The sequence below is a fragment of the Anoplopoma fimbria genome, chromosome 17 (assembly GCF_027596085.1).
Source record: "Anoplopoma fimbria isolate UVic2021 breed Golden Eagle Sablefish chromosome 17, Afim_UVic_2022, whole genome shotgun sequence".
Taxonomy (NCBI): domain Eukaryota; kingdom Metazoa; phylum Chordata; class Actinopteri; order Perciformes; family Anoplopomatidae; genus Anoplopoma; species Anoplopoma fimbria.
This window is the reverse complement of record NC_072465.1, coordinates 5962500-6033193: the sequence shown is the minus strand read 5'-3', so window position 1 is coordinate 6033193 and position 70694 is coordinate 5962500. Positions and strand designations below refer to the sequence as shown.

General features: G+C 41.5%; 5 protein-coding genes across 5 annotated transcripts in view; 2 read left to right on the top strand and 3 right to left on the bottom strand.

Annotated features, from left to right (window-relative positions):
* cdh4 (cadherin 4, type 1, R-cadherin (retinal)) overlaps positions 1-17139 on the top strand; it is a 186951-nt gene extending 169812 nt beyond the window's left edge. Inside the window, exons 10-17 of the mRNA XM_054616471.1 lie at positions 2113-2298; positions 2582-2835; positions 6908-7050; positions 11278-11514; positions 12289-12522; positions 12657-12796; positions 14560-14724; positions 15219-17139. Of these exons, the coding sequence (XP_054472446.1) occupies positions 2113-2298; positions 2582-2835; positions 6908-7050; positions 11278-11514; positions 12289-12522; positions 12657-12796; positions 14560-14724; positions 15219-15425 (1566 nt within the window). The 3' untranslated portion in view covers positions 15426-17139. The remainder of the gene's footprint in view (positions 1-2112; positions 2299-2581; positions 2836-6907; positions 7051-11277; positions 11515-12288; positions 12523-12656; positions 12797-14559; positions 14725-15218) is intronic.
* An 11084-nt stretch (positions 17140-28223) lies between these two features.
* LOC129106193 (transcription initiation factor TFIID subunit 4-like) lies at positions 28224-38502 on the bottom strand. The gene is made up of 15 exons (XM_054617545.1): positions 36924-38502; positions 36545-36678; positions 35896-36012; positions 35126-35215; positions 34832-34954; positions 34557-34646; positions 34202-34414; positions 33904-34045; positions 33713-33815; positions 33349-33516; positions 33124-33256; positions 32739-32864; positions 31933-31989; positions 31712-31834; positions 28224-29575 (listed from the first exon to the last, which is right to left on the bottom strand). The coding sequence occupies exons 1-15, from the start codon at positions 37663-37665 to the stop codon at positions 29411-29413; spliced, it is 2526 nt and encodes an 841-aa protein (XP_054473520.1). The 5' UTR covers positions 37666-38502; the 3' UTR covers positions 28224-29410.
* Positions 38503-39464: 962 nt separating this feature from the next.
* On the top strand, positions 39465-41674 carry LOC129105768 (protein LSM14 homolog B-B-like). Its single transcript, XM_054616955.1, has 8 exons — positions 39465-39744; positions 39890-40053; positions 40171-40300; positions 40421-40600; positions 40682-40753; positions 40913-41053; positions 41205-41319; positions 41421-41674. The coding sequence occupies exons 1-8, from the start codon at positions 39618-39620 to the stop codon at positions 41575-41577; spliced, it is 1086 nt and encodes a 361-aa protein (XP_054472930.1). The 5' UTR covers positions 39465-39617; the 3' UTR covers positions 41578-41674.
* Positions 41675-42105: 431 nt separating this feature from the next.
* Positions 42106-51607, bottom strand: cdh27 (cadherin 27). Its single transcript, XM_054617306.1, has 16 exons — positions 51587-51607; positions 50106-50225; positions 49730-49879; positions 48862-49000; positions 48618-48781; positions 48044-48175; positions 47071-47253; positions 46558-46865; positions 46197-46339; positions 43716-43940; positions 43413-43634; positions 43184-43302; positions 43019-43096; positions 42739-42804; positions 42448-42534; positions 42106-42317 (listed from the first exon to the last, which is right to left on the bottom strand). Exons 1-16 carry the CDS (start codon positions 51605-51607, stop codon positions 42117-42119), a joined length of 2358 nt encoding a protein of 785 aa, XP_054473281.1. The 3' UTR covers positions 42106-42116.
* Positions 51608-52084: 477 nt separating this feature from the next.
* On the bottom strand, positions 52085-65340 carry LOC129106281 (dysbindin-like). Its single transcript, XM_054617664.1, has 4 exons — positions 65138-65340; positions 53201-53353; positions 52964-53107; positions 52085-52874 (listed from the first exon to the last, which is right to left on the bottom strand). Exons 1-4 carry the CDS (start codon positions 65178-65180, stop codon positions 52627-52629), a joined length of 588 nt encoding a protein of 195 aa, XP_054473639.1. The 5' UTR covers positions 65181-65340; the 3' UTR covers positions 52085-52626.
* Positions 65341-70694: the final 5354 nt, after the last annotated feature.

Here is a 70694-nt window from a genome sequence, read left to right as displayed (position 1 = left end):
AATAGGAACTTGGCACAATTTGTCAATGAGGACACTTTTGAATGGTGTTATAAAAGTAATTTTCTCCCCTGAAGGTCAACATCTGTAGGCCTAAAGTGTCCCTAACTAACCCCTTGCTTTAGTCTTTCAAGCAAGACAATGCAACTTTTGAAAGAAGAAACAACTAATTATTCCTTTTAAAGATGAAAAATTGGATTCATAGGCAATAAACAAACCTTTGCTCATTTCAATCCACTAAAGGTTTTTGGAGCCACAGTCTTATTTGGTTTGGTATTACCAGTAACTTAAGGTACTTACTCTGTGCGGCCAAAACTTTAACAATGAATCTTGAAAGTGACACTACTGACCAAATGGCTGGCAGTACAGTTGTGAGCTCAACCGTGATACCGAAACGTTACTTCCCGGTTCTAAGCTTTTCAAAAGATCATGAAAACCACATACAATCCTAATGTGATTGTTGTAAAATCTTTTAACTGAACGTAAAAAAAATGTACCTGCAAAGGTTGCTGTATATGTGATATATTATCCTCGTTGACTGTCATTTGTGGCTGCAGCGCCTCTACCAAATGTTGCTGAACGAGCTCACACTGTTCCTAAGCTTTTCCTCCCATAAACTTCTCCTTGTTGTATGTTTCCATAGGCGAAGAACATCAAGTTTGTATATAAAGCCCTTTCAAGCCAGAACATGTAAACCTGAATAAACCTTTTGTGACATAGCAACTCAAATATAAGTTGAATGAATCTCTTTATTTTGCATCCTTGAATATTATCTTCACTGCCAAAGTAGGCTGAGTTCCCTTTTAACAATTTCCTACGAGTGAATCTTACTCGCCCCCCTCCTTTCCCATCTTCTTTGTGACTACAAAATCCTTCGGAAACTGGAAGTCTGTGTCTCTGGTGGCTTATCAATGGGTCCACATTGCATTTTAGTGAGAGTGGCCATTTTGGAAGCGTCCTCCCCTACAGTCAGCACCGTTGCGTCTGCCTCCTGAGAGAGCATACTCCATTTGGCCATCTGACAGCGCAGCCCAACAAGCTTGGAAGGTTCGTGGTGCTGTTTGTTGCTAAAGCCCGCGGTGGAAATGAAATGGAGGAGCCCACACACAAGAGACTGAGAGTGCATATTTAATTTGTTCTGTGCTTATCAGCGTGGTCGTACTGCAGGGGATGGGAGAAGAAAGGGCACGCAGGGAGGGAGGGAGGGAGGGAGGGAGGGAAGAAGAGAAAGAGAGGAATGGGGGCTGTTTGGACGCTGCTTCAATCCCACGATGATGAAGCCATTAAAGAGAACAGCAGCTGGCAGACACACCCTATAAACAAGTTAACGCTTCACAAGAGGAAACTCGGATTATTGCCTGACAATGTGAACTTTTAGTGTGTGTGTGTGTCTGTGTGTGTGTGCCTGTGTGTGTCTACCTTTCAGTGCCCATCCCTCTGTAGCTTGATAAATCCCAATAGAGGATGACATGCATCCTATTGCGCGGTGAATTCTTCTTCAGGCTCTGCAGCTGTAACCAAGTTTCCTCCAGAGTTAGTTCAGAGGGGAGTTGTTTCAGATTGCAGTATAATGAAGATCATTAGCCAAGATTATTCCTACCGCTGCCTTAATTACACTACTTATCTAATTGCTTATTAAGACCTAGATTTGGTGAAAGCACAGAATCCAAATTAAACGGGTAAACACTTAATTTAACAAATCCATTAGTTCTAATAAGAGTTTCATATGAGCAGACATGGCCTGGAATAACGGACAGCATTAACATAATGGGAGATATGATTCCATATTATCCACATTTAAACAAATAAGTCTCTGTTTGTCTCCTTTCTTCCTCGCCTATCTTCCTCATTTCTGCCCCATTTGTTTTGCTCAACACTCCGCTGTATTGAGCATTATTGGCATGACCCTAAAAGCAGTTTGTTTTCATAACAGCAGTTATGGAAAATGCTAAAAGATTGATGATGACACGAGCAAATGTTAAGAATCTCAATAAATCAACTCATTAGCATGCATTAGCCGACTGCTGGGAAAACATCAGCATAATGTTATCCCTCCCGTCCTCCCTGCTGTCACCTCCCCTCACTCCTCCCTCCTACCTCCCTCCCGCTCTGTAGTTTTCAGGGGAGGTGCCAGAGAACAAGGTGAATGTGGTGGTGACCAACCTGACGGTGGTGGACAGGGATCAGCCCCACAGCCCCAACTGGAACGCTGTCTACCGCATCGTCAGCGGAGACCCCACTGGACACTTCACCATCCGCACCAACCCCATCACCAACGAGGGCATGCTGACGGTGGTCAAGGTAAAAAATATGAAGCAGTATATTCTGCTTCTCCACGCACATCCCGATGTCTGCTGTTTAGCTTTGTTCTCCATTATTATTCAACGCTGCATCTTGCGTTTCCACCTGCTCTGAAGTGCCAGATGTTGATGACAGTACTTTGGTCTCACATTGTTTTCACTGAATTATATGTCATTTCTCAAATTGGAACACAATTAGAACTAATCTTGCAATCAGCCACACTCATTTCCCTCCCATTTTGTTTTCTGTCCCTCTCTCTCCCACCTCCTCTGTTCTTCTCTAGCCGGTGGATTTTGAGATGAATCGTGCCTTCATGCTGACCGTGGTGGTTTCCAACCAGGCCCACCTGGCCAGCGGCATCCAGTCCTCGCTTCAGTCCACAGCGGGAGTCACCATTTCGGTTCAGGATGTGAACGAGCCGCCCGTCTTCCCTGTCAACCCAAAGATGATCCGCTTTGAGGAGGGCGTGCCGGCGGGGACCACTCTAACCGTGTTCGCTGCTCAGGACCCTGACCACTTCATCCACCAGATAGTCAGGTACCTAAAAGCACGACGCAGTGGGATCATAGAACCTATACTATTATTGTTATGATAATGATACCACTCACCTATCTACGCATATCAACATATGTGTCATGTAGTTGTTTATATCAGTATGTGTGTATACATGTATACGTCAACATAATGTCTTCTCCATTTAGCTCTACTAAGGCCAATTGTAATGTCGACTAGGATGCTACCAGAGATGGGGTTGGGGGGGTAATTGTTTTTTTGTTTCTCTTGTTAAAAGAAAAAGAATAGATAGTTAAAAAAAAATGTAAAAGGCACACCGCAGAAGCGTAAGGTAGTTACGAAGGGCCCCAGTGTGCACTATTATGACGGGCCCTAGTGTAATTCTGAAGTTAGGAAGCACACGAGTATGACACACACACACCTTCAAACACACACACACACACACACACACACACACACACACACACACACACACACACACACACACACACACCAATGTATTGTCTCATCACATGTTCAAATACAGATTTGACATTGGACAATATCAAATTACACTTGCAAAGTCCCAAACTTGGTGGATGTTCTTCTTGTTATTCTTGAGTGGCAATCTGAATCACTCTTAAGAGCCCCCCCGCCTCATGGTCCCCAGTGCAACCGCACTGCTTGCACTGTTTGTCTTCATGCCGCTGGTTTACTTAATTCTACATGTAACACAAAATGAAACACATATACATAAGAATACTTTGGACGTCCTGATTAGCATGTTTTGACAGGACCTCTTTAACCTGAAATATCCAAAAGCTTCATTAATATTTTTTTTGTCTTTATATAAATGAGAACATATAACACAACATCAAGGTTAACTAATTACAGTAGGTGTCATAAATAATAAAGCAAAACAAAAACAGAACTACCTCCTACACACTAATTAAAAAGACAATAATTATCATTTATTAGGAAATTATGGGAAAAGGTTTATGGAAAATGCATTTTAAAGAAAAGGTATTATTGCATTAACAGAGTCATCATAGGACTCCCCCTGTGTTTTTGGAGCTTTAATACAATATATTATTTGCACCATGTCATAAAGTCCCATTAGATATTTAAGCATGAAATTATTTTTATTTGATTTATGTGTACTCTTTTAAGAGTTTTAGTGACATTTTGTCAGGTCAGCAGTCACTGCTAATTCTACCAGCTGCATTCTCAACCTGTTTAGTTCAAACAACCATCTGTTGCATCATTTATTTGATTTAAATTAAGTTTCTTGGATACATTTGCAGTTTGGACTTACTGTGAGGACTAAAGCTCCTCTGAGCTCCTCGTGATAGTCCGTATAGCGAGGCATTTCCAATATTTGTATCTCCTTTTCAATCAGTGTGTCACCAGTGTTTTATCAGTTGTGAGCAGTTTCTCCTCCGTTTATCCCTCTTCTGTGACATTCTCAACCGACCTTCCACCCACAGACCGGGCTCCAGTTACCTCCCCGTTGCCAGGCGACTGGTATGAAGAGGTCATCCAGTAATGAGTTGGACACTGTCTTTCTGCCCTCCTTAGATCCCCATCTTCTCTTCCTCCTCATTGAACCCATCCTTCATACATCCCTCCTAACTGGGGTGACACACCGCGGGCAACGTGCCATCAAGGCATCGACCCTGTGTGACAGAAACTCCCACATGCCCACTAAGGTCCAGCGGTACGGTTCCACTCCATAGCCAGCTCCGACGAGAGAGATTGATTTTTCTTAATGTCAGTGAGATGGCCTTTCCTACTGAGGAACCCAGTGGAAATGTTACTGAATTGGTAGCGAGGGTGGGAGTGGGAGATGTACTCGTATATATATATATATAAACACTGCACTGGGGGGTGAGCACTATCCACATTTCAGGTTGCTTCTCCTAAAAAAGACATGTCATGCAAACTAAGTGGGCTGGGCTCCTCAGCTCTTTGAGAGAAGCAACTCCTCTTTTACTCCCCCCGCGCTCCCGCTGACCCTGTCACTTTCTTCTCTGTCAGTCTGTGTGTCTGTTATTGATGGGAGCTCAGAGCTGCTGTCTCCTCCAAAGCAGCTTGCCAGCAGACACTCAGCTCATGCTCAGACAGCTCTGCTGCTGCTGTATTCCCTTTAGGTGACCTCGGTTGAACCCTCACTGAAGCAAAAACAAAAAGACACAGAAATGCAGAGCCGTAGACTCACAACATGCACACAAGCTCCCACAGAGGATGAGTGAAAGGCCTGTGCGTGAGCAGCGGATGGGAGAGGAGCCAGCTCAAGTCTCTGAATGTCTTGCTTTTTCCTCTCTCTGGTGGAAGAGAAAGATGATGTGAGGGCGAGCCTTTTTGCCAGCTGATTCTACTGTTAGATGTGATTTAAGTGGCAGCATGAGCTAATTTAAGTGTGTTTGTTTGTGTATGTGTTTCTCTTTTTTTGTAAGTGTTAGAATACAAACCCTGCGGAGAGAAGACACGTTGGTTGTTCCTCACTTCTAAAGGTCTTAGTTTAAAGCCTGGGTTTAGGATTAAAGTGGTACTCTGAGAATTCAGTATTGCCCTTCCATGAAGACTCAATAGAGACAAATTAAAAAAAGAAAGGTCAAAATCGAATCAGCATGGGTCGAGACATCCTGACATTTACACAATGTACACACAGCCTGCAGAGCAGAAGCAGCACATTAGTAGAGCAGCAGCACGAGGGTGGGCCTTGCACTTCTGCGACATCGGCACGGGTCGGAATGGCGTTATGCAGTAACTGCTCGCCAGTGATGCACAACAGAGACATGCACTAAAATGCCCAAATATTCTGAATGGAAAAATCATTTATTATCCGTCATGAAGTATCACAGCTGATTAAACTATAATGAAGGGCATGTTTTTTTAGCTGTCTATGAGGGCAATGAGTCTCTGGGGCCCCAAACAGAACATTAAGGGTTAAGACACTTTGCTCATGAAGACAGCAGGAGGTGACATCTTGTTGGCACAGGAAGGAGATGAGAGTGCCAGGCATGACACGCAAGCGCCAGGATCTAACATGCAGGGTAACATCAGACCCTGACTAACACTACATGACAACTCTTTCACTAGAAATTAGAGTTATTTTCTTCTATTTATTCAATGCTCTATACAAGAAAATGTGAAAAATATTATGTATGCTATCTCTCATTATGTCCCTTTTTTCTGCCTGTTTACTAAGTGTGCACCATCCTAGTGGTGTATGTCTTTAGCTGGAGGTGGAATTAGTTTTCTCTCCATGCCTGTGTGGCTCAAACTAAGCAGTGTCAGCCTCCGACACACTCTAAATAAGCCCCCTTTCCCCCTCATCAAGTGTTCTACCCACCATGCTTACATTCAGACACACGCCTCTGATCTCTCTCACTTTTCCTCTCCGTCTGCTCCGATCTTTCAACTCCACCCCCTGTCATCTTGGTGACACGCTGACCATCTAACCTTCTAGTGAGACTTCTCGCTTCTCCGCAATTAAACATTTCTCATTAGACCCGAGAGAGGGAAGCGCTTCCTCCTCTCGACAAGTTGTTAGGACTCGTCAGAGTCGTTAATGGGATTCCTACACTTTAATTGCAGCTGTCACTTTCCACTCCGCTGACGTATCGACCGGTGACAGCGATGAGAGTTGCCATGGCGGCTGTGTGGGTACAAAGAGCGGTGATGTTGTTAAGACCACTGTTTGGCTGTTCTGCATGCAGGGTTCAGGTTTTCATCGGTCTTCGTGCTAATGAGCTGTTGCTATCATAAGCTCGGTGAACATATGTTTTGCTCTCCATGTCACTGTAATATATCAAAGGTGCTCGCCTGGTATTGCTTATTATGGTAATGAACATCCAACCTGATGATGGGTACTTTGGAATAAAAGATGCAGAGCTGCTGGAATTCAAGTAACAGTTGGCTGCAAAAGTCAACATCTGGCATGAGTTTCTGTATTATTTGTGTTTGGATTAATGAAGTATCTGGCTTTCACTCTGTCCCTCTGTTTCTGTGTGTGTGTGTGTGTGTGTGTGTGTGTGTGTGTGTGTGTGTGTGTGTGTGTGTGTGTGTGTGTGTGTGTGTGTGTGTGTGTGTGTGTGTGTGTGTGCGTGCACAGGTACTCCAAGTTGTCAGACCCAGCTAACTGGCTAAAGATCAACAGGACCAATGGTCAGATCACCACCATGGCCCTGCTGGACCGAGAGTCCATGTACGTCAAAAACAATGTGTACGAGGCCACATTCCTGGCATTCGACAATGGTAAGTCCGGTAAGTCACGATGACTGTGTGTGTTGTGACTCTAGATTTATATTTAAACAGTAGGACACGATTTTTTCGATCCACCGCTTTGGTCTAAACAAAAAAATCTCTACATCTATTGGATGGATAGCCCGGACATTTGGCACAGACGTTCGTGGTCCCAAGAAGATCAATCCTGATTTCTCTGGTGATCCCCTGCCTTTTCTCGAGTGCCACCATGAGGTTGGCATTTGTGGTTTTGACCAAACAATCTCAAGAAATAGTTTTTATCCAGCGACATCATCAGGTCGCAAAACTTTCGTGACCAAATACCTGTGCATTCCTATCAGCCCCAGTGGTACTTTGTGTCAGTGCGAATTAACAACTATTAGCATGCTAACACACTAAAAGGAGTTGACATTACAAGTGATAAACATCAGCATGATGGCATTGTGCATTTTTGTTATGTTGATGTTAGCATTTAGCTCAAAGCACCACTACGTCATATGAACAGCCTGACATAGCACCAATGTAGACTCATAATCTGGTTTGTTCTCGTTGCAAAAAATGACATCAGCTATATTTAAATGTTGATAACAATACATCGATCATCATCTGGCTGAAAAGGAGGCTGTTTATTAAAATGAAGGTACTGTAGCACAGACGGGATGAATGTAGTGTCTGTCATTATGGGCTACAACGTAGTCAAGTAACACATTTTTACTGGCATCTTTCTCACTACTGTGGCACTTATCATCCTAACACATTATGAATCATGATGCATTATTTTATAAATTGGATCCGTACCTTCAGGGAAGGTGTCGTTCTGTCGCTTGACATAACATTGCTGGTTAATTTGCTTGAATAAACTGGAAAACAGCCTTGTAAGCTGTTTCATTCACCTGAGTACACCTCACCTGAATAGTAAGGAAACGCATAAATACTGTGTGGTATTTATACGTCTTGTCACTAACACAGGTCTAATGCATTACATAGGTTAGCTTCTCTAAACTCATTATGACCTAAATTAGCAAGGCTTCCCATTTTACTTAAAATTAAAATAATTTTATGGACCAGAGCTACTCAAACACAGAGCAAACAGTTGTGGATTTGTGACATGGAACTCCATGACTGTAGATTGTATTGTTAAATATGACACTGTTACTTTCCTGGCGGATACTCTACAGTGTGTTTGAACAATGAATGTGTGGGACGATCTGTTCATATACTGTACTGTATGAAGTATACTGTGCATAAATATGCACCGACCTTCGTTGCCCTGCGTCTGATGGATGAAAAATGAAAACAGGATCTGCCAATGAAGGTCTTGAGTATCAGCCTCAGCAGCGCAACAATGTATGAAGCTTAACTAAAGCACTACAAATAGAGGTGCTTGCTCTTTGTGTAAGTAGGAGGGACCCAGGTGCTTTTACTCCAGTGAGAAATGAGGGATTGGTTGCCCCGAAGCACACCAACTTAAGCTCAAAGTGTTGACTCCCTATTGATTCCGGAGCCCAGTGTCAACAAGGGGATATATTCCACTTTGATTGAAATTCTCTTTACTTATTCTACTCAAGCAAAGCGAAAGAAGCAACAAAGCACCCAGCCAATCATAACCGACAAGACGGTCGATGGGCCTTGGGGCCTGCCAGGGGCAGCAGACCTTTACATAGTTGATGCACCAAGTTACTGTCTGATAGAGGAGAAACAGTTGAAATATAACACTGATGAGCTACTGGGATGGACTGTACTGCATTGCATCAGGAATTTTGTTCGGCTTGCTGACAGTCTGTAGGCAGCGGGTTGTCAACTGAATATCAAGGCTACAATATATCACTGCAGTCTGTTTGTTTACCGAAGCAGTACAAATACTTTCTTCATCTGTAGTTCGTAATGTTACGATCCCGCAAACGTCCTGCATTTACTTAAGTAAAAGTTAAATTGTATCAGCAAAAGTGTAGTAAGAATTTAAAGTGATAGTATTCATTTAGCAGAAATTTAGAGTGGTTTATATTTACTGTATATTATGTTATTGGCTAATTATGAGTGATTGCTATTATTTGTGATCAATAGAACCTTATAGACTTTAAGTGGAAGTGTATTGTGAGGATACAAACATCTTGTTGTTGTATTACAAGGGTTAATAATTTTTGGCAGTTACTTACACACTACCAAAATTAGTTACTGAAGTTTTGATATACTTGTGTTTGTCAGATGTGGAACATAGCTTATTACATTTAATTTCCATTTTATTATTTTACATGGGATTTTGCATTAATTTGCTATATTGTAACTAAATTGTTACTGTAAAAAGTGTAAACACTTATAAATATCATGATATCGATTCAAACCATGTGAATGAACGCTACTGATGCTCGGTTATTTCTGTTTTATCTACTTTAATCTAAAAAATCATCAGAAATTAGAGGCAGATGTGTTTTGCAAGTATTATCTTAATCTTCAAAGTAACTAGTAGATAAAGTGCTCACATAAATGTTGTGAAATCAAAGGTATAATATATCCCTCTGAAATGTAGTAGTGTAGAAATACCTCCATTTTTATGTAGAAGTGCTGTACTTTATTTAATTTACCACTGGAGATTAGAAGGATTATCTGATCACATCCACAGATTTTTATTGAGTCATTTCAAAGATCTCTCCATAACTAGAGAATAAAATAAATCCAAACTTAATCTTGTGCCGTTTGTTTTAAAGCACACTGGAGTCTGTTGATCATTTTAATTCTGCCCATATGTTTATATCAGTAATTTGAACCGCGTCCCAGCGGAAACAAACACTTTAAAATGAGAGAGATTATCATTTATGAGTCTTTGTTTTGCAGCATGCCCACACTTCTGCAAGTGCTTGGATAGCTTTAAGCCCCTGAAAACTTCACATTTTAAGTAATTCCCTATCACATTAAATATTAATGACTAAATATAAGACAATCAAAGTGAGATTTTGCAAGAAAACATCCTTCTGTGTTATTTATAATAAGATTTTAGCACTCAATAACTCTAACTCTAACTGTGTGGTCTGATCAGATATTCTGAACGCAGCCTGGCAACATAAATAAACAACCCCATAACTGTCACGTTTGGATTCAAATTATGCTAAATCCTGATTGGTGCTTGGAAATACATGTTATTGCATCACCCCAGCCACAACATAGAGTGAGATGAGCACGGACAAATCAGCTGAGACTATCTCACATGTGAAATAACCCAAACTTTGATTGTGTATATGCAGAACACCACCGCTCAAAGTAACAAGTTGATTGAGAAAATACATGTTCAGGGCCTTAAAATATACTATTCAACAAAATCAGTTACCTGCATGGAGTCAGACTTACGACTTTAACCTCACACTAGAGTTCTACCTCATTACAAAATAAAACAAGCAAACCAGCAAGACAACTTCCAGTTCACTTCACTTCTTTGAAAGCAAGCTGTGCGGCTGAAAAAAAGAACAACGAGGCGCTTATTTCCAGCACCATGTTGTACAGCACCGACAGCAACAGAAACAATGTGGCAGAAAAACAACATTTCTCAGTCAGTTATGCGCAGTAATTAAAGCACATAGGAGATTTGCTGCTAATGCATAAAACATCAAAAATGTGTCTCCCATCCTGATGGTTCTGTTCAGGGCCTGGCAGCCGTGAGAAAGCCTGAATAAGTTATGGTGAGCTTGTGTTGCTGGGTGTAGTGAAGGGTTAGCGTCATTTCCCAGTGGGCTTTGCGGAGTGCAGATAACAGCAATCTTTATGTGAGCGTTGTCCCATCCGGAACGAGTCTCGCCTCAGCCCTTTCAGGGAGCAGCCACATCTAAAAACGAGGACTGTTAAAATGTATGCGTCCCTTCATTTGTTCTGGTTGTTTTGTTTGGGTGCTCTGTACAAATGCACACAGTATTGCCCCTCCACTTTCAGCCCCTCAGTAAACAAAACCTCTCTTCTTTCCAAATTGTTTCTCTGCCTGCACGCCTCATTTTCTCACTTCCACACATGAATCAGCGAGAAACATGTCATTGAATTTGAAGGATTGTTTTGCTCACGATTGTGTTGCTTTCTCATCACACTTGCCTCTCAACTCCCCGTTCCTGCCTTTTTGGTGCTCCATCTTCAAATCATTTCATCTGCACTCCCCTGCCTCGCCGCCCGTTCACTCCTCTCTCGAAAAGCTACCTTATTATCTCGCCATCTCCTCCTTTGATCTCTTTGCCTCCTCTCCTTACTCTCCCCTGCCCTCAGGCTCGCCTCAAGCCAGCGGGACAGGAACCCTCCAGATCTACCTGATCGACGTGAACGACAACGCGCCGGTGCTGATTCCCCGGGAGGCCCAGGTGTGCGAGCGCGCGCGCCCCAACTCCAGGGTCAACATCACAGCCTCGGACGCAGACGCCGACCCCAACGTGGGGCCCTTTGTCTTCGAGCTGCCTTCTTTCCCCGCCAGCGTTCGCCGCAATTGGACCATATCCCGACTCAGCGGTACTTAAATGCTCTATATTGTTTTCACTGCAGCTCCGATTCATATTGCAAATATCCCCCCCCCCTGTGATGTATAATTTAAGGGGGTATCTGGGAATGATATATTTAGCATCCCCAGCTGAATTAAACCATAAACGTAACAGATGGGACGCAAAGGCCCCTCTACAGAATAACTGGCGACATCAATCAGGGGACCAGGGATTGCTGTAAGCTGCGAGAGAAGTCCAAGTTTAACAAAATGTCTCACAAAGCTCACAGTGAGAGACGCGGGTGCCATCCAGTGTTGACGTACGATCCGTCGTTTGTGACAAATGAGATCCATTCATCTCCCTGTCCCCCAAGCAGCCGATCTGTCACCTAATCCACCCAGATGGATGTATCTCAGCAGTTGTCTTGAGGACAAATCTGATCACATACCTGGATTCTTCTCCCACTGAGGCTCTTGTCTTAGCTTGACTGAGTGATAGATGCTGAAGGTTACACATTCTGTTTTCTTTTTATATCTCTAATGCCTCCTCGCATACAAACATGTCAGAATGATTGCCGTGCAGTTTGTTTGGTTGCAGCTTTTATTTGGTGTGTCATTCCCTCGTACCTACGCACATGACGACATGATATCCTGCAGTAAACAAAATGTAATTCCTCCGCAGTACACTGTCTAATCAAATTTTCCCCTTTTCTCCTTCTTCTTCCCACTCACTTCCCTCCATCTCTTTCCCCACTTTCTGCTGTTTTCTCTCCATCACCAACACCATCTCACTCCCACTCCCACAGGTGACTACGCTCAGCTGAGGCTAAGGATCGCTTACCTGGAGGCGAGTGTGTACGAGATCCCGATCATTGTGTCCGATTCGGGGAACCCTCCTCTGTCCAACCGCTCTGTGATTAGAGTCAAAGTTTGTCCCTGTGACGATAGCGGGGACTGCAGCTCCACAGGGGCCGTGGCAGCAGCCGGCCTCGGCACCGGGGCCATCATCGCGATCCTCATCTGCATCATCATACTGCTCAGTGAGTACGACACTGTGGAGCAAGCAAACATTTGCACTATTTGGATTGTTATATCAGTATGTATCGTGAAAATGTAGTTTGTAAGTCAAACATCTTTTCTTTATGACAACTACTGACATTTCTGTGTTTCACAGGTATGGTTCTGCTGTTTGTGGTGTGGATGAAGCGCAGAGAGAAGGAGCGGCAGGCAAAGCCCCTGCTGATCGACCCCGAGGACGACGTCAGAGACAACATCCTCAAATATGATGAGGAGGGAGGAGGAGAGGAGGACCAGGTATGGTTTGAAAAGCATAGATACATACATAGTTAAAAGGCTGTCAACCAGCAGTGGCATGAAAATCTTACATATTTTGGCTAAAGATGGTATTTACGGTATTTTATGGAAGGTCGGGAATGTATTAATAGATTATATTTGACAACTTTATTAATCCCCATAAGGGAAACTGGTTTGGTCCCCAATGCACAGTAACAAGAAACAAATGGGACACAAGTCCAACTAATGTTTTTTCCAAGAGGACACAGCATAGTTGGGGAGTCTGTCTAGCCACACAATTAAAAATCAATAAAATGGATCATTTAATTATGGCGGCAACTAATAGTTATTTTAAGTGTCGATTAGTCTGCTGATATTTTCTTGATTAATAACTAATTCCCACAGATCATGGTGATGTATTCAGATTGATTGTTTTATTTGACCATCAAACCCCAAAATTGTTGACTATCATATGTGACAAAAAATGCATCAGAGAGAAGCTGGAACCAGCGAATATTTGGCATCTTTGAATTAACGACTTCAAAAAAGTAATTAATTCATTTTCTGTTGATTTAGTGATGTGCAACTCCACAATTAATAAATAAAAGCTGACCCTAAATGTCACATCTGAAACGGGACCAATGAAACATCTAATGAATAAGAGATGAAACGCTTAACTCTTTAATAAAGTTATATTCAAAGAAAGTAAGAGAAACAGAAAATTTTAAATAAAATAAAAAGATTAACCATCAGGATTGAGAAGGTCTGAGTCAGCTGGCTCGCCAAAAGCTTTTTTTTTAAGTGAGTTAGACTTCGAAAAAAGTTTTCAGTGTGAAATCTGCCCTCTGCCCTACGAGCAAGTTCTGGGGCTGAAAAAGCTGCTCGACTTGAATGCCAAGTACAGTCGGATGTGCAACTCTTTCCAAATGAAGAGTCCCTTTTCTGTGTAGAAATAGATATATAAGCTATACCCATACTGCACACCTCCTCTACTTATCTAATAGTGCTTTCTAGATAAAGCAACAATTTTAAGCTCCAACAGCTTGCATTAATTCAGAAATGTATCATTAATTATGCCATTTTAAATACTTGCTATTTTAACACTCACACACACACCAGATATCTAGCGCATAAACACACGCTAGCATCAGATGGCTGCCGTGTCTTTATTTTCATTCTTAAGAGAGAATGAGCATATTGCATAGCGAACACACTTTAAGAGCAGTGTGACAGTAAAGTGTAAAGCTCATATATCCTGTTTCACTGTCTGTTGTTCATATTATGAATTTTACCATAGCTTACAGTTTAAATGATCAGCAGTGTTTGACCACAGATGCTATTGCTTTCAGTATTATTCTTTTTTTATAGTGTTAGACTTCCCTGAACATCCTTGTTTCTAACAGTAGAACACTAGGATTTGTGGGTAATTCCCTCAAGCAAGGACTGCAGCACTGCAGATTTACAAAAAGGCTGAAAGTCTGTTTGAAAGCCCTGCAGCACAGATGCCTCTGCAGGTCAGCCCTGAGCCCTCCAGACTTAACAGGAATGATCATCAAAGTCTGTGAGGCAGTGAGGAGGGGCAGTGGGACCAAAGTCTATGAGCCAACTTGGAAACCGGGCTAGATTTAAAACACAATGCATGTCCAGTACTGTATATAGAGAAAAAAAGGTTAATCATTTTGTGTTGAATCACTAAGTGACCCTAATGAATACTTTAAAATTCAACAAAAGAGAAGTTAAAATCTTGATTTTCATTCACCATTCCCTCTATGGCCTTCATCCAGGACTATGACCTGAGCCAGCTGCAGCAGCCTGAGTCTTTAGATCACATCATCAGTAAGCCAGCGGGGGTGCGCAGGGTGGATGAGAGACCTGTGATCGCTGAGTCACAGTACCCCGTCAGACCCAGCCTGCCACACCCTGGAGATATAGGAGACTTCATTAATGATGTAAGTTCAATGTTCAATGAGGGGAAATGTCTTGGTGTTGCATGCTTCCCATAACTGTTTCTGTGTGTAAACTGGGCAGTATAGAGGTGTCCACAGACCTATATGATGTGACTCATACAAAGGTTTACACAACATGAAGGGATTTTTTTCTCATTCTCCAGAATTGTGCTCCCGTCAGCAGGGATACTGTTAGAAATAATTGTCCCCCGTACACAGCTCAGGCAGCGTTCAGACCATGATGGAACAGTAAAACCATAATGGCTGGGTAAGCAAGAAGAGACGCGGTTTATTGCAACTTTTACAGTCCGGCCACCTGAACCTGTGAAATATCATCATCTCGGTTTTATTGTTGGTGAGCAATGACCGGCCTAAATCCAGTGCTTCTAAAAGACCACCATGAGAGTATGTAGGTCTAACCACACAGAGCAGGAAATGATGTTACTGTAGATCGGAGGTTGTATATCTTCATTCTTTATCTGCCTTTATGTCTCCAGGGTCTGAGGGCAGCAGACAACGACCCCACGGCTCCTCCCTACGACTCCCTGCTGGTGTTCGACTACGAGGGCAGCGGGTCAACCGCCGGATCTGTCAGCTCACTGAACTCCACCAGCTCAGGGGACCAGGACTACGACTACCTCAACGACTGGGGCCCCCGCTTCAAGAAGCTGGCCGATCTCTACGGGGGAGGGGACGATGACTGAGAGCGGAGCACGGGGGCCAGGTGGGGCTGCGGCAGGAGTCGGGAGAGGCGGGGTCGGTTGGATGATGCTCCTAGAAACCGGGCAGGGGCCAAGAACATGACGCAGTCTCCATGGTAGACGTGTGAGGAACAGACCCCTACATGGGCTGCGTCACTTCGCTCACAGCGACCGATGCCCGCAAACATGAATTTCCGCTGCAGCGCAACTGTATTCTGGCTTTATATTTTGTAGTGGCGAGTTTCTAGTGTGACGTTTTCTTTTTTTTTTCTTTTTGTTCTCTCACCGTGCTGGACCCGGAGCCCTCTGGGGATGAATCAAGGCGGTCGTGAGAGACACGAGTAGTGAATTTGTGCTGATATGATTTAAAAAGAAAAAAACCCATCTCTTGCTTTAGTCTAACACTGAAGAGAATGTTTTCGGGACGACGCTCTCTGACTCTCTTTCACTCTGTCAACTTGAATTTCCTTAGAACAGAAGCACTGTCATTTTATAAAGTGCCTTTTGTGGTGTGTTTTTGTATCAGACTCCTGCTATCTCAGGATCAGTTGCCATTCGTGCAGTGCAGTGGAGGCGCGTTCTCTTGTCGCCTCCCCCCTCCTCGCTGCGCTCCTCAAAAACCAGCCCTGCCTGTCACTCTCCTCTCCCCTTCACAGTGGTGCAGATGACCAACCCCAGCAGCCAGTCCCAGGAGGGAAGGACACAACCAGGGCAGACTATCGGATACCATAACCCCAATGAATTATGGCCTAAAAGACGAGCCAGTAACAGTTGCTGTGGGGAAGACAACACTCTTCCTCCAAGGACCTGCTCAGTTTGACTTTCACAAGCATCACCTGTCGACACGCTGACATTGTGTGAGACCATTTTTATACATGTGGGGGTTTTTCTTATTTAGTGGAGAATGCCTGCCTTTCCTCTGTGGACTCACGAGTTTAGGAGCCTTTATGTTGAGATGCTTGCCTGCCCTGTATGGTTTTGTGTTGCTCTCTCCACAGTGTAAAGCTTATGTAGGCATGATCTGAGTAGTCAGACGGTGTAAGAAGGTGGAACTTGAGAATGACTTGGAACAACAATCTGAAAAATATTCTTTTTTTTGTTGCCTTGAACATTCCCGTTTTTTTTATAGGCCAACAAAACTATTAAAAGGTGCATGATTTTTTTTTTTTTCAAAATGTTTTACTCAAAGCACTTGTTACTATGTGGTGAGAATGTGAAAATAGTCAGCGGAAACTATATGAGTATACTCTGTATAAAGACACTGAGAAAATAAAAATACTGTAAGATACCTATTTTTGAAGTATTGATGACATAAAAGTTGCTGCTCTTTCTCTAGCTCTTCGTTGGGCTTAGGGGATTTTTAGCCGGTTCATTTTTAATATGTGGATATTATTTGTTTCTTTGTCTTCTGTTGAAGCATTATTCCATTTATTAAGATGCCTGCTTGGACATGTTTTTTGTTTCAGTTTTGCCCTGCTTTTCTTCTCATGAGATTGTTTTCTAAAAAATGCTTTGTTATACTCCTTTTATATGTGAAAACACAGCCTTCCCCTCTCACTCTCTATTGTCTCTGACGGATGTGTTCCTCCTGGTGGCCTCTGGCCTCGGGACAGAGGAAGGTTCATTAGCCATGCCTGCTGATAGTTGTTCTATTATTCAGTGTCCTGGAATTCTTTTATTCAATCATCTAGATACTGGATGTGTGCTTCAGAAAATAAACAAGACGTGTTTTGAAAATGTGCCATCTTTATTTAAAATATTCCCTACATTAATCATCCTCAGGTGTATACTGAACTGTGTGACATGGGAAATTAATTGGACTCAGAGTTGTAAATTATAATGGGCTTTATCTCGGATAGCCTTGACTAAAAGCTGCCATGTGTTGGAATTTCTGATGGTTGCACCCCCCAGTGGTAGTATTAAAAAAAGATACTGTGTTAGACAGCAATGTTTGCATCCCCCCCATACACATACAATTTCCAGATATAGTAGCTTTAAATTCACTGCATTTTTACCTTTGTTCATGAAATGATTGGTTTGTATTTGCACACTGAATGACCATCTTTATTTCTTACAGTTAAATAATGTATTTTTAAGAGCAAGAGTTATAGGTTTTTAAGTCTTAAGTGAAATAGTGTCTCCCTTTTGGAATTACACAGTTAATCTTTGCCCCTTTTGTTTGGATATGGCTTCATTTTCTAATAAAAAAACCTCCTTGGGTCCTTTTATTGCACCCCAGAAGAGGGAGTAGGAGAGGTCAGGAAGTATATTTGTGTCCATTCCTGTGATTTCAATTAGTCAGCTGAAGCACCAAAAAACCCACTGGGGACTTAAAGGGATTTAATCCTCTCCGGCTGTGTGTCTATCAATTAGCCACACCATTAATCCCCACGGCGTAATCTCATTAGATAGAGCGCCTTTAATGAGACACCCAGTGAGAAAGCAGAGAGGCAGGCAGTAAGAGAGAGGGAGAAAAATGAGGCGGCGGCGAGATGCAGGTAGGCCGTGTGGAGAGGTGATTAGTAGGATGGAAGAGAGGGTCAGCAGAGAGAGAGAGGGGGGGGGACCTAGCACGGCAGGGAAAATGCATAACATTTAGAAAATGGTTTGGGGGGGGAAAAATGGTTAAATATGAGGTAGAGAAATAGAGTTGTACTTGATCATGTGTTGGTTGTCCACTATGGCTCGAGATTAGAGGAATGGGCAATTGAGAGGGAGAGATTCGTCATCTACTGGAGTGTCCCAGGAATGAGAACATCCGGTAATAAACCTGAGTTAACCTTTGCTGCAGTGAATAGTGAATTCTGCTATGGACCAGAGAGAAATGTGGACCTATGTTACTGTAATAAAACAGCCATCATAGGTGGGATCCACTGCTCTGAAATAATAATCAAATTGGTAAAAGGTCATCCTGGTCATAGCCAGTCAGCAGATAAGCCGATGAGTTTCAGAGAAAGTTTATTTGATGGGTTTAGCTGAAGTTCACTTGGTTTCCCTGTGGCAGAGAGGCAGAGTGGAAGAAGAAAGCACACCCGAGTTGCCCCCTTGATAAATGGCGTATATAGACAGAGCTTTGCTGCTGGCTTGCAGCCATTGCCTTGTGTGTTGTAAATAAAGTTCTCCTCTTCAAACATGTCCGAGCCTGGCTCTTTTCATTTCCTCGCTATATAGCTAGTGAGTCTCTTGGGCTGGTGCCGGGAAAAAGTCCAATCAGAAAAACACCGCCGGATGTTGGTTCTGATGCCGGCTGTGTGATCAACTGTTCTGCTTTAGTGTTGATGTTGCTATTCAGCAGAGGTACCACCCAGTACGGGCTGGCTCTGCTAGCTGCTTTTCTGCTGACACCACTCCGAGCCTCCTGCTATTTCAGGACTTTAAAACGAGATCAAAGCAGCAGAATAAATTTGATGTTCCTGCTGCAAGTGGTGGGGGGGAGAATATCTACTGTTTAACGACCAGCCATTTATGGATGGCTGGTCCACGGGAAACACTCTGCTATTACCAAGACTGGCTGTTCATATCAGTCAGGGCTGAAATGGTCTGTGCATTATCAAACAGCATTTAAAAAGAGCATTTCCTGCTAATCGTGATTGCTTTTTGAAGCTGGGTATCTTATCAATAAAGGGCCTTTTACTCCCCTACATTTATTCTACAGCTTAAGTTACTGTCAGTTAAGCAAATGCAGCCAGTGAAGTAACGAATGTACTAGTACAGTAGTTAGTAGTATAAAGTGCTGCAGGAATGAGTCATAAAACCCGGTTCCCTCGTCTCAAAGTCAATGTTGTCGTTTTTTTATGTGTTAATGTGTTAGCTGCCTGTAATAAGGTCTGTGGTTAACACAATTTTAAGAGATTCTAATGTTTTAGTCTACGATTTAAAGTAGAAAATACACCTCTCGTGAATTTTTTGGGGTTTTTTTCTTAAAAAAGGCGGATGCTAACAAGTGGCTAAATGAGACAAAGAGTCATCCGGCCAACTACTCCAACGTCACAGCCTCGTTGTGTATATTCTGCTCATGTAACCGTGGTGTAGTTCAGTTATAGCCTAGCTGTGTTCATTTGTAAAGATAATCTTGGTTAAACAAAATGTCTAAGTAACATAAATTTGTGTTTGCCACAGAGTTTATTTTCTGCAACAACAAAAAAAATCCAATGCAAAAATCCCATTGGCCTTCTGTGGAGGGAACCAGTGTGATGATAACTTCTGAGTCTGGCCAAAGTTTATTGGATGAAGGCTGGCCCTGCGCTCCAGGACGCATACTTTCTCTTCTAACTTCTAGTTCATACTGCAGCTGCCCTTACAAAGTACATACTGTTGCATGCAGTATGCATTCAATTGGGATATACTACCTCCTAATATCATTACGTCTTGAACTTTGACCATCTTTCTCCTATAGCTGCTGCGCAAAGGATTGTGGGTCAGAATAGTCAGAAAAGCAGACAGGCTTGCACACTGACCAGATGTAGTAGAACATCCAGGTATTTTTTGTCATATTGCATTTGCATTTGATATACTATGTACAGGAACACACTTTATATTTTTCTGGCATACTAATCAGTATGGTAGTACGGGTATTGGAACGCACAGTGGGTCACAGTCATGAGCTGTGGGGTATGGCACCTCCACAGTGTAACTGGAGCTGGGATGTTGGAGGGTAACAGTAGACGGCACTAGATATAAAGGGATGGTGTCCGCTCAGGTGCTCTTTAGTTGCGTTTATCCTGACTTAAATTTTTGGGTACGCTTGTGTGCCAGGTAGTGAGGCCTTAGGCAAGTGTAGACCAGATTTTACTATGCATGTGTTGTACCCCAATGATATGCGCTTAACAACTCCTCTTTTAACCTTCCTTGGGTTGGCCTTAAAAAATACATCATCCCTGTAGCATTCTATTGTAGAACTGCCAATAAAATTGAGCAAAAGCAGGCAACAGCCAGGGTCCCCACACCTCCAGTGGCCCCAAAAAGCCAAGCTCACTGTGACAGTTAGATTCACATGAATTAATAAATCACTAATTTGGAACAATTTGACTTTCTTTATTAATGACGTGTCCCAGTTAGCCATAACAATGTGTATGTTTACATGGATATGAGCATACCGTTTATGATCAGATTTGGATCATGCCGTGTATGTGTATGAGAACGTAATCATTTAAACCTAAACATGATCATAACTGGGATGAGCCAGGGATAACAGTGATACTCACGTCCATATAAACACACTCAGGATGACAATGAGCCAGCATGCATGAACTTGTGTCAATTACAAGTGTCCTATTTCAAAATCTATTCCTAAGGGCCATATTATATAAATGATGAAGCTGCAGTGCAAAAGTAAGGGATTAAGACAAATTTGTTCATAATTATATAGTTGGATAAAAATAATGAAGTAAGGCAATTAAACTGAAAGTAATGAGGGCTTAAGATAATGTAGCCATTTACACGGTAGGATGTTGATAGTTGAATAATGAATGGTTCTAAACTATATAGCAGAAAGCAGTGGGTAAGCTAAATAAAGAAACACTGATTGTGCCACAAGTTTCACCTGTCTTGTTTGATACGTTACAGTATGTATTGGTCAATGACCTTGTGTGACTCGTGGAAAAGTGACCGAGGCAAGTGTTAACTTGGACAACGGTGCTTGATTCATGGTCAGAAGACCCCATGGTGACCGGGGAAGCTGAGTGTGTCCCCTGATGAAGACCGCTGCTGGTCCATTCAGATGGGACAAGGTCACTGACCGGAAACGACTGTGTCTGTGCGCGTTCAGACGAGGACTTCACTTCCGCCGCCGCTGGCATCTAGAGGTGAGAGTTTCACCACGAACTGCTGCTCCAGGACTGACAACAAACTGTGAGTTTAACTTTTGTGTTTTTCGTCTGTTGAGGATTTGGATTGTGTCGGCTGCACCGTGATAGGGTAACACCCAGGCCTGCAACTTCTTCATTTTTATTTTTGCGTGGGCGATGGTGTGTGGTACCACTTTGGGGTTTAGAGTCTAACATTACTTCATTATTTTAGCTCAGTTTGTCATGGGAAAGCGTTAGTAGTTAAAGGGGTGAGAAATAGGGAAGACAGTGGAAGAAGGGGGGGTGCAATGCTGTACATTTAATATTAGTCCACATATTAGTTTTGACACTTACGCTATGAAAGTTCACACAACTGCCCAAACATATTTAAATATTTAAATATTCAGGAACCTCTATCATATGATCACCGTGAATGATGCATGATGGGATTGCCCTTGTAATATTTGTTGACATCCTCAACAAAAGTACATGGAACCTGTGGTGCTGCTGCAAATGCCCAACAGCTCTTTAGAGACACACTTCTCTTTGTGATTACATGCTAGAGTGCAGTTGGAAATTCAAGCTGCATCCTCGAGCAGAGCAGCTGCTCTAATCAACTGGGTGAAATTCCTCACCTTAGCCACAGGTTAAGTGCCTTTCCTGGGACACTGGCTACATGTCTAAATGGTGTGAGATGATTCCTTCGCAGCCAAGTTAGTCTCAGGTGTCCTTCAGGGTACGATCAAGCTTCCATTCCCATCTGCCCAACCATTTCCCTCTGTCAGCAACACTCCAGGAAGACAGACCAAAGCTTACCATGAATAATGGATGTGTAGCACACTCATTAGTATAAATAAATAATTGACCACCACACGTGAAACAGAATTAATCTTGTAAATGCATGATGATATTATAATAACATGACGGGACAGAACGACAACCTAAGTATCTGGCCCCTGTGTCCTTTGTAAGCTGATTGGTTGCAGCCCGATGCCTCTGTTCTTGTGTTTGTATGGTATGTGTAAACGGTCCTTTCACTATCTTAAGAGCATTATGTTAATATGTTTTTATTGTGATGCTACTAAATATATAAACACACTTAGGCTATTTCATTTTGTATTTCTGAATCTTAAAAAGTGCATCAAGGTGAGGTGAATTATCTTGCCTAAAGTTGTCTCATGGAAATGTATAGTTCTTTTCTGACCCAAAATTTGCAGACGTTTCACTTAATGTGGTCATTATTTGGTTGAATATGACTTGTTTGTCTATCTCTCAGCCAAAACATAGTGTAACTCTTTATTATTTTCAACATTGTTGACAGCTTCACGCCCTCCACTTTTACCTTTCACAATAAAAGCCCAACTTCAATTCACTCAGAATTTCTCTCAGAGGCAAATCAAGATAAAGGCTTACATTAGCGTTAGGTGACAGCAAGGCTCCAAAAAGTTTCAACAGTCTCAAAGTCAGTGTAAACCGTCAAAAATTATAAATGTTATCCTTTTACTATGTTATTGTGTTTATAGTGGTTATTTGCATAAAAACCAATAATTCAAATGATTGACAAATGAATTATTGATATATACTAATATACTAATATACTAAAAAAATCTATTTTATAATGCTGTGAAATGTGTCCTATTTATTCAAGTTTCTCGACAAACACTTAGGATTGCATTTAAACACATCATAATAATGTTATAATTTACCTTCCCCCAATACTCCTTTTTACTGAGTAGAGCTTGATTGCATCATAATGCAAGTCAGTGCAACAACCATCAATTTTTTTTACTGTTTTCTAATTAACAGGACTGTGCTAGAGAGAGACCCTGTGCTGGGCCGGTCACTGCGATCACTCTGAGCATCATGCATGGGAATGAGGTACAAATTAGGAAGCGTCAAATTAAGTTAGTTGTTCCAAATGTTCTTCCTCATAGGCTTATTGAGGACTTGCAGTTGTGACACAAACTCAACTGCAAGATTTATGTCTTTTTCACTCACGCTGACGACATGTTGTGTGTGGCTGTGGCGTTACAGTTTTTGTTGCCGATCAGCTGAAAAAACATCTGGATTTTGGATAAGCAGTTTTTCAATACAAGTGAAGAGAAGGGAGTCTTGTTAGTTTTTTGTTTTTTTTACTTTGTTTACACAGTTTTTATAACTTCCTTTCCTTCATCTACTGCACTTAAATACAGTATAATAGGTCACAACTCTGCTTTCAGTATAGCATGCACTGAGGAATTTATTGCTTCAATCGACTACATTTACCATTAACACAGATTGGACATCCACATAAAAAGTGGCAAGTACCCATCAAGATGAATCACTTTGGCATAATCAATTTGTCCACTACTTCAGTTCAGCCTCTGTCGGCAAATGTTAGAATGGCTAATTGACTCATCGGTGAACATGGTAAACACAACTGCTCAGGATACTGTGACTTAACTTTTTTGCATATAGCACTGGTGCTACAGAGGTTAAAGGTTTTGTAGCACTGGCCACAGAATGGTAACACGAGTACGGAGTATCAAGTAAGTCCACTTCAAATTCAAATTGTGTGTAGAGGGGGCGTTGGGCATACAAAAATGAAGTTTATAAAGTCATTTTCCATGAACTTTTAATGGAATATAGTACTGAAGAAATGCAGCCATTTTTTTTAAATATAGGCCTATGTATTTATTTATATTATTTTGCACACAATATGGATGCAGGAAGTTAAGATGCAGTCTCTACTGCATATGAAACTTTGAGGTGTGAAGTTTTCCTATTGTCCCACTGAATCCAAGTTACTGACTGTGAGTGTGCATACGTTGAACCTCACAAAGCCACTAGCGTAGCTGTAGGCTCTGTAGTTTTTTGTTCTTTTATAAAAACCTTAGCTTGTTTGTTCTTGTGCCTGTCACACATTTCTCTGTGTGAACCGCAGGTGTGTATGCTCAACACATTTCTGGGGCTTGTCCCACCACATATAGGAGATGACTTTATAAACGGAGATGTTCCTCTCCTGTGGGCTGACGGCGCCTGCTGCTTGACCTGATTCAACTCCATTAAAGAGGCCAACAGGCTATTAACCCCCGCGTCAATACCTCACAGGTTTAGCCACACTTACAAACCCATTTCAGCAGCAGTCATAAACACTGGCCTTATTATAGTATCTCCGGGCTAAACCAGACTGCCCCCGTCGACCCCGTAACAAAAGAGTCCTGAAGTCAGCATTAACCCCGTGTGGAACAAGGGCACACAGGAAACGCACAGGAAATGGACTTGCGAGGAGGTTTAAACTAATGAGCTGTCGTTGAATGTTATATTGCAAGGTTTTATTATTCAAGAAAGACTGAAAATCATTCACTTTCATACCAGGATAATAATGGTTATAGGCTACTGGATTTGTGCATCTTAATGGACGATAAAGTGCCACATCAGTTCACCCAAATCACATTCTCACGTCCCTCCTTGGAGAGAGTTTTATTCATAAGCTCCAAGCTTAATCAACAATATGCAAGGAGGCGTTAAAAAGGATATAATTAATTAACTGACTTTTAGTATTGCATTTCTCTCACAGCGTGACTATGGTGGGATTACGAATGGAGTATTGAATTCATTGGTTTGCAAAAGTAATGTCAATGAAACAACATCACAACCCTCTTATTCATTTTGCTATAGGGGTCTTACCTTTAATAAAGAGTTTCATAACCATGTGATTCATGTGAGTAATGGGGGCAGGGGGAGCTTTCATCAGCCTCTAACTATCATTAAAGCTGAGCCCCTCTGTGAGAGTAAACAAGCAAAGAGTTTCAGACTGGAGATTTATCATAACAGCGCAAGAGAACCACCCTGCTGAGAAGCACTATCACAGCAGTCAAATCGCATCTTGGATTCAGACAAAAGCACCCGTAGCTAAGAACAGACGGAGCAGTTGCAGGCATGCGTGTGCCTGCACACACACACACACACACACACACACACACACACACACACACACACACACACACACACACACACACACACACACACACACACACACACACACACACACACACACACACAAACTTGCTTTAAGTGTGGTTTATTATATACAGGGGGTACGGAAAGTATTCAGACCCCTTTAAATTTTTCACTCTTTGTTTCATTGCAGCCATTTGCTAAAATCGAAAAAGTTCATTTTTTTCGCATTAATGTACACTCAGCAACCCATCTTGACAGAAAAAAACAGAAATGTAGAAATTTTTGCAAATTTATTAAAAAAGAAAAACTGAAATATCACATGGTCATAAGTATTCAGACCCTTTGCTGTGACACTCATATTTAACTCACATGCTGTCCATTTCTTCTGATCCTCCTTGAGATGGTTCTACTCCTTCATTGGAGTCCAGCTGTGTTTAATTAAACTGATTGGACTTGATTAGGAAAGGCACACACCTGTCTATATAAGACCTTACAGCTCACAGTGCATGTCAGAACAAATGAGAATCATGAGGTCGAAGGAACTGCCCAAGGAGCTCAGAGACAGAATTGTGGCAAGGCACAGATCTGGCCAAGGTTACAAAAGAATTTCTGCAGCACTCAAGGTTCCTAAGAGCACAGTGGCCTCCATAATCCTTAAATGGAAGAAGTATGGGATGACCAGAACTCTTCCTAGACCTGGCCGTCCAGCCAAACTGAGCAATCGTGGGAGAAGAGCCTTGGTGAGAGAGGTAAAGAAGAACCCAAAGATCACTGTGGCTGAGCTCCAGAGATGCAGTAGGGAGATGGGAGAAAGTTCCACAAAGTCAACTATCACTGCAGCCCTCCACCAGTCGGGGCTTTATGGCAGAGTGGCCAGACGGAAGCCTCTCCTCAGTGCAAGACATATGAAAGCCTGCATAGAGTTTGCCAAAAAACACATGGAGGACTCCCAAACTATGAGAAATAAGATTCTCTGGTCTGATGAGACCAAGATTGAACTTTTTGGCGTTAATTCTAAGCGGTATGTGTGGAGAAAACCAGGCACTGCTCATCACCTGCCCAATACAATCCCAACAGTGAAACATGGTGGTGGCAGCATCATGCTATGGGGGTGTTTTTCAGCTGCAGGGACAGGACGACTGGTTGCAATTGAAGGAAAGATGAATGCGGCCAAGTACAGAGATATCCTGGAAGAAAACCTCCTCCAGAGTGCTCAGGACCTCAGACTGGGCCGAAGGTTCACCTTCCAACAAGACAATGACCCGAAGCACACAGCTAAAATAACAAAGGAGTGGCTTCGGAACAAGTCTGTGACCATTCTTGACTGGCCCAGCCAGAGCCCTGACCTAAACCCAATTGAGCATCTCTGGAGAGACCTGAAAATGGCTGTCCACCAACGTTCACCATCCAACCTGACAGAACTGGAGAGGATCTGCAAGGAAGAATGGCAGAGGATCCCCAAATCCAGGTGTGAGAAACTTGTTGCATCATTCCCAAGAAGACTCATGGCTGTACTAGCTCAAAAGGGTGCTTCTACTCAATACTGAGCAAAGGGTCTGAATACTTATGACCATGTGATATTTCAGTTTTTCTTTTTTAATAAATTTGCAAAAAATTCTACATTTCTGTTTTTTTCTGTCAAGATGGGTTGCTGAGTGTACATTAATGCGAAAAAAAATGAACTTTTTCGATTTTAGCAAATGGCTGCAATGAAACAAAGGGTGAAAAATTTAAAGGGGTCTGAATACTTTCCGTACCCACTGTAAATGTCACCTTGGGGTCAAAAATGACAACAATGAATATAACAAATTAATAGCAGCCCCCTTTAATAAATGTCACGGAAGGAAATGGTGCTGCTACTTCTCTCCCCTTCTCTCTGGCAAGCTCCGGGTGTTTACCCAACACCCTCAGGTGCAGTGACTGAGACGTCGCTAGGCAACCGCACCATCCCTGTTGTTGCTCTGCCTCTGGCACTCAAGTGGGAGCTTATGTGGACTTAACTCTGAAAGAGCAGCAGTGTTGAGGAGTGGAAGGAGGATTACCAAGAAAAATATTGGATTGGGCTGAGGCACAAGGGTCGAGGCCTAACCCAAGTCACCAGCACCACCAACAGACAGACGCCGCCAGGGACAGTCAGACCACGCCAGTTCTGTACTTGGGACTGGAAACCTGGTTTTTTATCCAGCTCTGCTCTCTCACTGAAGAACAATGCTGTGATATAATTGGCGATCCATGCTGTTTCTCTCCCTTTCCTTTTTCTGTTTTTAGCCAAACGGGAGTGCCTGACGGATTCGCTTAGTGGAGCAAAGCATGAACATGTGAACACTAAACTCAACCAAATGTAACAAGATAATACTAACTGAAAAGAAGAACCTGCTGTTTCAGTCCATGTCAGCTCCAGGAGGATCCTGTAATGGGGTAAAATTGCCACCTAGTGGCTCCCAGATGTACTTTTATCCTAGAAAATGAAAGCGTGGCTCATCACCACTGATGGCTCCTAATATACACTTATTGTTCCTCTTTGGTCAACGCCGACACGAAAGCTGCTCCCAATCATCGTAGCATCAGGCAACCGTCCCAGTGGCAGAGTGGCATAATTATTTCCAGCCCATGGTTGTGGTGAATGTGTGCAGCTGATGTTGCAGCTGTTGACTGTGCGCTGTGTGTTGGGCTGATAATGGAGATGGACTCAAACAAGACTTCTGAACATAGCACTGCACAGACTGGTAGCAGACTGTGTGTGTGTGTGTGTGTATGAGATATATTCTAGGTTGAGATCTGTGTGTGCTACCCATGGGAGTTGTGGTCTGATAAACGCCTATGTAGACCCAGGGGGCCCCACATTGTGTACTACATGTGGCTTTGCAGATGTTAGAGGATTAAGTGGAATTATCTGTGAAGTAGGTAGAGTAAGAAGGAATTAAAGGCATTCAGCTCATTCATGTACAAAGCCTCAGAATCCTCAGTGCCACATGGAGCACGCATCCAGATGTTATAATGACGCAATGCTGCCCCCTAGTGTGATACAATGCAACACAAAATCTTTTATGACACCAAACCAGTAACTGTAAAATCATTATTTATTCAAACTATTTAATAGAGAAAATGTGTTTTTTTTCTGCTGGGTGGGTAAATTCTCAATTCTATACAAAACCATTTGTAAACTTTAGGTGTAACATTTACAAATATACAAGAAGAAACTCCACCTTCTTGAGTCGGAGGACACGGTCAGTCACAATTGAAAAAGTAAAAATGTGTGTTGGTGGGCAACTACAAAAATAGAAATCACTTTCAGGTAGATGTATGTTTGGTATAGCAATACGGGTTAAAAGCTTTGTGAAACCTATTAAGTTTAAGAAATCAATACATGTTAAACTAATTTAAAAACAACAATTTAAATGATTTAAAAAAACAAACCAAAGAACAAACCCCTCTTCACACACTGAAATCTACACACCCAACAACATATCAAAACTGATTTTTAAACATATCCTACGCAAGTAAATTCATTTTGTTTTTGAATTTAAGCTACATGAAACAACTGACGCGTCCTGGGAAATTAAAATAAATAACTAAACATTAATTTAAGCTTGAGTTTAGCAAATAAATACGCTGAACAAATAAGATATAGTGATGGAGATGAGAGATACGGAGCGAACTACTGCTTCATGAGTTACAGCAGGGTTAATTGCTTCCGGGTGGCTATATGGCTTATTCATAGTTAGGAAGGCAACTCAGTAGGTTACACAGTTTGGAGTTCAAACTAATTCAGTTAACAAATCAAAAATAAAATCATTATTAAATAAGATTAGTTTATGGTCTATTAAATCAAATTTGATTTGGAAAAAAAATGATTTCCATTGCTTATAAATCTAACAAACAAATAATCTGAAAATAAACTGTACTGTGTGACAGTGCATAATTGTACAATAGGTCATTTGTTCAAACATAAACCCTTCCTCATAACACACATAATCCATTTCTGCACTTTTTGTAAAGTTGTACAGGGTGAAAGTAGCATTAGTCCATGAGTGCTCTGAAGCTCAAGAGGCATTTTTCGAGGAGAGAGGTAGCGAGGCCATCCAATATGGTTACTGCTGTACTTCAGGTTATCAGGTTTATCTGAAAAGCCTTGAAATGTGCCGAGACGCTGCTCTCCTCCTCTTCATTTAGAAAAGTCTCTTTCGTGTCTCTGTGGTGGGAGCGGTTGGTCTCTCCACACACATTTCCCCTCCTCTCCCCTCCCCTCTGACATCAAGCCTATTTGAGAAAGCCCTTGTAGAGGAAATGGGAGTGACTGGTGGATCTCTCGTTCTCCAAACAGAAGAGCAGGTCCCTGAGATTGACACGCGTGATGCGCTGCCGTGTGGGTCTGGAGCCCGACGAACCAGCCCCACCGGACAGAGAGGGACCCGATCCTGATCCCTGCAAGGTGAGACACAGAGAGGTTTAGAGTGGGGGGAGGATATTTGACATTTGTCTGATGAGAAGATAAAAAAAATAATAATTAGGAAACTTTTGTGCCTGCATGTATCTTTACCCACATATCTTTAATATTGTTTTTTTTTTTTATTGAAATGAGTGTCGTTGACCACTAAGAAGCAGAAGAGTGTCCGAGTTTGTGCACTGTTTGAAAGCCCCGGTTGGTTGGGGCCTTCAAACAGTGCAGAGTTTGCGTGTTCTCCTGCATGGGTTGCTCCGGATTCAATTCAGCAGTCAATGATATCCATCCAGGAGAACTAGTACCCCAGGGCGCAGCCCTACTTATGCAGCTACCAGGGGAGTTCATGGAAAGAATGTGGAGTAGCTCAACTAAATAGAAATGTACCATTTGATCAAGATAAATGTATCCACACTCTGTGATGCGATTAAAAGTGCATTAACAGTAGCAAGCGAGCAGAGAGGTTTGGCTAAACCTATAGGAAATAGTTGAAATATTATTGAAACAGATAGCTACGGTTTAACTGTTGTATGCATGTGTGAGTGTGCATTTGTCTGTCTCTATGTGTGAGCACTTTATTTAACTTGTATACAATCCAGAGTGTACTCTGCCTCTTGTCAGAAGCATGGTGGGATAGACCTCAGCCCCCCACAACCCTGAACTGCATTGAGATCAGTAAAGAAATGTAATGGATGGATGCATGTTGGCCGATGAACTTGTTATTCTTTAATACATCAGAACTATTTTGTTTGCCTACATAAGACATTAAAGTGGTTTAGAGCTTAGGGTGACAACTCCAAAACATAGGACATTCAGAAATGGTTGAAGAAAAGCATTTTAATATACAGTAGGACTAGTCTATAATGATAACCCCAAAGGTTTGCTGCTGCATCTTGTTGGCTCGTTTTCTGCAAAAAATTGTACCATTTAAGCGGTTGACCACTGTAACCGTGGTCACTATAATCAGTTTCTTTCATGCTTTTTATTGCCATGAACCCTGTAAATGCCATTTTTGCCACCAAAGCCATGCAGACTATTTAGGAAGTCCTGCAGACATGGCCTCTGTTGCTTATAGGATAATACAATACTGTTTTGTTTAAGTGTTATTTCCATGGGCATTTGTTTGATTTGATCAAAATCTTTCCCACATACCATTTACTGCTATAACAATTTGCATTGAATGTATATTTTTCAATAAACATAAAGAAGTCTACATGTAGAAGAACAGCACAAAGGCGGCAGTGTCATTGGGAGGCAGGGAGGGTGTAAAAATAAAAATAAAAACTTTAAATTACTGCAGCCTTTGTCAAAGTAAGTAAACAAATGAAGGGATATCGCACATTGTTTCATGAGGGAATTATGCCGGGCCAATTATTGCAACAAATGGTTATACGCTTATTTCTGAGAACAGCTTGCTCACATCACATTATTGGTTAAGTTCTTGATAGATAGATCAAAAATCTAGAACAGAGATATTTGTGGTCAATGGAAAAATCAGTGAATTTAACCAATAACGTTATGTGAGCAATCGTGGACCAGGCGCAACTAGCAGCTGAAGCACCAAGACTAAAGGTTTGTCAGTTTATGAAGACCGTCTCATTGTATTAATTGAATGTGACTGGTGACTTGCGGCAGTCAGCTGACATTGTGTATGAGCAGTTTGTACTGCCAGAACTAACGAGACGTATGTGAAGAGCACAGATGACTGACAGCAGGTTTCTGTCAGGGTAGGGAGGACTGTCAATGACAGCTAGTCTCTAACTCAACAACATCTGTTGATCAATGGAGTGAAGAATTGACTAACAGTTTGCGCTAACATTAGCTATGTTTAATTCTATCAAAGTATGAAGTGTTTTAACTGTAAAATGATTATTATTATTATTGCTGTTACTGGCATTTTAACATTGGTTTCTTTTTTTAAAGTGTGAGTCATATGTGGCTCTCCATTCAGTCACTTTCCAGCTTATGCTAATTAAGTAATGTAAAGAGATGTTTGCTGCAGAAAGTGGTGCCAAAGGTATATGGTGAATTTACAGATAAACAAGCTACACCACAGCTTCCTGATCCAGCTGGCCCATAAAAATAACACTACGTGGGGGATGCACTGTAATTAGCGTTACCTCGGCTGCAGCGGAGGAGGATGGAGAGTCCAGAATCTTCCTCTTCTTCCTGGGACCGATGGCTGCCAAAGCTGTTAGGTTGGCCTCCTTCTGTCTCATCTGAGCCAGCTCCTGCTGCTGCATCTGGATAACGCACACATAGCAACATGCAAATTGAAGCATGCATTGCTTAAACATACAGAAACAGACACTAGTTGACTGTCCTGCTCCTCTCATCCTACCTCTTTTGCCTTCTGTTTCAGACGCAGCTGCTCTGGGTCCTCCTGCCGAGCTCGAGACTGCAAGGTCGAGAGCAAGACACATTATAACTGATCATTTTCAGAGGCAGATTCTACATCGACTACTTGTGAGGCTCATGAACATATTTACATTTAGAGCTTAAACATGTTTTTACTGCACAATTTCTTCAATAAAGAAAAGTGTTAGTTATTTTGGTGTTATAAATTAGTCCCCATAGCTATTTGATATATCACACAGTACATTTGTTGGAAATTGTTCCAAATTACATCCTAACATCCTGAGGGTGAGTTAAAATCAATCGCCGGCGACCTTTAGTCAAACTTTATAGAATATTAATGTGTCTCTGGAGAACAGAAATGCGGCGGGATAACAAAACATTAGATGTAGGCCAAACAAATCAGCATTTATGACACCTGCTATTATAAATAAATGGGTTGATCTCATCCAGACATTAAAAATGCAACACAGTACAGCCTTGAAATAAATAAAAAAATGGATGAAAGTCTATTTTATCCGAGAAGATCTTCAATGTCATGCCTGCTACATGTAATAAGTCACGGCAACAAAGTGCATGTTTTGATGAATGCATAAGATGTTGTTCCAATCTAACACAGAGTGTTTATTAAAGAAAGGAATTTATTTGTGAAAACATAATAACGTCTTGGTCTATTATGGGGCTATATACTTACACTCTATTTAACACCAGGTATCTGAATCCACGGGATTTTACTTACTCTTCACCACAGCTACCCCATAACCTTTTACTAGAATTTTTTGTGTAACGTACCTTAGCTGCCTTTAGTAGGATCTCTCTCTCCTGTTCCTCCTTCCGTTGTTTTTCTAGCTGGTCCAACTGCTCAAAGAACTTGAGCTGAACACGAACATCACTGCTCTGCTCGTAATTGTCATCCTCCTGCCAACAGACAGCAGTGCCACAATGTTATCCCAGAAAAGGCTAAAAGGCTACAAAAGAGATTATTGCATATATGTGAACTCAAACATTGTAAGATGTATAGGTCACTTGCATGCTAAAGACAGCGTTGCAAAATCAGTGGACCCTTTAGTGTCGGAGAACCAACATTGATTTTAGAATGTGGCTAAGACATAATCTAAACCATGGGGAGGAAACGTATGCACTCGTATGAGTCTCTCTAATGATGCTGTGAACAAACCTTAAAGTTGTAATTTTTCTGCTGAGCCACTTGGGAAACTTTTCCCAACACGTTCTGGAGCCGCTGCTGAGTAGCGTGGGAGACAAAGTTCACTACCTCCGCACCCAGGTCTGTCACACCATACCTCCTACCTGGAAAAGAAACTTCGGCTTAAGGAGAGGGGTGTCGATGGATGGATGGATGGATGGATGCTGTATCGTCAAAAGTTTGTCAGTGTCTCACCCTATCTCCTGCATTTTCCTCTGTAAAATGCCACAGGAGAGGAAAGCCTCATCCTTACAGGAATGTGTCACCGCTCCCACTAGTCTAGAATTGGTTGCGAGGATATTGGCGCTTTCCTCAGATAGGTTCACTCCAGCCATGGAGGCCACATCGTTGATGTCGTCCTCATCTCTGTAAACATAAATGAAGGTGAGGCCAAAAACAGCATTGAAACTCTGTCACTATGAACTGTAATTTATCTATCCAAGTACTTAACATTTTAAGCTATAAAAAGGTATTCTGACGAAGTAATGCTTACACTAAAACCTTTGTGATTAAACGTAATTTATGGCGAAACTGATTTGAATTCTCTTATCTTGGTTCTTACTTGAAAGTGCCACCCGCCTCTCTCAGCTTGTTCTTTTGAGCCATGCTCAAGGACGCAGCAGAGACTTGTTTAGAAAAAGGTGTCACCTCCGGCCTCACAGGAACTGGCAGAGGCACAAAATCTCAATGAATACTACAGGTCAACCATAGAAAGACAGACATACAGCGGTGTAATCAAACTGACATCCTCACCTGGCTGCAGCCCTTTCAGCTGGACCTGTTGCTGTCCCAGCATGATGCGGCCAGGGGCCTGATTCCTGAGAGTCACCATGGGGGTTGTGGGTAAGGTTACCTGAGGTTTCAACATTGCTCTCTGTTGTTGGGGCTGTATAACCTGCATGGGTAAAGTTCCAAATGCAGATTGTGTAATTATTACTGAGTGATATGTAAGCTTTATGTTTTATTGTGCAATGTCAGGGAGTGGAAATAGAAATGCCACTCAAACTTATAGATTTGAGTTCACATCTGAGATATGTAATAGTCGGTTTACCAGTGAGGGGCTCAGTCCTGGTTTGCTTATGCCAGGCTGGAGCTGAGGCCCGCTGACTGGTGCAGTGAGGCGGGGCGCTGGGCTGCCCAGGACCACAGTGGTGGGGATGGGTGAGGTGGAGGGGACTCGACCTGAGGCTGGCTGGGGAAGCTGACTCTGCTGGATGAAGGCTGCTGAGTCCGGGGTGAGCTGCCTCAGGGCTGGGAGGCTTCTCTATAGAAGATAAACAGGATATATTTTACAGAAAAGCACTTAAAAGAGGACACTCGTTTCCTGCTGACCAAGAAAATATTAAAAACACATTTTGCTGGAAGGTAGATCGGTGAATATGATAGTAGAATATAAGCTTTCTTACCTTGAGGAAAGGCACAAGGTAAGGTTGGGGAGAAGAGTTGAGCTCTTTGTACAATCTGCTGGTGAATTCCTCAGCTTCCAGTCTGCCCTCCTAGTACAATATGAGTGAGAGCTGTCATTTGCAGGTATAGATGATGCTTCCACTTTTAAAAAGGAGTAGATCAATTGTAAATAAATTGTATTTATTTATCATTTGACAATATCCATGTCAAATGAGAAACCTAATATAGCAGTTGAGATGTCCATGTGTGTCTCCTGTATGTGGGGCTCACTCACCAGCAGGTCCTTGACCAGCTCTCTCACACTGGCTGCAGTCTCTGAAGATTGCTTCCCAGTGGAGGCCAACTTGATCAAGGTAGACAGGAAGTTCTTACATTTCTTCACATTCTCCATTGTCTCCTGCGGAAAAAACCCCACAGAGCATTCAATTTATGAACAAATTCCCGGTCTCATTATTGAATAACCATGCTCTACATGGACGCATGCTTTGCCTACTTTCCTTATACGACTGTCTATAGCACATGCAGACACCCAGCTCTATCGGATCCCTTGGGACATAGCACAACTCACTTTGCTCATTGTTACTGAGGCAACTGTGGTCCCAGCTGTTTGGCCGACGGTCCTGGGGGTAATTCCTAGTACTGCAGCCCCAACTGAGCTCTGGGAAGACAGACATCACCATCATAAACATGTCATTTAGGTTGTTCAAATGGTTCAAAATCCACATTTCAAGTCATCACAGACAAGTGTGGGTTTTAGAGCTATTCAATGTTAATCAAGTGCATCAAATTTCAGGTTCTTAAGAGGAAACAGGTGCTTTTTTCCTGAATTGCATTTCAGTGGGTATGCTTCCTCAAAAGAATTACTTAAATACATTGGTTTTTTTAAAATTACATTAGGAAAGAAGTCTGCATGCTTTATTTGCAACTGGCAAATCTACTGACATGTTTCAGCATGTGTAACAAATAGAACTCTTTATAAATTAATGAATTCAATCAATGAAGTTCTCAATTATACTATAGTAAATTCAGGAAACAAGTTTCAGAATTTCCAATAAACACAGGCAATTGGAAAAACATTTATTCATACTATGCACCAAACAACACATCTTCTCGATAATGAGTTTGCATCCTTTCCATTGAGGCAAAATGCACACATAAGATCATTCTGGTGTAACTATGATTATGTATTATAGTACACCATGATATTACCAGTTTTTGTGTCAGACAGTGATGGGGCAGTTTGTATCACCCGTCAGTCTGTAGCATAAGAAAGTTACGGACACAAACAAGCCAAGTGACCATATTAAGAACTCATTTGACACCAACACACAGGGTTACCTGAAGGATGGGAGGTCTGTGAAGAGTGGTGGTCGCAGCGAGTGACGTTGGGGCAGGACCGCCTTGACGGATTGTGCTGGGGGCTACTTGTCTGCTGATGATGGTGTTTCCAGGAGCCTGAGACCAAAACATGACATGATGGACAACACACAGTTTCAACAAACCAGACGACTTCTACTGATTACAATAAAACGCTAGGTCTAATTTTGCATTAATGACGTCAATAATACATAGAGATTTAATAGTATTGATGGAAAGTGAAAACATTTAATCCATATCATCTTTAAGAAACACCTTTAGTTGAACATTTCTATGTCACTTCTATGTCACCATTTCAGTCAAGCGCCCCTAATTTCTACCAAGCCTAGTAAAACAAAAATTGTAAAATTTAATTTGAATTGCTTTTTGTGAATCCATACAAATGTAACTGATTCTGTTAAATGTGCAAATGATACTGCCTTAAATCGATTGCATGACCCTGAATTAAAATAAATTGAAATTGCATTCTGGCAGACTTTGTGACATCAGGAAATATCAGGTGCTACCCTGGATGGCAAGCTGTACATGGGCTATAGTACTGACCTTGGCCCTAAAGTGACACAATGGTTGACGGCACAAAGCTCCTCCAAGGCGGACCAAGTGATCTTACCTGGCCAGGAGGTACGCTAGTTGGTGTTGTGGTCCGAGGTGCCATGTTCCCCTGTGCCTGGGCCTGCATCTGGGCCAGAGCCTGCTGAGGAATCATCAGCAGCTGTCCGCTCTCGCTGCGCACAAGCACCATCCCTGAACCATAAACCACACAAAACAGTTTAGTGTTATTCAAGGAATCTCACTACTCCAAGTGAGTCTGAGAGGAGTTATGCTTTCTAGATATCCTTTATTACATGACCAACACTCAATAAGAAAATAGTTATTTTATATAGTTTATTCTGACAAGCACTGGTCAGAACCAAATGGAAATCAAACCGATTTGGTGATTCTGTCAAGTGTGTAAATAAAAGACAGTAAAAAGTTCTGACTTCACTCACCCGGGGGGAGCTGGATGTTATGCAGGCCTATACTGGGCTGTCCCGGGGAGGTCTGGGGTAGTAGCCTTGGGGCCAACATCTGAGGCGTCGGGGCTCTGATCCCGCCGGGACCGCTTGCTACCGTCGTCGACTGAACCCGGGGGCCGCCGACGGCACCAGGAGTGACAGCCGGCAGCGGGGCTGACTGTATTATTGTTGTGGGTGGCTCTGCCTTGATTATGTGCGACCCAGAGTTTGACGGCTGGCTATTGTTTACAAGCTGGGTCTGCATGCCGAAACCCGTGTGACCTGTTGTATTGGCAGCCACGGCATGGCTCACAATATTGTTCCCATTCAAAGTTGCACCCGACCCCGCGGTTTGCACAGGCGGCCTGGCGAGTGTCACGGTGGGTGCTGCTGCCTGGCTCACCGGCTGAGCCGAGGAGACGACACTCTGCGTCTGAATGACACTGTTGGACGAGGGGTGCACGATGGCACCGGCCAGCCCTTTCGACACCACTGGTCCACTGTTGACAGAGATCACAGTACTGCCGCTGTTACCAGGGCCACTTGTCACTGTCGCCCCCACGACAGAGCCAGCACTTCCTGAATTGTGAGAGTTCATCATTTGGCTCCCATTAAAAGTCTGCGCTGAGTACGAGCCTACTTTCCCCTGGTGATTAGGCAGAGGAGTTACAGCGCCGCTAACAACAAGTGTTTTGTCAGGGTCGTGTCCCGTGGTGGAGTCCGTGGACGCATCCATGGTTGGAGCATGGGGGACCTGGTTATGACGAGACCCCCTGCACTGCAACTTGTTCAGAAGGAGAGCAAACACTCCTGAACGTGATGGGGCAAGACTCTGACACTGTTTTTCTCAGTCAGCTCCGGCGCTTGCTTTTCGTGTATACTCGGAGGAGACAAAGAGGAAAACAACATTAGTAGTTACAGCGTACCTGCTTCGGCAGTCGTCTTGACCAAGTCCCAGCTGGACATTAGCTCGCGTTACCCCCTTGTCCGGGAACTATAGCCGTGTAATTACCGGCTGCCTCCTGCCTACACCAGTGGTTGTTGTGACACAAGAACGGCAGATGTGACTCTACAGACTTCACCGGGTGACAAACTACCGCTTTATTCACCTCTGTGTGTAAAAAAGGCTCATCCAGCGGACCGGACACGACCGCCATCTTCACACTCCTGCGAGCTTGTGAGAAGTAAGGGACTTACCGAATGACGTGCGCATGCGCAGAACGACTAAACGGCTTCGAGCAGGGATTTCTGCGAGCGCTGATTGGCTGTTGGACATTCTAAAAGGCGGTACCAATGGCTTCAGCTGTCATTCCAGGGGATGCATGAGACGGAACAACATCGTATCGGAGACGAACTGTCTTCATCAAATATTACACTGTCGCCGATGTGTTTACGCAAACACAATGGCGATTTCGTTTCAGAATTGTACCGCGTAACTATTGGTGGAATAATAACGTGGTTTACAACAAGCCAACGACCCTAATTTCGGAGTTTACTCACTCTTGATGCGCGGTGCAAGATGGCTGCAGTGTTTTGGCCAACAAGTGAAGTAGATGTTGTAAAGAGTCGTTTGAGGGCGCCCCACCCTCCTTTTACAGAGCAAATACTGTAGCATACAGTGCTGTCGGCAGTCAATGGACTAATACTGTGGTTAAAGTCCCACGTATTTTTAGATAAATGCACAATGCAAACTTAGTGTGTGTGTTTACTTTCCTTTTTGAAATATAAATCCAAATGTTGGCTAAGGCTATACTGTAGTCATGCACTCAAAGCTTAGACATGTATAGTCCAATCTAAGAGGTGTAAACTGTAAGAGCCCTCACCACTATGAAGTCATATTCTGGTAGGGCTATACACTTTTTATATATATGTGAGAAATTATCGCATACTCACCTCTTTTATCATTGTAATGTGAGGAATTTTGCATATGCCAACTTTTAGGCAATTTCACCCACAATCGAAATGGAATGAGAATAACTTTTAAATAGCAATATATTAATCATGTCGTATACATGTCTATGTCATAATAAAGTTAAAAGAAAAGGGAAATTGAAAAATTGGAAATTTGACATGCTATATAGAGCCTAATTGATATTGTTGAATGGCAATTTGAAAAGTGAAACGTGTTAAACTCCTGGGACATGTACATTTCACAATATCTTGCCCATTTTGTTTCTTTTTAACATCCAAATGTGACTTGACTATCTTTAGTAGTATAATATGATATAGCCTAATATGGTAATAAATAAATAGTTGATTTTCCATTTTAAAATTCACCCCATAGTCTACATGTTGGCACTTGCAGGTGGGAAAAGATGAATCAAGTGCTCATAATTGTTTCGTCAAGGGAGCAAAAATAAAAGTAAATGTTTTAAACCTCTCTCTCAAACTCCTCCATGGTTACCACTGCCTGTCATTGCAACAGGACGTCCAGTTTAACCAAGGCTGTACAATCTCAATCTCCACCGTTGTACGCCGGCTGGCAAAACAAACTAACCCTATTTCCCACGCAGGTGAGCCATCTGCAATGATGCGCGTCACTGACAATCTTATAAGGCGCACAGGTGCTCGCTGATTGTGCACACGGCTGAGCTGATTAATTCGCGTCTGATGTGTGCCGTGGTTCTGGGTATGCTCTGTGATTTAGTCGCTGATTTTGAATTTTGAAAACCCATTTTCGTTGCAAACATGAGTGCTGGAGGAGGCACCCCTTACATTGGCAGTAAAATTAGTTTGATATCCAAGGCGCAGATGCGGTACGAGGGGATACTGTCGTCCGTCGACACAGATAGATCCACCGTTGCGTTAGCCAAAGGTAGGTTAAAGGCCTGTGCCACACGTGTTTTTCTCTTTGACAAAACCTTGCCGTCTGTTCCTTTATGTGAAGAGAGTGCTGTCGGTGAACAAAACTTTTTTTTTTTTTTTTTTTTTTTTTAACCATTAACTTTATTTCCCAACAGTTAAATCCTATGGGACAGAGGACCGGCACGCAGATAGACCGGCGCCACCCAAAGATGAAATTTATGAATATATAATTTTCAGAGGAAGTGACATTAAAGATATCACGGTGTCTGAGCCACCAAAACTACACCATGGACTGCTTCGTGACCCTGCTATTGTACAGGTGTGTGTGTGCTCTGAGAGTTGGCTGACTTTTTTTGTTATTTACTCATGACACTCTTAAAAAGTAATTATTCTCAATTGATAAAACTGGTTCCTTTTGTTGTAACTTTTTTTTCAGTCATCCATTGGCAACTCCTCTGCTGCGTATCACCCACGCTGGAGCTCATACAGAGACATGATGCCCACCTACAACCAGCTGGCTGCTACTTCTCTACTCAACCAGCAGTACAATGCAGCACTGGGCCTAGGTACATCAGATGTCTCGGAAATGTCATATTCTTCTTTATTTTTATTTTTTTCTACCAATGCCAATCTCACATGTATCTGTAGTTGATCAAGCCCCACCATGGTTATTCCTGCTCACTTAGTACCAGGACTTCATGGCATCCCAGCCAGAAGGGCTCCCATGGTCGAGCAGGCTGTCCAGACTGTGCCCTTGGCCGCTGCCGTCCAGAAAAAGGGAAAGATTTCAGCCCAGCCACAGGAAAAACAGCCTGTTCGTTCAAACCAGCGCTCTGGCCAGGTTCAGAAGGAGAATGTACCCAGCAGTAAGAAAAAATTTAACAGTGGCTCATAAGATACAAGAGAAATAACTGCATGTAAAGACGTAAACATTTATTCATGTTTAGGTCGGGCACAATCTCAGCCAAGTACAGCCAAGGGCCAAGGCACTGAGAACCAGAAACCAAGGCAAAAACAAGGTATCAAAATGAGAAATGCACATCCAAGCTATTTCTTAGTGCAGCAGGAATTTTTTCAAATTAAAAACTCACCATTCTCTGCTGTCTGTAAGACATGTAAATATCCAAGACTAGATGAACCTGTTCTAAATGGTTACTTAACCTGGTGCCCCTGTGCAGGCGGTCGCAGATCCAGGAATCGAAGCAGAGGCCAACTTCTCGTGAAAAACTCGAAGGCCACAACCTTGCAGTTTGAGTCAGACTTTGATTTTGAAACTGCAAATGCTCAGTTTAAAGATGATCTTACAAAGGAGGTTGTGGGTATGTTTATTTCAAAGGATATCTGTCAAAAGTTAACATCACATAGAGCAATTTGCGGTATATGTGTGTGTGTGTGTGTGTGTGTGTGTATATATATATATATATATATATATATGCAATTTTATGCATTTTTTTTTGTTAATTGTCACAGTGGAAAAGGTGGATTCTGGGGAGGCCCAGGGTATGCAGGAGGACAGTCTTGGAGAGAAGTATTACGACAAAGCCAAATGCTTCTTTGACAACATCTCATCAGACCTTAAGCCCAGGTGATTATGTAGCTATTGGTGTTTGTCGTTACCTCAGTGGTTTGTCATGCTGAACCATATATATGTAACTTTCTTTTTTTTATTTGTTTGTAAAACTACAGGAGAACCACCTGGGCTGAGGAGAAAAAAATGAACATGGAAACATTTGGAGTGCCCGGCCGCTTCCTGCGAGGCAGAGGATTCAGGGGCCGAGGACGCAGAGGGCAGAGCACCACTGAGCAGCGACCCCTCCCAAAAATTGGTAGTGGGAGGGTGTGAAGGCGCTTTTTGTTTACCTTTTCTGTAAATATTGTAGTTTTCTACTTATTTAAAAAAGTACCTCCCTTTCCCCCCAATTTGAAGTGAAGACTTTTTTTTTTTTTTTTTTTTCTCCATCCCAAATTCGCATTCAGGGAATTTTGAACTTTGAAGCTTCATTATATGAAATGGGAGAGCAATTTCTTTTAATCAAGCAGCTGTATGCTGGAAGCAAATTTATTAATTTGCAGTTGGCTTGGTAAAATTCTATGTGGAATTTGTCTTTTGAATGGGGCCAGCAGGCACACGATGTAGTTTTTGATTTTGCTAAATATATTAAATTCTGTTTACGTGACTGTCCAAATGTAACTCCAAATTGCTTTTGGAGGACAGCTATTCTTTATTTTTCTTATTTGTAAAATGAAAACTGTGGAGGACTTTGTAACAGTTGCTATTAAATAACATATAATTAACAGAATTACTTTGTTCTCTCAGTATGTATCTGCATCCATCAACCTTAAAACCCCGGCTTTTATGGTTTCAAAAATGTCCATTTTGTTTCACTGCTTTTGTGTATGTGGTGGCATGCAAATGGCAGCCAGTTGCATGAACTTGGGGCCCAAGACTTCCAGCACTTTCTCGAATGAATCTTCGTCAGGAATGTCGATGTTATCTAGCTCTGAGATGATGTCCGAGTCACCCTCGTCTGCATAGAGGTGAGGCAGTACTTCATCAGATCTTCCTGTCTGGTGAGAAAGCCTCTGCAGGAGGAGTGGGGAAAAAAAGAAGTAGTCTTACCAAACAGTGATTCTTCTGCTGCAGGCGCATGGATGCATGCTTATACAGTGCCTTACGCTGCAGAGCACACTATACTATAGGTGCACTACCAACCTCCTTAAGCAGGGCCAGGAGAGCTGTGTCCACTGAAGAGCTTGCGTTCCTTTTGTAGGGGAAATCCATTGTGCTCATGTCATCAATCTGTACAAGAACAAGTTAACAAAGTTTCTTCAGCTGCTTCCTCACAGTAATGCTCACAATTCTAACAACTGTCTACCTGGTGGTTGCGATGGTGGCCATTGGCTATTGGATAATTCCAAGCCTCCTATGATTAGAGAAGTGATACAGGAATTATTTGCATGCACAGTTCTAACTGATAATTGAACTTCATTAAGTGCACATTACCTGGTTACAGTTGTCATTGACTCGGTAGGAAACATTCTCCCTTCTGAAGTTCTTGGCAGCCCACTGCTGCTCAGGGATGGGTTAAATGAAGAAGAGAAATGTCATGTTTGTGTGTGTACATGACCAATAAAACTGATGATTAGAATTATGAATTATCAATACTTATTGCCAAAATATGTGAGAAAATCCTTTAAAAGTCCAGCATTGTGCCCCTCAAAGATCTGAAGATTACTGCAATTTAATCAAAAACTTTGTATACGTAATTTCCATATTTTCCCACCATTTTTGAAGATGTGCTGTGTTGCCGTTTAGAAGGGTGGTAGTGCATGTTATCAGTGGACAGTGCCAGGAAAGGTACCTTGGGTGGAAAAAACACTGATTTATGCCTGAACACAAATCTGGAAAAGTATCACAGGTTTGTTTTCCAATGTTTTTAAGCAGTTACCTTGCAGTCTCTTCCAGGTGTCTCAATGTTTGATACGAGGATGGTTGAATTAGAGGAATCACTGATCTCTAAAGGGTGGAACACTGTTTTGCAGGACATGAAGACCGCCATCAGTAGAACTGTCAACGAGACAGAGACGCCAAAATGCAACTTGAAGTGAGTTTTCAGAATTGTGACAATTTTACGGTATCCTCTGATACTAACTAAAAGCAACAATTGAATGTCTTACACAGGAGTAACAACAGTGAGACAAACACTATGCCTATAGCACCGTAGACGGCTTTTGTGGCAGTGCCTCCGCGTCCTCGGCAGGTGGAATTCACAGAGCAGTCGCATACAGTCACACTGAGGTTATAAACGCCAAACTTTCCCTGCATGTCAGAGATCTTCAGATCAATTGTATGTGGGCCAGCAAACACACTGGGCTCCTTCACTAGGCCAGCTATGTATCCTGTGAGAGACAATCACAAAATGAAATGGTTTTTTTTTATGTTTGCCCTAATATTTCACTTCATATCATTGCTGTCTCTACCATATGAGGGATTCAGTTTCCATTTTCCGTTGACATCTCCCAGCAGTTCAAATGTGAAAGGCCCTCCGAATGGACTATCATCCAGGTCAAAGGCTGTGATGTTGGTGGTGGTGGGGCCGTCGGACAAACACACATCAACATAGTCCAGTGTTGGCTGAGGCACGTTGTCGTTCTGGTCAGACACGTGGATGTTCAGTGTGGCTGTACCTGTCAATGGTGGCTTACCTGTCCAAGATAGAAAAAAAACCCAAGAATACCACTAAGGTCAGTATGCTAACATGTTGATGATAAGCAGGTATCATGTTCATACCATTTTTAACACCTTAGATTAGCATGCTTACATTAGCTAATTGGAAGTTTAGGCTTTATTGCTGGTATTTGGTCAGAAATGAAAATGTTGACCCAATGGTGGCACCAGAAGTCACCAAAGTTATTCCAAGTTTTTTATTTTTACAACTATCTTTAAAGGGGTGCTTTAATATGCATTGCAAATTTTATGGCAATCCCTCATGCAACCCCTCCAACAGATGTTGAGACATTTCACCTTAAACCACAATTGTGAACCTCTCATGATGGTGCTAGAATAAAAGTCAGATGATAACCAAAGTCATTAGGGTTGGAAGTGAACAAAGTCATTTTTTTGTGTGCTTTAAAATCTTTAATTTTACTAAGGCCACAATTTATCACAAGCACTTTGCTGAAGTCGCTCCGTTACAGAGTACAAAACAAAAGTCACATAAAAATAATCCTGATAATGGGAGTGGGAATTGAACATAAGTAAGGACATAAATCAGCATCTGCAGCAGGGAAGAGTGTCCAAAGGTGTGACACTCTGAAAATGATTAAATATTTCAGTGGTTTGAGTTCACCGGCCGCAGAGGTCACGGGTTCAGGGGTCGGAGCTGTTAGCACCTCCAGAGTAATCAAATTATGGATCACATCTTGGGTGTGGTTATAATTAGCACTATTGAACCTTGTCATAGTTTAAAAATGAAAACACTCTGAATAAAGACTATGATTATATAAACCGCCTGGCGAGCACACCAATTGACACACCCACGATGTTCGTAATCTGTGGGTGGCTGTGGCGTAGTGGAGAGCAAGGTAGTTCTCCAATAAGAGGGTCGGTGGTTCGATACCCGGCTTCGGCAGTCGATGTGTCCTTGGGCAAGACACTTAACCCCAAGTTGCTCCCAAAGGCTTGCCATCGGTGTGGACTGTTAGTTAGAGTCTGATGGTGGCACCTTGCATGGTAGCCTGTCATCAGTGTGTGAATGGGTGAATGATATGTAATATACTACTGATTGTAAGTCGCTTTGGATAAAAGCGTCTGCTAAATGACTGTAATGTAATAGTATGGATAACTGTGTCCGGCTAACATGCCATGGTGGATACTCTGGGGAACTTCTACCTCCAATGAGGTGTGTGAGGAGAAGAGTGGGACCAGGGACCAGGGAGGCCGATGGGCTGGTTATACTGGGACAGAGAGACCGATGAACTGAGAATAAACGAGTGTAGAAGTTGAACCTGGACCAGATGTCTGAGGACTTCGCGGTGCCGTTCAGACAGGTGAGTGCCACAACACACTGCTGAGCCCTGACGAGAACGTAAACAACGTAGCTACGCGTGTTCCTGTTGTTAACTTTATGTCGTTTACGTGTCCAAGTTGTCTGCTTTGGTGATGTTTGATGATGCTGTTGATTCTAAAAGGAAGTTTCAGGTGCCGAGGTGTCTTTAGCTCGTTGTATTTATTATCTATTATCTTAATTGTCTGACTTTAGTCTCTTTTCGGTTGATTCTTGTGAGGCTACACTGAGGAGGGCAGATTTATATTTATATTGCTAATCAGTTGTATGCACAGACTGCAGAGTGACCGTCTTTTGGTTTGAACAGAAGGGGTCTTGTTGTTCAACTTGTGCGTAAGTTGTCAACATATGATGCAATTTATGATGTTCTTTAATTCAAAAGTAGTATCATATACCCCCCACAACACACACACACACACACACACACACACACACACACCACCACCACCACCAACCTCGCGTCCCCCTTTGTATATATGTAATGCCACCAGCCTTTTACTTTTCCTTAGATACATTTTTACAAATATTTTTTTCCTTAAGGGTAATTTCTTTTAAGGAACAGTACTTTTACTTTAGGACAATAATGTGGTAAGCTACTCCTTCCACCTCTGGAGTTAATCATCTGGGAAAAGTATACGTTTGTACCACACATTTTGTGCCAATCCGTCCAGCAAATTTGAAGTTATTTCACAGAATAAGTGAAAACTATGACCTGCTGGTGGCACCAGAGGAAAAGTCAGGGGATCACCAAAGTCATCCCTTGAGCCATGTGGCTATAGCATGGCTAAAATACTGCGACAAAGGAGTAGGGATTTTAATGAAACATTTCCTCAGTCATAACAATATCAACTCATTGGTTTGTGTCAGTGCCAGTCAGCAACACGTTGAGTCTTACCATTATCCACTGCATGCAGTAAGATGGTGTAGATGCCGTTAACGACATGAAGAGATTCTCTATCTGGGGTCTTGGATGTTGTGATGTCTCCTGTGTGTGGATCCACCGTCACCCAGCCAGCAGGGTCATTTCCTACCTTGTACCTGAGGACAAATACAATTTGCTTTAGTGTAGGAGGTCCCAGATAAGAGCTCGCACATATTATAAAAAAGATCACTCGACCTTCGCCAAGGCAGTTTCTACAAGTAAAAAAATTATTCGTATATCTGATCCAGATCTGCTGAAAATCAGGCACGTAGTTTTTTCCATAATCCTGCCGACAAACAAACCAACAAAATGGACCATAAACATAGCCTCTTACACAAAATCTCTCGCGTGACTGGAGTCGGGATCCACAGCTGTCATTTTCTCTACCCAGGTTCCAATGGGCGTGTTCTCCTCCAGCATGGCCTCTTTGATAGTTACACTAAACAGTGGAGGGTCGTTGGTATCCTCAACTTGGATGATGACTTTGACAGAGTGAGGCTGAGGATCATCATCACCTTTACTGGTGTCAACTTTCCAGAGGCCTGAGTGCGTCTTCTCCCTCACTTTACAGTAGAAATATGGTGCCTCATTTTCCACTGAGATGGTCAGCTCCATTTGTGCTTTCTCCTCAAAGTCTATTGGCTGAAATTAAACAGTAGTTATGTTTAATTTTTCATTTATTTTCTGTATCATTCTTAAAAGATTTTTGAATTCAATTCAACACACTTAAACATGTAAACCTCAAGTGCAAGCAGACGTACTGTGACAAACATTTGTGTTGTAATTACATATCTGACTAAAGATGGGTGTGACTGTAAAGTAAAGAATGCAGCTAAGCATTTCTTACTTTTATCACTGTCAGGATTCCATCGTTGGTGTTTGGGTCAGTTTCTATTTTAAAGTGCTCCCTCTCGTCACCCTGAATGGTGTATTTGGCTCTCCATGCCGCGCTGTTTCGGGTGTCTTTGTCTGAAGCATGCACCCGCAGAGGAGAGGTCCCGGTCTCATATTCTTTTACTTTGCCAGAGCCCTATAGTATGAATCCAAGGTGCAGAGGGGAGTTTACGAAAGTCGAGTACACTGTCCGTTTACGAACTCAGAGAGCAGCTAAGTATTTAATATTAGTGTAAAATAATCTGGCTAAACATAGCACTGAAATATCTGTTGTATATATTCCATCTTCTTCTTAAAATAATGTCATATATTTGGGTGTTAAACATCTATATAATATTGAATCACTGATGAAGGCATTTGAAAAAATTGCGTCCACTTATTGAAAATAATTCTACTATATAATAAAATGAAATTAAAAAAGTAGATTTGTTTTTGGTAAAGTCATTATGCAACTCCAACGTACAGCATGAATTCCTCTCCCGTTCTTTATTGTTTCACCTTTTCATTTGTATTTTTTACTTTATTTATTTCTACTTACCCATTTCTCTGTTTTGGTTTGTTTGTTAGCTCATAAGTCCTTATGGACAATAATAATACTAACAATAAGAATACATATTTTTGAAATAACTTGACAATGTATTAACCTCCTACATACAGTAGCTCTCTTTTCCTTCAGTAATTGAAAATAGGTTAAAAAAAATGTTATGCCCAACATTATAGAATTTGGAAGATAAATGTTTAGACTACAACATGATTTCCTGTCATATTTTCAAATGGCAACAGCAGCATGTGAAGTGTAACATGTACAGTACATTAGCATCATAGATTAGAGGTGTGATTACTGCATGTCTGTATAAAAACATGTAGAACTGTTTGCTAAAATCAAGTTGATGTTGTGTAGACATTGCTAACCAGCAACTGCTTACTGTTTGTCCGGTGATGGTTGGGAGGTGGTTGTTGCCGTCCTCCACATGGATGACAACAGTGGTTGAACTGGACAGACTGACTACGTCACCATGGTCCTTGGCCTCCACCACCACTGTGAACATTTCAGCCACCTTAATGCAAGAAATTTAAAAAGAATTAGATTACAGCTATAGTATACAGAACTGAGTTCCTTATCCAGTCCCTGTACGTTTTTTCTTCTTTAATGATCAGTGTATCTTGCATTCTTAAAAAGTAGTGTAATCATTTTTCACTATCACTATTGCTCTATAGTGATTTTAATTCAGGTAAATCCGTTTTTATATGAATAAATCCATTACATTTGAAATATCAATATCATTCAGTCACTGAAACACATGTATATAAAAAAGTGATCAACTATTCTGCCTCACAAGTGTGTTTTTTATCATACATTTACATGGAATCAGACAGTGCTCAAAGCAGGCTTGCTGCATTCCCTTGCATACATACCACATTTTACATTCTCTATGTGAAGTCCTTGCAGAACAGGAATAGCTAGTACAATCTTATTTACTGTATAGTACAGACACTTGCCTCATGGTCTAAACACCCATTAAATGAGATAGATCCAGACTTATCAATGGTGAACTTGGTGTCTGGAGGGTTTGGAGCCACAGATTTGATTTCAAAGTGGAATGTTGAATTTGGCGTATCTTTCTTGTCTCTGTCAAAGGCTACCAGAGTCAGGAGATATGAGCCTGTTGGTAAGTGACAAGAAAGGCGTGCACATATTAGACATTGTGAGATGAAAAAAAGTACTCTTTACTATAGTCTTTACCTTGTGTTGTTTTCTCATTAACGCTGATATCATACCGATCCTTCTGAAAGCGGGGTGGGTTGTCATTGATGTCCAATATGGAGATTTCAACTCCTAATTTGGCAGACTGCAAATCGTTCCCTGTGGCCTCAAATCTCAGCTACGGATTGGAAGATGTGACTCAATTTCAGTCTCAATGCAAAGAAGAAAATGTGATCAAATTGATGGATATTGTAATATGATATGGAGTGAAACAATATTTAACATAGTAATACTAAAAAAATAAAAAATGATAATACAATACTAAAAGATATACCAAGTTACCCAGACAACTTTTCGCTCATCAAGTTCAACAGGCTCTTCGCTAAGCCCCGCCCTCGAATGCAAACTGGCCAATCAAAGCGTAGCATCAGCACTTCTATGCTACGCTAGTTTTGAATGGTATTCTAAATCATAATACATGCTGCTTTTGAATGATTGTCACAGATAAAGACCTACCCGGCTTTACAGGAACAGTTTGCTCCTTAATTCCTTCTGTCTTGATGGCCAGGTGATTCACTTTTACAATGTGATCTGTAGGCTTTAGCTTCTATCCTGTTTTCACTTTTGATCAGTTTGACATATCTTTGATGTATGCTTCAAACCATATTGTAGACCCTTCTGTCGGCTTTTTCGGAAATTAATTTTCCTTTTTACCAAAAATGTATATATTTTTCAAAGAGTGCAGTCTTTGAAAAAGAAGTCTGACAATTTTTCAATGTGTTTATTTATTCCAATACCAATATGACAGATTGTGCATCCCTAATCAGTGTGTAGAACTTTACAGCAGTATATAAAAGAAAGGTGTTGTCTAGTTCTTAATAGATTGTGTGTGTTATGTGAGTCTAACCTTAAGCATTGTCTTAGTCTCGTAGTCCACAGCCCTGTGTACAGACACGGTGCCAGTTTCCTTATGAATGGAGAGAACTCCTTTTGGCTCCTCATCCACTCCTTCCCCATAGAGCTTAAAGTGTCGTCCATTGGTCTCCACTACATTTATCTTTAAGCACCAAACACTTTCAGTTAGCTTTAGGGGGACTGAAACTTTTTTATTTGTCATTCATACATTTTCATGATGAAATAACATGATCTGCCATGGTGTTTTGTAACTGTTTTTAATATAATCAATAAGTCTATCAATTGACAATATTTGGTATTTGAGTTTGAAAATGAATACATTGGCTTTTCTATCTAAATCTTTATGTGCTGACTGAATGGTTTCTCACCTTGCCCAGGACATAAGGGAAGGGCCCTGGATGCTCCTCCTCAATAGTGAAAGGGTCAAGGATCCACCTTCTGTGACGGCTTTGTAGCTGTGAGCATGTTGCACTTGATGAATAAAAAACCTGAAAGACAAGCAGCCAACCAAACCTGAAGCACGGTGTCGTCACATCAAAACTCTAAAGAACAATTGTTGTTGTTATTTCAGCTGTTTGAGTTATGTTTATTTCCACTAGACTCGACCTGCAAGGTTGGGAAACCAGTTCAGAAGTACACACGCACAGAGATTTCCACAGAAGTGATAATATCACAGTGGATTGCTGCACCTCATGTCTGACCATGTTGGACCAACTCCTGTTTGAGTATTGTTTATTTCTTGTATCAAAGAGGTGAGTTTTACACTACTGACTCACTTAAAGCTAGGGTGGGTATTAATTAATTAATTTCTTTACTGTAATATTTGGCAAAACTGTCCTAATAGCCAGTCAGCTATATGTAGGTGAAGTGCTCTGAGAATATCTGCTCATAACTTTGCTCTCCCCTGCCTCTGTGGGCCGCACCCAAAAATTGCCACCGCTCATGTACACTTTGACCAATCAGAGCGAGGCTCCGATTCTCCGTTCTTATTGGCTGTGGGACTGTCCGGTCACCTTGGCAACGACGTTGGTGCGTCCCTGCGTGTTTCGTCTTCCTATCAATGTAACTGAATTCACATGAACGCGCATAACTGACGTTCGGTGGGAGGAGCTACAGCAGGTAGCTTGGCAGGGAGAGGCCAGAGAGCACGCGACGGAATCTCAACGGCTGTTTTCGCCCACCCTAGCTTTAAACACTGTTTACACTCTTTACGGGGCACATGAGGTAGAGCGCTTGTCCCGTAACCACAAGGTTGGTGGTTCAAACCCCTCTACCGGCAACATGCCGAGGTGTCCTTGAGCAAGACACCTAACCCCAAGTTGCTCCCCGGGCGCTTCATTGCAGCCCACTGCTCCTCCGGGATGGGTTAAATGCAGAGAAATAATTTCCCCATTGTGGGACTAATAAAGGCTTAATTATACTCCGTAGCAAGACATTGACCTACACAGCATTCTGATTGAAAATAATATTCACTGTAAACAAAAGGGAACAAAGTGACAGATTTGTATAAATAATAAAAACCTTTGAATGTTATTATTATTGTTATTGTTGTTGTGGTATTATTACAATAATAAGTGCACTTATGACTTCTGGTGACTAGTAGTTCTCTTGAATACCTATGTTGAATACACTTCCTGTAAGTCGCTTTGGATAAAAGCGTCTGCTAAATGACTGTAATGTAATGTACAATTTTTTATCATTTAAAATCATATTGTCAAAAAAGATTATATTCCTTTTTTAAGCAACACTGACTTTAATAAGAAATTGACACCTATAAAAATAAAGTAATAGCATCAAACTTTAATTGAAGTCATTTAAAAAAAGATTTGAAGTCTGTGTTGCTACTTACCAGGAGGATGAAGCAGAGCATGATGTGTGTTTAGTAAATCCAACTGTGAGAGTGTATGAGGACTGGCTTTTTATGACTTTTGAACAAAGGAAGGACAAGACCCTGCCCCCTCTTCTTTACACACCCACGCATGAAGTATAATAATGTGTGTGTGTGTGTGTGCGTGCGTGTTCCCTCTGACGTTTCACTGTTTGCCCATGCGGATTTCTTAAGAATTTAACAATGCTTGCAGTGAAGGGACTTTTTGTTTTCGTTTCGAGACTGGTAAGTAGATCTTTTCAATCTTATTTTCACCCCTATATTTGATTCATGTGATTCAACATACATTTTATGGTCTCAGTACGTAAAAACTGTGTTTGGCCTTTCATGAGGCCGCCCTACAGGTTCTGGTTGTAGCCTCCTCAAGCTTCCATGGAAGCAGCCAAGTTTTTCAAAACGCCTTTCTAAAAACAGGAACTGTCTTGTTGATTATAGAAACAAATGAATACATTTTCCTCTCTTCCTTTATTGTTAAACCAAAGATATCTTGTTAGAGAATCATTTAAAGTTGGAGCTAGAAAACTGTGAATTTTGCATCGGCAGGAAATGTGTTGCTTTCAAATACAGAACTTTTAACAGTATGAAGCCTTCTATTGCCAAATTTACCTCAAGTCACCCAATCATCATTGTATTCTTCTAGTAACTGCTTTACTGCCCTGGGTTGTGTTAATACTGTAAAAAAAGCATCATTTATCAGCAACAAGTCCCGTAAGGTCAGAAACCGGGGAGCAAATCTTATCTTTCACATCATGCCAAAACATAAATGGAAACGGGTGAGAATTAATAAATCTCCATATGTACAGTTCCCAGTCTCCACCTCCAAAACACACACAGAACACAACTCATAAATCAAAGGGAAGTTTGAAAGCAGCTATAAGCGCCAGTGTGTCCTGGCTGAGAGGCCTCTTCAAATAGCTTGCATCCCAGAGTCCACTCTTTGCCCGGGCTGCGGTGTCAGTCACCGCGCTGCAGGTGGAGAAGTATTGTGGAGAGGATGCATTCTAGGAAGATGGAGTCTGAGTTTTCACCCTCTCAATCTCTGGAGGCACGGCTCTTCGCTTGACTGTGCTGGTGTGCGTTTCCTCATCTTCCGACCTGACAATGGGGGTGTCTCCTCCGTTGGCGTTGGTGGTCTGACTGTCAGAGGAGGAGTTTGACGACGTGGAGGACGTGCGGGACTTGGCATCAAGACCTTCAAGGACGTGTCGAAAGAGTCCATTACTGATGACTTCGTTGTTGTTGTTGTTTCCTAGGAGAGTGAGTCAGATACAAAATATTGTTAGGGATGTAACTGCGCAGTGCTTTTTGTTATCTCTGCTCTCTTTCTGGTTTTCATACCTGGCAGCGGGGAGGTCAGCACTCCGTCTTCTCCACCAGAACTGAAAAAGACATCCAAGGCCTCCTGGTCAGGGATGTCAATCAGCTCCATCTGGTCCAGCAAGTCCACGTTCACCTCCATGGACGAGATGCTGCCAATTGGAGCTGCAGGAGAGGGGAAGCGGTGAAATGATGTGCATCTGTATATGAGCGTATATTTGTGCATGGGTTAACAAAAATGCCAGCATTGCGACTCACGCCTCTTATAGTCTCGGATACACAGGTGCGCGGAGGACAGGTAGACGTCCACGTCATGCTGGAAAACCTCCTCGAAGAAACGCTGTCTCTCTCTCAGCTTGAGCTGCTGTGCTGAGTCCACATCTTGGAGCCTCTGGCCTCGCTCGGTCTCCGCTGGCAAACGCAACAAGGAGGACAGGAAGTAAGATACCAGGTCAGGCAAAGACTAACATCTGTTACCTGGAAGCTGCATTACAATCACGCACCATACGAGGACATTTTCAAACCAGTTCATCCTCTCTGGAAGTAGGTATGCTAGGCAGTAAGATAACATGGTGTTGTATAATATGACACATAGTTTCAGACCCATTTTACAGTCACTCAGGGGTCAAATGTTGGTAGCCAGAAGGGGGAGCCATTGAGCTTTAAGTGAGAGACATAAGAAGGTGGAATCTGTTTTGAATGGACTTTTGGGAGAGGTATGAAAAGTTGGTCACATATATCTCAATTATGAAAATATATTTTTGATCAACTGTTTACATTTTCCACTCAACTTTCACTGACAAGCTGCTTTTTCGTTCTTTTATCAGGAAGCTGATAAAACAAGCTTGCCAAACATCCACAATGTACTAGCATGCACACACTTAAATGTCCACAGATCCACAGATTGATTTGCGAAGCAAGCTGCCAGGTCCTTTACTAATTTGATCTTGTTTGAGATACCATACAATCCCATTTCCCCCCTCATCAGCATCATTGCAATAAAGCTGAGTGCAAGTCAGATGGGCGAACTGCAGCAGGGTGACTGCAAGAGGAATGAAGAGAGGGGAAATGCTGGACTGTAAATGTCTGACACTATAAGTGCTGTTTTCTTCCACTGAGAAGGAAACAATACTTGAATTCGGTCTGAAGACACATGTCAAATTGCCAAGCAGTTACTTTTTTCAACAAGTTATACCATTACACATGAAGTTTGACTTGTTAACTAGTGAGCCTTAATGGGTTTGGTAGGTGGACAGAGCCAAGCTAGCTGTTTCCCCCTGTTTCAACTTTTTGTGCTAAACTAAGCTAAGCTCACCATCTCCTGGCTGTAGCTTCATATTTACCTTACAGACATGTGAGATATCATTCTTCTTATGTAACTCTCGGCATGAAAGGCAGCTACTGTACATAATCTGAGTATGCACTAACACTTTTGCAGTCTTTTAGTATCTCCCCCAGGCGAGAAAGATTATGTGTGTGGTCATGTGCTTGACTCATGACTGAGTGAGTGTCTGTCCACGGCTAATCTCACGTTTTGCTGCAGAATACTACGCAATATTTTTGGTGGCCAGTTATTGTTGCATGCTCAAGGACCTCTCATGATTAGTGTGTTAGACTAATTTCTCAAAACACCATTTATTACCTGTATTATAATACAGCTTAGTGCAATGTCGCATCAGGTTCTAGACTGCGGACAGGGACACAGTGGGGCGAATACTTTTTTTGACGCTGTGTTTGTCTAATCCAACTAACGGTACACACTGTACAACCTTCGGGTGTTGCTCCGTGGCTCACTTTTATTGTTTTAATTTTGTCATTGTGTTTGGCTAACCTGTATGAAGTGTACTATGCGATGACTTTACAGCTCTGGTTGTATTCATTCAATCGCACAATACAGTAGTGGTCCTTGCAGAAACACCTGGTGTAGATCTGCACTCTACTGAGTTCCCCTTTCTAGTTGTAAAGTTAATTTCTATTCTGTTTCCCCTTAGCTTAGAACTGATATGTTGCATATGTCATTAGATCATTGCCTGAGTTGTGAGGAGCCATTACAACCTGCAGTCAGGGATTGAGCTAATTGGATGAGGCATTCAAGCCATGTCTTAACTGGGAATAATGTGAAGATTATCCAGCCTGTGTTGAAAGCAGCAGTCAAAGCAGCTCTATACATACTCAGCACTGATGGTGATGGAGAGGAATAAGACATCCAGCTCAGGATGTTTACAACTCTAGGGATTGTCTGTTATCTCTGACAATATGAAGAGAGTCCCGTTGAGACAAGCTATACCATAATGCGCTATAGCCGTAACTTAATAACTGCTGCAGTCAGGGTAAAGCTGCAAAGTTGCTTAAAGCAGCAACAAGTTGCAACCCTTGGAGCGCTGCGTCAGCGCAGTCCTCCCCACTAGTCATGTCCACAAGCCTGTGGTGACATTAGGACACTCGCCTGTCACTGCAGCTCTGCTCTGCCCTGTTTGACAGCCTGCCTCCTGGGTGCAGGGAACTGTAGGCTCTGGGATCGGACACGCAGACAGCTTTGGAGGGAAGAGGAGTAAAGGACAACTCAAACCCCAGGGTTTGCACCTCTGGGCTTACAGTGTTTGTGAGACAGAACCCGGAATATAGACGGGATTCCCAAAAGACAAACTGACAGCAAAAGGTGACGAGTTGACAATATCTGCCCTAACATAGTTATCATACTCTAACTGCATGTGTTTGGTTAAAACTATTGTGCTGAAAAAATTGACAAAAAAAAAAAAAGCATCACTGTGTCTTGTCCAATTACATTTTGTTTGATCATGTAAATGGACACATTGTTAGTGATCATAACAAGCTATTTAGCTTAATATTGTGTTTATCAATAGAACTGTGCAGCATGACTGGCTAGTTTTGTTTTTATTCAGCAGAATTGATAAAATGATCTGATAAACCAAAGTCATATGTCTTTCTCTGGCCTGTCGGACAAGATCAGATCCTTCCGTTCACAGAACAGCTCATCTCACCCTAATTCAACCTCCTTCCTCTTCATCCTTCACAAATAAAATGTATGCTTTCTACTGTATCTTCTTTATTATAGCTTCCAAGAGAGCAAAACATATTGACAAAGATCCTCTTTTCTCCCTTTTAATGGGGTACATTCCAGAGAGTTTGAGGCCTTGCAAGAAATCAATTTGAAAATAATATTTGGTCAAAATTGGTGGAGCAGAGACTGATACCATTATTATTATTACTACTATTTAAGTCCCTAGTATGGGTCAGGCTCCAGAAATGCTCAACCCTATGATAACCATAATGCCGCTCAATGGCATCTTTCAATTGAGTCTCTCTGCCTTGTAAAGGCCGAAATCTTTCAAATTCCACAGACCTAATTTACAACTGAGGCTTTCTAGATTTGTAGTCTCCAGACCCAAGATGAGATAATCCCAATCACATCCTCATGGATTCTTTTCTGAAATCTTAAAAGAGTGCACCGGTTTAGCATTGCACAATTATAACTTTGTTGAATTCAAAAACCAAATAGGATCAGAATCAATGCAGCAGAGCCAAATATATTGTCTTTTTCTTCTTCCTTGTCAAAACCTGGTGCCTACATTACCCACATTTCAACTCAAACATTGACAGTTTGGTCAGAAATTCCCGTATGTTATGCTAGTAGCTTGAGATGAGGAGCCGTCTGGTGGCCCAACTCTTTCTAACTCCTCATCACCAGATTTTTTCATCTTCAAACTTCAGCCCCAACTGACTCTGACTCAAATGACATCTCTTGAGGCAATTTATCAGATGTGGAGCAGCTCCCTCTGGAAACCTGTACATTGACTTTGATTGGCGCACTTCACCTTCTTAAAGAAATTTCCATCACTGCTCTTTCCCAAGCAGAGACCGAAAGTCTGTGTAGGAGGTGATGTAAATGATTACAATTATGCAATGAAGGATTCTGTCAGTGAAGCCAGTCACATGGTACAACTACCATGACATGGTACAACTCACTAAGAAAAGTGAGGTGGCAATTGAATCTTGTTAATCTCGTCTTTATGGCATTTTGTGTTTGCAGCGTTTCTGTGTCTTAGTGTAGATGTTGTCAGGTTTGTGTGAGTGTGTGATGCGTCCCTTTTCTTGCACTGTTGCACAATCAGAAACACTATAGTGTGTACGGAGTCTTTCGGAAGCAAAGGGAGCAGCGCTGACAAAGCAAGATGTCAGTCACAATCAGGAGCTGCCTGTTTGACGCATGTGTCTAAATGAAAGTAGCTCCATGTTTAATGTGACAACTTGAGGACATAGCGTCAAACAAAACACTGGATTTGTACTGGACGAATGACTATCAGCTCTTTACTTTTCAAAAGAAGGTCACACAGGACTTGAATAGAATGTTTGTGCTGCAACCAAGAAAATTATGCTTGTCATGACATGATTCAGGTTTACACAAATTGCTTATCTTGTAGTTTTTTCCCCCGCTCTAAACACTGATTGATCACAGCATTGATTGGTTCCACTTAAAGGCTAAGGGCCTGTGGTGAGCCAAAGGTTAGCCATCCATATGCATACCCTCGCATTGATTTTGCTTCCCTATCCAGTTCTTTTTTTCCAGTGAATCACCTTGATCGATACGGCTTCCCTGGCCGCGGACGACCCCGGTGACCTCTGATTAGTACAACCAGTCACACGGGAAAATCATCTTTCAACAAGAAAGGCCTGACCACAGTGTCTACTGCTGATGAGACCACATGTACAGTCCTCTACAGCCCGAAGAATTTAGTCTCATACCACAAGATGTCGAACGGCCTGTGACTGATCAAGAGATGTTTTCTTTATGTCTTTTTTTTTTGTATGTGTTTCTTTCTTTGTGTTTCTTTCTTTGATTCTCTTTCTTTGTTTTGCTTTCTTTTTCTGTATGTATTTCTTTCTTTATGCCATTATTACATTTTCTTTATTTGCCTTTCTATCTTTCTTTACTTTTTTCTTTCTGTATGTGTTTCTTTCTTTATGCCTTTGTCCCTTTTGTCTTTCACTCTCTCTTCATGTCTTCCTCCTCTATCTTTATGTTTTCTGTCTTTCTCTCTTTCTTTCTAGCTGTGCTCGGCCTGTCTTTCCTTTTCCCATCTTTCTGTCTCTTTGTGTCTTTGTTCCTGTTTGTCTTTTTGTCCTCTGTCTTCCTTTTTGTTTTATTGTCTCAGGTCTCAGTATTTCTTTGTCTTTTTTGCTGTATTTATTTTTCTCTCTCTCTATCCTCCTTTATGTTAAACGTTCTATCTTTCTGCCTGCCTCTCTCTCTCTCTCTCTCTCTCTCTCTCTCTCTCTCTCTCTCTCTGTCTCCCTCACTATCCTCTCTGTCTCCCCCTTCCTTCCTTCCACTGAGTCCTCTGAGTCCTCAGGGACGGGAGAAAGAAAAAGGTCATGGGTTCAGACCCAGTTGGACATGCAGAATGACTGGAACAGACAGAAAGATAGAGACAGATGTAGCGGGCCTGACATGTATGCGTGCCACTCTGCCTCCCCACATAAAGACAAACCAGGATCCTCCGCTCAGGAAGGCACAGAGAGAAAGAGCCCATTCAGAGCCGGACAAAGGCTCAGATGTAAGAGAACGGGACTGGACTGCACTCCTTAGACATCATGCCATTTACAGGAAATCCTTCTTTTTGCTTCAATCAAACTCGCTTGAAAACTGCGTCATGACTTCTCAGCAGACGTGTCAGATATAATGCATCATCCCCACATGATTACCAATGCTCTACTGTCTCTATATTCTACACAATGAAACACACATGCTAAGAATCAGGTCACTTTCTGTATCAATCTATCTATTTATCTGAGTATCATGTGCTTCTTTCCACTATCACAATTTTAGGGATGGGAACCTGAAACGCCGCTTTAGAAGCACCAACTTCACAAACAGCAGAGGCAACACATTGATCTGAAGGCTAAATGAAGGAATAGCAGGAGGGCTCGGTGTCGCTCACAGGCTGCCATCAGCCCATCACTGTGCTAAATGAAAATGTGAGCTCACTGGCTGGCTCCCTTGTGACATGGAAAGTGAAGGTCAGAACGGAGCAGAGACAACTGCCTCTCCAGATGATCCAGTTGTTTTTACACTTGTTGGTTGAAGGAGCAACTCATGGCTATAACCCCCTGAGTAAACATTAGTTAAACAGAAACCCCAGTGGGAACCATCACTTCCTCCTATGCTTTGATTATGAAGCAGTTTGCCAGACTCTCAGCCTGAGTCTATTCATCCAATCCAAGGCTTTTTCTAAGAAGTGGTTTCCTTGTACAAATGGATGAGGTCATCCCTGTTTAGATGGCTGTGGTGGTGGTGGTGGCGGTGTAACATACTTCCATGTGTTGCCCCAGCCACAATGTGCAATTATGATTTTCAGTAGGGAGGACACAAAATTACATCCATGACATCATCCATAAATAAACAAAAATAAATGTTAAAATCAAACATAGAATAAAACAAAATGTGTTACTACTCTACTTATTGATGAATAAATCATCATAAGACTCCTAAACACTCGGACAGATGTGAAACTCTTAGGTAACACTTGTTTAGGCTGAAGCCACTAGGAACGGACTGGCTGCCCTTTCAACCTAAGCACTTTTTGTTAGAGAAGCAATTTTATGTCCCATAGATGGGTAACTCAACTGCGTCAACGGAGAGAGAGAGGTGCAAAAGAAGGGAGAGAGTGGCTGTAGATGGAGAAAAGCAGCAACAAGAGTGAGGGAGGAAAGGGTCAAGGAGGACAGTAACACGAAGAAAGCTAAAAACAAGAGGAGGAGGATGTCTTAAAAAATCCAGAGAATGACGGGAGAGAGGTTAGCCAAAAGTGAGTCAACACAAGGGTGTGGGTTATAGAGATGGAGAGGATAGAGAGAATAAATTCTGCACGGGCTCATTAGTTAAAGAGGATGTCTTGTTAGTTTAACTGAGAGTCTCTTCCGTATCCCTTCAAGCACAACAATGACCCCAACAGCAGGCAGTTAACAGTCTACAGTTGGTCATTAGTGGATCAGTCTCCGTGCTCGGGCTGTTACAGTAATTAATGGTGTCTCAGTGAAGAATGGTGGAGCGGCTGTTTGGCTACAGGTAGAAAAGATTTATACGGCTCTAACAGCAAGAGCAGAGACGCAACTATGAATGCAATGTGCTAAATTATCACAGACATTACAAAATAATGGTCAGCACACCCTGAAGGTAAAGTTACTTCTCCCATGTGATACTTTTCTATTCTATATATTTGCCGTTCCTTCACATGCTTTGCTTGTGTCTTTTCCTCATTCCTCTGAGCACATGATGCTTTGAACTAAAGTGGAACAGCCACGCTGGTAAAATGGACGATAATATCTTTGGAGATGATGCACTTGCTCTGTCGCACACTTTTATTTTTGGTTCCATAAAAAGTCCTATTTTCTCTTCAAAAACCTGCCACTTACTGGGCTCCACTTTCAAGACCATTAAATTATTTATGGGAGTAGTTGATGTGTGCTTGTGTGTCTGTCTAGTCTGTATATCTCAGTGCATGCATGTGTATGTTGTCATTTGCATTAGATCTGTGTTTTTTCGCTGGGACAAAGCAGTGTCCAGCCCCATCAGCCCAGTCCAGTCAGGACAACAATGACATCAGTGTTAACCCTCTCCTTCCTTCCCCGCTGCCTGGATTACACCCAGGCTCACAATAGGACTGTTTGTAGGTCAGTGTCCTGTCCCACTGTCCTCCATAAGCCCACAAGCAAACCGTCATGAGTTCTGATTAACACAGTAGGCTTCACCAGCCGACAAAAGCACTTCTCCATTTACAAATCCTCTTACCCAGACTAACTATTAAAAAACTGTAGAATAAGATAGACACTATTAATATTCAAGCAGGCCAACCATTTAATAATGTTCAAAGCTCTAATAGGGCAATATAATCAATGCTAAACAAGTTTAATAAAAAAAAATCCTCTCTACCTGGAGTATTTATCATCACAGAGGCCTTCTAATAAAGAAAATGGTGTAAATTGGTTTGTTCCTCTTGTTAAAGTAAAATCAAAGTGCTTCTGGAGTGATGACTGATGATTAAATCTGTAACTACACTGCAACATTGAATTGTCTAGTGAAGGTTATCCAAGTACATCCTCTCTGTAAGGCTTAAGGTTAGAGCTCCTACACATTCCTGTCCCTGGATCAGCTGCCTCTCTCTGTGTTTGTGAGGCTGGCTTTTTTAAAGCTATTTTCACAGCTGGGAAAACTGTGGGAACGTTTGCTTCGACTCAACACAGTCTCAGACATATCTCACGTTTGTTGAGGTTGAGGCGCAGATGCCGCTGGTTACAAAAGACTTAACACTGTTTTATCATGATTTATTGTAGCGAGGAAAAGCCATAGAGTAAACAATGATTCCTTCATGTTATCATGATCACAAAAAATGTATGTAGTTTATAAGAGTACCGTATTTTCCGCACTATAGGGCGCACTGGATTATAAGGCGCACTGTCAATGAATGGTCTATTTTCGATCTTTTTTCATATATAAGGCGCACCGGACTATAAGGCGCATTAAGCGAAACAAAACAGTCAGCCAGTCAAACTTCCTCCACTTCCGTACCATTGATTCATTAATGTTGAATTCTCTCGCAGCTGCTCTATTCCCATGTTCTCCTGCGTGACTGACAGCCTTGAGTTTGAAGTCCGCGTCGTAAGCGTGTCTCTTGACAGGAGCCATGTTGGGTCCTTATACACACACACTGTAATATTATGGTGAAGCACAGTATGTATTACTCCGCGACGCTCCTGACTACGGTAGCCGTAATGCTGCTGCGGTGCGGCTTTGTAGTTTACCAAAGTCGTACTAAAACATTTTGACAGAGCACCGTGTGCCACACAAAATCGCTTCGAGGTCAGTAAGCACAACCAGAATTAATCCATATATAAAGCGCTCCGGATTATAAGGCGTCGTTTTTTGAGAAAATTAAAGGCTTTTAAGTGCGCCTTATAGTGCGGAAAATACGGTACAAGTATTCAAACCACGTTATAGCTGAACTATATATATATATATATACTTTTGGGTTTATCTTTTTTATTTTGTTTATTACATTTTGGGAAACTTTTAAATGCACTGTGACTGTGCTATAAGTGTATTTCTTCTCTATTATTTGGTCATTTTTTTGTTTTATTCTACATTGATGGATTTAATTGTTAGTTTAAATTGCAATTGTACACCCACACAGGTGTATAATATAAACGTATTGATTATAGCAGCTTTAAATTCCCAACTTTTTCGTTTTGTTTTATTTCTGATAGTCAGAGGAATGATGACACCAGCGCCTCGGTGAACAAACTCCAGATCATTAACTGACCAAACGGAGGATTCAGCTGAACAGTGAGTAGATGGATTTGTTAGAGAACTAATGAGAGGAGCTGGTCTATGTCCCCAGGCTGCACAGCTTAGACCGTTGAATTGATGGGAATCTCAGTAAACCTTCTACGCATGGCTGTTTAATATAATCATACTCACATAGACTATATTTAGCCACATGTGACATGCCGCACAGCGTTGTTTATAATAGAATAATCGGTGTATTTTCCGCATGTGTCCTTTTCTCACATTTATGGGCATTGATATTAGGTAATCACACTTCACTTTCAACAACTGCGGCCTAATTGCTGGAAATTTGCAACTGTAATCATGGCCAACTGCTTTAACAAGGAAAGAAGTTATCAGCCATCAATAATCCTTTATTGTCTTTAATTTAAAATTTTCCAAAATGAAGCTCTAAATGTTGTTTCAAAGCCTCGTCCACATTGTATGTAGTAACTTTTTGTTTGGGAAATAATGTTTTCTTAAACTTCTTATTTCGCGGTTGTAAAATAGTTTAATTTAAAGCTGCTATTAATAAATCATTTTACAATATCATTAAATATGTAATGTGAGAGGGGTCACTTGTACCGATGAAACACAAAAATAATTATTACTGAGCTACATTTTCCCTCAGCTCTTCAGAGCGTTTTATTGTCTTTAAGCGCCAATGTTTTGGTTCAACACTCCCAAAGAGTTGTTCTTGCTGCAGGAAGCAGTTATCTTCAGCAAAAAGTAACTAGCTGGTGAACATAGCGGAGCATTTAGCTGCTAAAAAAACAGGTTTTATACTCAGGATTTAGTTGAAACCATAAACAGAGGTTAAAAAAAAGCATCAATATTGAACTAACATTCATCAGGTGGTTACAAGGGCGATTCAAAGACAATAAATCTTATTGTTTGTCTGTATCTGCTAGATGTGTAGTTAGTCAACTGTTTACTAACAAGTTCACCCTAGCAACTTTATATGGTGAAATTGTGTTTACAGCTTCGCTCCACTAGATATGTGACCTACCTCAACAGCTCTGAGACATGACATCATTGTTTACAATGGTAGCTGTAGCCATGCAGAGGTGCTCAATAGAAACACATTAGGAGTGAAAGAGTGTGAATCCAACTGTCAAAACTGTAAATTCAGAAGAAATGGCGGGTAAAAGAAGTACAAAAAGAAGTGGATCAATTTGGTCCCGTTTGTATCCACTCATGTCTGCGCTATGCTCCAATGACTAGATAGCAGAGCAGCACAGCAGATATACATACTGTGTAGATCCCTCCGATTGTGATCCATTAAAGATAATGACGGTTCATGTTATGGATTTTTACCTCACTAATTTGCTCATTAAACAGAATCTACTCCTCATTCCTATCTGGGTCAAGTCAAAGGGACTGAGCTAAGAAGACATGGAGAATAGGAACAACTCTTTCTCCACCCAACACCCTGCTGTCTGTAACATGCTCTAAGCAGCTGGCCGGTCCTTCACTCCACAGCACACCGACATGCCTCTCTCTCTGGCACAACAATCAAAATGTGACAGAGCGGACTGTAGAGGCACAGAGGCTCTGGGCAGAGCGACAGATGGGAGACGTCTTTCTCTGGAGTCGCAGCCCTGATCCTTTTTAGCCTCCTGGAATCACAAACTGATCTCGCTGGGACTAATTCAGTTTCGGTTCTTGTGTGTTCCATCTGGGTCGGTGTGTCAACAAGCTGCAGTCAGTCGACTCTGATGAGATCTGCTGGCACAATCCCATTAGAAATAAGAGATCTTTGTCTGGAGGCCTGCGGTGGCCCTAATCCAAGGCTGCCTCAGTGTGTGTGTGTGTGTGTGTGTGTGTGTGTGTGTGTGTGTGTGTGTGTGTGTGTGTGTGTGGGTGTGGGAATGCATCCCTGTTCCTTTGCAAAGAGAGTGCGACCTATTCACTTGGTATTAGTGGTTTATTACTCAGGGTGATGATTCAACGTTCCTGTCTGATTTTTGGCTGGTGCAGCAATTGGACCATTCACTTCAGGCAACATCAACACAGAAGCTATTTAACACACTGGCTGAGCTGTCACACCAGCTTCTACATTATATATCACACACACACACACACACACACACACACACACACACACACACACACACACACACACAGCGTATGCCTCATGGAGCAATTTAATACAATTGGTGTCCATCATAAATGAAGAATACTCCAAACGCTCCTTACTTGGCATTCATTTAAAACCTTTTGATATAATATAGACATGGCATTTCTGACACGTTAAAAGGTAATACATGAAATAGAACAACAATTGGAAAGGCTTTCATTGTAGCTTGAGTTTCTGTGTCTTTGCCTTAATCTGTGTGTGTGCTGTACTTTTGACAACCAACTATGGAGACTCGTTTTCTCATCCCCAATGCCCCGCTCTACATCTCCAAATTCAAACTGTGTTAATGGAGCAACCACCACGTGGCCACAATCTCAAAATATCCACCTGAACTGAAAGATGATTTTCTGATAAGATAAGATAAGATAAGATAAGATAAGATAATCCTTTATTAGTCCCGCAGCAGGGAAATTTGCAGACTTACAACAGCGTAGAAAGTGCACACAAGAGACATAGTAGAAGAAGACAAGCTAAAAATAAAAAATAAAAAATAAAAAATTAAAAATAAAAAATAAAAAATAAAAAATAAAAATAAAATAAAACAAGTATTATAAATAAGCAATAAAAAAAAACAGTAGAAAAAACAACAATAACTGAAATATTATATTTACAGACAGAGAAAAAAACAACAACTATTTTAACTATTTTTAACTTTTTTAACTATTATTGCTAACTATGATCAAATGTTTAGAAGTTTTGAAAGATGACTCACAGGGCAGGCGTTTGCCGTGAAGGTTGGCTGGCGAGGAGCTCATGTTGCTGGAGAGTAAACGGAGATGAATCAATGAGAGATGATCAGTGAGAGGTGAGCAGAGAGGCTGCCGATCATCTCGCCCTCTGCCCCAAGGTGACTGATGCTCGCTGCCGACGCTGCTGCTCTTCCTCCCCGCTATCCCCCTCTTTGCCTCAGTGGACTCTGAGCCACTTGGATGAGGCTAGAACAAGTTTGTGGCTTTGTGGAGCAGACCAGCTGACCAATGACGAGGGAGGGGGGGAGGAGCCGAGCGAGCCGAGGGAAGGGATTGGGGAAAAAGGGAAGGGGGGATTTTATGTAACGGAGTGGAAAATAGCAAGGAGAGACAGACACATGCCTTTGTTATTTTTGTCTTCCTACACCCCCTCCCTCCCTCCCTCCCTCCCTCTCCCTTCCTCTGTTACTGGCTCCTGTCCCTGTCTCCCTTTTTTGTTACAAAGTGATGTCAACAAATGTTATATGAGCGGACAAAAAATATCCCTGTCATTTTTGTATTTTCACTTTTCCTAACTGGTTTAATACTAATTGGAACTGATGCCCCTCAACAATTGAAATGCTTTTTGTTCAATCTTCACAAAGAACATTTTGATCCTTACAGAATAATACATACAGAATGAGGGATTCATATTACAGTTACTTTTGGATACAATGTGCCTCTAGCTTTTGTAAACAAAATCTCAAAATAGATTGTACATCCAAACATTAAAAGCAACATTTTGACTCAAAAGTAGCATTTTTTTGTGGTTTTTCGATGAATATTCTACAGAAAACATTTGAAAAAAATATCTACTTATTTCACATTTGAGCTCAAATTTTAATGATGAATTAATCGTTTAGTAAATCGACAGAAAATTTGATCTGAACCTGCTTAGTTCACCTGTAATCATTAGAGTCTTGAATTTTAATAACATTTTTTGACAAAACACAGACAGTAAATTCCCCAGTGTTAAATATGCATTGTCAAAGTGTATTGACTCTTTCAGAGTTATAACAACAACAGCAAGAGTAATTCCAACCAATATATCCCCCAGTGTTGGTGAAAATATTCAGAGTTAAAATTGTTAGTGTAAAATATAAAGTGTCAAAGTACATTGACTATTTCAGTGTTATTACAACAACAGCAAGAGTAAAACGCTGCACAGTGTTGATGAAAATGTTCACTGATACAAGACTAGTGTACTCTAAAGTACTCTGTACTCTGGTAAGCTCCTTCTCCTTCTCCTTCAAACGGACTACCAGTTTCACCACCGCGCCATTTTACTCTATCGAATGACTGTGGTAAGTTTCTCTAAATCACTTATGAAACCACATTTTGACATTTCAGCAGAAGCATCATTTTAGAATAACTATACTATAATAACTATAACTATACTATACTATACGGAATAGCAGAGGGCTAAAGTGGCCGAGTGAAAGCTGCTTAAATGTGCGCGCAAACATCAATGTCCAATGAAGGCTAACAAGCTAACTTGAAACTCGACAATGTGGGAAGAGAGGTCAATGTGAAGGAATAGTGTTGTATTATTTTGAATGTCCATAGATGACATTAAAATAGCAGAGACTTCATGTGCGGGAAGTGGGTTCAACTCTTTAGGTAAAGTATCCAGAACAACCTAACGTTTTGTGCAGGTTCTTAGGATTAACTTTCAACCTAGTGTGAATTATTTACTGCATATAATCGCTTTTTTTTTGGCAAGTTAAACTAAATAAGCACTTTTCAAAGCAACGTGAGCTTCACATTCTGTCTAATGACTGTCAGTCCTTTCTAATGTGTGTTTGGCAAAAGCTTGTCAGTGTTAAATTGAACTTGACCGTGTTTTCGCAGTAACATAAAGATAACGTAATGTTACTGCATGTGTTGCTATTTACTGACTCCGTCCTGTTTTTGATTGGTAAGGTTTCCTAAATGAATAAAGCCTGTAGTATTGATAAGTGAAGCACGTTAACGCTTCTAATAGCGTCACATTTTGACGTTGTTGTGCATTTTATCATCACTAGCACCAGCTAGTAGGTCATATTTACAGATGAATTAACAGAGCAGTGGGGTGAAGGCATGATGACAGAAGCCTGTTGACAGAGAGGAGTAAATTGTGTTACTGCTCATGCATTTAACAGTATAGACACAGTATATTATGCTTCAAAACTACTACTATTGCTCCTGCTCTCTGCCTAATGTGAATATGCAAGCTAATGGCGTGCAAACTGTCACAATCATGTAGCCTGATGAAGAGAGACGGAAAAGTAGAAACCAAAATATGCACAGGAGAAAAAAGGACAAAATACTATTGTTTATGTGGACAAGGCTGATGGAATGTTTCACCTTTATTTAATAGACAACTAATGATGAAACATCACAGCATTGTATCCTAATGAGCCTAATTGAGCAATCTGATCTGATATTATCAGAAAGATAAGTCATTGATTTGGCCACTTATCTCATCTCACTGTCTTGTTGTGACACAGTATTTTGTAAAATTGTATCATTCCCGGATATAAGCTAACAAACATTGTTTTACCTTTATTCCTCTTAAGTACATGGAATTTCTCTACTTTGTTTTTCAGATTTCCCCATTCCGTGCTATGGTTCAGTGATGGTAGGTAACATTTCGATAAATTAATACAGAGGTCTTTGTTTACACACATGTCAAAATGATTTCTGCCTGCATGCCATAGGGACTCCACACAGTCCAGTTACTTTGGAATTGGGCAAATGCTGATTGGGATTTTTAAAGCCCGAATGGTACAATATGGTTTTCCAATCTACTATATGCCAACAGGAGCTAATGTTACTGTCAAAGTATTTTGTGTAACAGATTATAATACGGTTTAATGTTGTCGTTTTACAGACACCATCATGTTGATTAAAACAAGGATCTATAACGAACAGAAATATGTCAAGATCAGCGAACTGAGCTTGGATGAATTTTTGAATGCTGGTAGGTCATCATTCATATGCCATTGTAAAAACAAAAGGAAAGTAGATGTGTCAGTTCATAACTTTTGAGGATGCACCTCATTGTGCTATTTGTTGAAAATAATTTCAGTGTCTCACTTTCTGTCGAGCTACATTTAGTGGCAAAGTCAAAATATATCACTTAGAGTCTGGGTTTATACCCTTACTTATTCCTGTTATCTCATATGTATTTTTTCTCTTAAGCTTTCATGAAGTTCTCCATCCCACCTGTCACTGAAGGGATCAGAGTATATGATGAGACGGGAACAGAGGTGGATGCAGACGTCTTTGAAGAAGTAGCACAGCAGCCCAACGCTGGTGTTTTTACTATCAGATTTGACATTGGTAAAATGGTACTATCTTGATAACCATTTCTTTCAGCATAGTTCATGGATTGCTGACTAAGACTTAGTTACACTTTAAGGTTTTGAAAAACCAACAAATTGTAGGTGTTTTCTCCCTTCCCTCTTTCTTCGGAACTACACATAGATCCCCAAGGAACAAGTTCATCAGGCAGTCCATTGATTGATGTCGTAACCAATGCATCGCTGGACCTTTCAGGCTGAAGATTCGGTCACCCTTGAACTCATATCCTGCGGCTCTGATGATACAGTCATCCTAGGTGAGGATTACAGTCCTTGCAGAAAAAGGCAGAAGGAAGATCAAGATGCCAAACAGGTAGGTTGATAAAATGTTTGTTGTGAGCTTCCTTTAGGGACTGCCCCCTTTAAAAAAAAAAATTATCCTGTGTATCTACGGTCAATCATTTAATTTTTAGTGAATATTTTCTTGTCGTTTACTCTCATTTTACAGTTGGTTCAATCTGCGTTGGCCAAGAAACCTGGTGGAGACCGTATTGTCAAGGAATACAACCGGACGAAAGGTCTGACTGACTCCTCACTGTGATGGCACTGTGATGTTCTGAATGGGAGTTACACTTGCATCTCAAAACCTTATAAAAAATTGATATTGTTATTATCTTTAATAAATTGTTATTAAGACATGGATATAATGGTGTTTGTTGTTTTTCCCCTGCAAACATTTTGAGTTTTACTGGGTAAACTGTGTTAGCTGGACATATTAATGCAAAACTCTTATTATTGTTATTCTGTACATAAGGTGTTAGGTAAGAATAACACTAAAAGGGAGTGAATACAGGAGTAAAAAAAAAAAAAGTAATATAACACTGGCAAGAGTCAGTTAAAAATCAACACTGTATTTGGAGTTATTTCGTAATCAACACTAAGTGTCAAGTAGGTCTAACACTCATGTAGAGTAACTTAATAAGAGTTAGTTTTGATTAACACTTAGTGTCAAAGTGTCAAATGTTAATAACACTACAAGTGTTATTTACACCATAGTGTTAAATTTGAGTTACATTTCTCAGTGTAACGTAGTGTAAAATATTAACTCTTAACAGAGTTGAATTGACTCTGAAATTTTAACACTATGTTCAGTGTAACTTTAACACTCTGTAGATAAGGACCATATGTTCACTGACTTAGTGTTAAAATTGACTCTTTAAGTGTTAAATTGACACTGCCGATTTTACTGTGCAGCTTGATCCAGGGAGCACTTGCAGCTTTTCACTGTTTTACATCATTATAGATTATATATTTATTTCGTCTGTAAAATTAAATCCTAAAGCATTAGGTGGTATCTGTAGATCTCTTCTTGTTCTCAATTATCAGTCCAAATAACCAGCAGTTTAATTATTAGTTGTAGCCCAATTTCAAATTTCTCATTTCAGTTAATTTCGGCAGTAAAGATTTTTTATGGATTTCTAAACTGTTAAAACTGATATGTACTTCTTTATTAGTCTCTCTTAGTTTCTGATCATTGGCTTAAACAAAAGAAGGTTGGGGTGCTCTGGTGCCCTAGAGGTTTCAGGTGTGTGTGTCCAGCCTGAGTTGGGCCAGAGACCTTTGTTGCATTAACTCTCACTGACTTTCTAATAAATCAATAAGATACTAAAAACAAAAGTCAGTTTGGGCTGTTGATAACATTATGAGTCAAAACATTATTTCCAAATGGGTAGTACAAGTGGTTTACAGACAGACTGTGTGTCTAAGACACCATCTAGTGGACAACAGATGACACTTCCAGTTCATAGCGGCTGCGTTGCTTATTACACAATACTGCATGCAGAGGTTTCACAGAACATCATTACATCATTGCCTCTTTCCAAAACACTGCATCGGCATTTGAGAGATGCTTTGAAAGGTATGCCGTGCCTCAGTTACAGGCCGGTTGCTGTTGTGAGTCATTGCAAGAATCTGTGTAAGAATCAGCAAAAAGTGACATGACTTGTTGATCATCCACTATAACTTTGTTCAACAGAAAATGTATTTTTATTCCTTTAGAATTAGTACTATTTTACAATCACCATGGCACATAGATCTTCACATAAGTCAACAAATGAATAACTAACCTTTATCTGCTTACCAAGACCAAAACTTTCACTACCGAAACTCACAATTGGTGTGCCAAGCTGAAAAGTGAAACTGCAAATACAGGCTATAAAGCAGCAGTTGGGAAGTGGTGGGAGTGACTGGCAATTTA

Coding starts and splice junctions, on each gene's coding strand:
- LOC129106193 (XM_054617545.1), bottom strand. CDS start 37,665: ATGGATGCGTCCACGGACTCCACCACGGGACACGACCCTGACAAAACA. Junction 36,013..36,544: donor CTAGCGTACCTCCTGGCCAG/GTAAGATCACTT, acceptor TTTTGGTCTCAG/GCTCCTGGAAACACCATCAT. Junction 32,865..33,123: donor AGAAAAATTACAACTTTAAG/GTTTGTTCACAG, acceptor GTCTGTTGGCAG/GAGGATGACAATTACGAGCA.
- cdh27 (XM_054617306.1), bottom strand. CDS start 51,607: ATGCTCTGCTTCATCCTCCTG. Junction 50,226..51,586: donor TGCTCTGCTTCATCCTCCTG/GTAAGTAGCAAC, acceptor CTTGTCTTTCAG/GTTTTTTATTCATCAAGTGC. Junction 43,941..46,196: donor ACTGCATGCAGTGGATAATG/GTAAGACTCAAC, acceptor TATCTTGGACAG/GTAAGCCACCATTGACAGGT.
- LOC129105768 (XM_054616955.1), top strand. CDS start 39,618: ATGAGTGCTGGAGGAGGCACCCCTTACATTGGCAGTAAAATTAGTTTG. Junction 40,754..40,912: donor GAAACCAAGGCAAAAACAAG/GTATCAAAATGA, acceptor GCCCCTGTGCAG/GCGGTCGCAGATCCAGGAAT. Junction 41,054..41,204: donor TCTTACAAAGGAGGTTGTGG/GTATGTTTATTT, acceptor TAATTGTCACAG/TGGAAAAGGTGGATTCTGGG.
- LOC129106281 (XM_054617664.1), bottom strand. CDS start 65,180: ATGAGCTCCTCGCCAGCCAACCTTCACGGCAAACGCCTGCCCT. Junction 53,108..53,200: donor TATCCGAGACTATAAGAGGC/GTGAGTCGCAAT, acceptor CCTCTCCTGCAG/CTCCAATTGGCAGCATCTCG. Junction 52,875..52,963: donor GCTGACCTCCCCGCTGCCAG/GTATGAAAACCA, acceptor TCACTCTCCTAG/GAAACAACAACAACAACGAA.